This window comes from Pollicipes pollicipes, unplaced genomic scaffold (genome assembly GCF_011947565.3).
Source record: "Pollicipes pollicipes isolate AB1234 unplaced genomic scaffold, Ppol_2.1 Scaffold_4295;HRSCAF=5057_pilon_pilon_pilon, whole genome shotgun sequence".
Taxonomy (NCBI): domain Eukaryota; kingdom Metazoa; phylum Arthropoda; class Thecostraca; order Pollicipedomorpha; family Pollicipedidae; genus Pollicipes; species Pollicipes pollicipes.
Genome location: NW_023596461.1, coordinates 14,021,725 through 14,082,672, shown reverse-complemented (window position 1 = coordinate 14,082,672; position 60,948 = coordinate 14,021,725). Strand labels below are relative to the sequence as shown.

At 52.7% G+C, this 60,948-nt stretch overlaps 1 protein-coding gene across 1 annotated transcript; it reads left to right on the top strand.

Moving 5' to 3' along the window:
* The first annotated feature begins 2,158 nt into the window (after positions 1-2,158).
* LOC119096774 (uncharacterized) lies at positions 2,159-43,773 on the top strand. Its single transcript, XM_037219696.1, has 5 exons — positions 2,159-2,307; positions 36,160-36,310; positions 36,652-36,827; positions 38,770-38,929; positions 41,196-43,773. The coding sequence occupies exons 1-5, from the start codon at positions 2,217-2,219 to the stop codon at positions 41,248-41,250; spliced, it is 633 nt and encodes a 210-aa protein (XP_037075591.1). The 5' UTR covers positions 2,159-2,216; the 3' UTR covers positions 41,251-43,773.
* Positions 43,774-60,948: the final 17,175 nt, after the last annotated feature.

Here is a 60,948-nt window from a genome sequence, read left to right as displayed (position 1 = left end):
TCATAATCAGTTTAAATGCGGCCGTTGTAAATCCACGTATGCAATTTTCGGTCATACAAAGATCCCGCTGAAGTGTCTCATACTGGAACGTGTTATTGGCTGTTGTTACGTGTATAATGCGCGCAATTGCACAAGACAAACCAATCAGCGGGACGTACCATCAAGCAGCGTCAGGTCATCTCAAGGCACCACGCTGCTCACGCCATGTTAGAACATCACACCGCTCACGTCATGCTAGAACATCACACCACTGACGTCACGTTAGAACATCTCATCGTCTACGTCATGTTAGAACATCACCACCACGTACGTCGTCCTCGGAAATCACGCCGCACATCATGTTAGAACATGACACTGTTCACGTCATCTTAGAACATCACACCACACGGATGTTTCGCCACAAAGGTATTCGAAAGCAACGATGGAATGTATCGTGCAGGGAAAGCAGTGCCGGGCTTCGTATCGTGCCAGACTTCATCTGGCAAAAGAAAAGGTCACTCCCATCTAGTGAAAAAGGCAGCACGCTACCAACAGCCTTGATAACTGTTCAGTCCACGTGAACTGCGGAGTGCATATGTGAGTAACATTATACACATACATAGGACAGTACTGCCAGCCTCATTCCTCGCCGGATTACCAGGAGAAAGGAGAGGTAGGTGCATATGGATACGTATACGATGCGATGATGCACGCGTATCATACGTGAAATCGTTTGCATGCATAAGTGGTTTCTGATGCGTGATGCCTATTTCTCGAAATCGCCTGCATGTATGAGTGACGTGTGATGCATGTATGCTGGAGTTTGTTCGCGCGTGCACGTATTTTTGCGTATTTTCATCCTTACATATGCGCAGTATCGCGCTAGTGGCTGGTATTTGTTCCTTGTTAATCCCCGAATGTCAGTGACCTGTAAAACCGTGGCTCGCTGATAAACAAATCTGAAAAACCGAGTGGAATCGGTAGGCATTTTTGAGTTTTGAATTAATTGCTCATATTCGTTTTGATAAAGGCGTGTCACCGAAATATTAATACATCTACATCTCCTTTATCTCGGTTATTCGATGGGAAATTAGGCTGACAGTGTTGTCTTAATTGCTCACTTCAATAAATTCAGTCGGTCTAGAGCCACGCACTCGATCAATCCGTCACTTGACTGATAACAAGCGATATGGCCCTGATCAGACCAGAGAAGGAGGGAATAACAAGCTCATGACATAGTGATCGCGTTGGCTTTTAAAATGAGCTCTTGCTAAATACAACCCATATCGCACCCGATTAGATCTAGTGGATGCATCCTTGCCTTGAACAATTCAAAATCAAATATTGTCATGGCATGATCTATCAAGTCTGGACAAAGAAGCCTCGTACAAAGAGTGAGAGCCGAGCCTATCTTTGCGGTCGATTCTGTTCAGCTTGCACCAGTCGCAAGGGCGTCAAAGCGCCCTCAACCTCCGGCTCGCTCGTCTGAGATCCAAACAACAGGTGTAAACCTGAGAACTATCTTATCAGAAGGCCACGCCTCTCCCGCTGCTTTCGTGGAAGATCAGCACTGACTCGATTGCGATGCTTCGATACTGACCTGAAAAGAGGTTGGTCATCCACTTTTTGGGACGATGCTACGTCAATGCATGAAGGTAAAGGTATGCTGGCTTACTAGGGATCGTGACATTCATTAGCAGGAAAAAGATCAACGCTAGGCAGTCTGCTTCCCCGGTAACGCTCGATGTTCCGTGTTCCAACACTGAATAAACAAGCGCACGCTTCATGTGCCAACTACGTCACCTTGGTTACTGGGGTCATTTCTGGATTCAATAACACCGCCGGCAGCCCTCTCCACAAAATGCCATTTGTCGCCGCGAAAGAGGACACCACGCCGGCGGCGGCGACTCGTTCCGTTTTAGCCGCCGCGTCAAGATTTCGCGATCGCTCCGCCGCCGCCGGGCACGAAAATGAGCCGGGTTATGCGGAACAGCATGCGACCGGGGCAGCTCGCCGGCGAAGTTTGGCCCGGGCCGCGGCCGGCCCCTCCCCGTGGGGGGGGGGGGCGACTGGCTAGGCCGCGGTCTGTCGGCTCAGACGGTCTGCCGGGGCGCCGGCGGGTGGTGCGACGCGGACGTGGTGCGTTGCGAGGAGCTTTGGTGTCTTGCCGCCGCGGCAGCAGCGGCGGTGGCGATGGCAGACTGGCCAAGCTGTGAGCAGTGAGGTGGGCCGGCACCATGTTCCGACGGAGCGACTGGGACGGGTCTCGCGCCGGGGTCAGCCTGTTGACCGCCGCCGTACTGCTGTTGACGCTCGGTGCCGCAACAGGTGGGTTCGCGTCGAACTGCCGACGGACTGGGAAGCAGCGTTGAATTCAAGGTGCCGGAGACACAGCGCAGTTGTCTGTTCTTCGCACGCATTTGAAACTAATTTGGCGCAGATACTGCGAAGAAGCGTCCAAAATGACTAGAAATGAAAAAAAAAACATGGAAAATGTCATGAGTACTGATACCTTCCGAGTATTTGCGCTACACGCTCCATATTTCCCGCTTCAGGCTTGCACTGCGGGTTTCACATTTTTCAGGCATGGATACTGGAGCGTATTGATCACGCGATGCTGGCAGCTCAGCGTCATTGTCTGGTCGGTGGTCGTGGAGATGTGCCAAACCGGGCTGTGATGCGCTCATCTGTGGAGCCCGATCATGATCTCCGTCAAAGCGACAATGTGTGGCCAGTTATCAGTGGTCTTGTAGCGACTACATGTGCGGATGACTATCAGTAAACTCCACAATTTTGACAAGGGCCTGTTGCCGTGGACTACCAAGCAACATGTACTGAGAAATGCAAGACGTGCTGCTATTTTCGTCATGTCGTTCTTGCACGACATCGGTCGATGCTAACGTCGGACGCTGCTCGTCCTGGAGCGATGGCTAGTTCCCCCACTCCCTCGCTATGTTTTACTCTGGTAAGAGGTCCACGGCCGGTTGATCTGCCAATGGTCGACCCACCACTGCCGCCACCGAGGAGTACGGCCCGCCACTGCTGCCACTGGGGAGCACGGCCCACCACTGCTGCCACTGGGGAGCACGGCCCACCACTGCTGCCACCAGGGAGCACGGTCCACCACCGCTGCCACCGGGGAGCACGACCCACTACTGCTGCCACCGGGGAGCGCGGCCCGCCACCGCAACCACCGGGGAGCACGGCCTGCCACTACTGCCACCGGGGAGCACGGCCCACCACCGCTACCACCGGGGAGCACGGCCCGCCACCGCAACCACCGGGGAGCACGACCGACCACTTTTACTGCCGGGGAGCACGAACCATCACCGCAACCACCGGGGAGCACGAACCATCACCGCAACCACCGGGGAGCACGAACCACCACCGCAACCACCGGGGAGCACGCCGCGTCTATCACTGTACGGGCGGAACAGAGTCCGTCACAGCATGTTGTCAGGGCTCAGTGCAGCGGATAGGCGTGCCTGTGCTATTCAAAAATGAGGTAATTGTGAGTCTTGGGAAAATAATGCTGTGACATTGGTCGTTATTGCATATATATATATATATATATATATATATATATATATATATATATATATATATGTATATGTATATATATATATATATATATATATATGTATATGTATATATATATATATATATATATATATATATAATACAGTTGTGGAGGACTGGCAACTCCCTCTCGCCCCTTCGTTCTCATCAACTTTGCACCTACTGGACGAAATTTGAGAAGCATCTTCGCCCTAATTTTGTGAAGCTGCGCAGATGATATGAAACTTGGGTTATGGACCGCTATCGGGTCTTGTTTGTGGCTATTCGGTAAAGCCGGTAAGCGGCCGCACAGCAAAGGTCACTGTTAGGCGGCTCCCAGTTGTGTGGCGAAAGCTGGCCTTTAAATGCCTGCGCACATCCTTAGAATTTTGGGACGGTTCACGCTTCTAAGTAGATTTCTCGAAAAAAGATGTTAAGCATGCAGGAGAATGTTAGACTCCAGCTGCGTTTCCCGCCGCGCCGACCTTCGACCGAGCACTCATTCGGTTCGCCTGATGATGTGTGTGGAGGTCCCGTTGTTTGTTGGCCCAGTGCTGGCTACATGTTGTTCCTTCCTGCGAAGTCGTACGTATGAAAACGAAGTCAGTGATGAGACTTGATTCCATATGATCTGACCCGTACAAACTTTTGCCCTTACGACTTCCATCCCGCATTATCATTATCTCGTACAAGTTTTCGTTATGCGATCTTTATCCCGTGCGATATTTCCCATTACTACTTGTACTACACCATTTATCGTGGTCCTTTAACATAACTCGCATACCAAAACGATCTTCATCCATAAGATGCTGCCATTGCGATCTTGTATTGCTACGATATGTTTGAGCGCTGGATGACTGCTGTAATCGAAGGGCCATAATGAAAATGTTCCACATTTGAAGTTATCGAAGCAAGCATCAGATGTGACTAAATAAGCTCACCTATAGCTTGAGGGTAGAGGGTATAGCTTAGCAACTAGAAGGTTTTAGATTAGATAGAGGGTTTTAGAGTAATAGCGTGGCTTGAACTGCACCAAATTTTCTTCAAGGTGGCTATTTCGGCTCAAAACCGCATGCAAATGTGGAATTCTCCCTTTTAAGCGAATTTTGGTCTGAAATAGCAGTTTTGGAGGTACTTCGGTGCAGTTCACAGTCCTGCCCTTCTTAAGAACGAAAACCTTCTATTTCCACAGCTACACACCACAAACATATCCAGACTATTTCTTACAGACTATGTCAAGGTCATCTAGGCATGCATGACGCCATATAGAAATGTCATTCAAATTCTGCCACCTCTCAGGCCAGACAGCGTTCAAGGCCAGAAAGAACATCTTCGTCCTGCCTTTCAGATCTGGCGTCTGTGGGCACGATTTCCAAATATAGTGGACGTCAGTTGGCTCAAATAATGTTGAGCAAGCCGTGTAATCTTCAATCACGAACGACGTTTTGTGCTACATGATATGAGAAGCTTGGCATGCTTTCTCAACTAGTTAACTAGTTACGGAAATTTTACCTGGAAGCGAATCGCTTAGAAATAACTTCATGATCGAGTATGTGAATGCATTTAAACATCCTAAACCCACCGATAAATATGCAAGAACACCACGAGAATAGGCCAATACAAGAGCTCATAACGATATTTGGTTCAGGGAACACTTTCAGTCTGTGCTGCTGTCTCTCGACAAGTTTGAAGGATCATAAGTAAGTGGTAGTTCCGCACGGCGAGTTTGGCAGTACCGCAACGTCATACAAACGTTCCATGACGCAATCAAACAATGAAAGGTTCCGGGGCATATTTAATAAATACAGAAATTGTGTCGTTCAGAGCAGTCTGTCCCACTTGAAAACACATCAATAGTTATAAGCTGGTTTGTTTCGTGGTATCTGATGCTTGATGTAATATTTTCAAGTGTGGAACACTCTCGTTAATAAACTCTCGCTATTTTTGTTGGTGATATTTCTCGTCATATCATCTCTTGCTTACATTTTTTGCCGCACGATATATCGCCCTTCGATTATGTCTCATGCTGTTCTGAGTCCGGTTACTCATCGCCATGCCGACGCGAGAAGGCAAACCCAACGGGTGCGTCGATGAACGACATACAAGCAAACTAACCGACGCCTAGGCTGTGCTCGCAGTAGGGAAAAGGGTTCGGCTCGTGGCGCGCCGGGCGGGCCGACCCCACACTCGACGTCCGGGTGCGGAACTGGCGCGTCTTTAGTCTCAGACAAATACTCCCGTGGAGCCCAATGACACAGCTGACAGCCCGCTCCGACGACACGTGGGAAGCACATCGTTTGTTTACCATGTATGCAATGCCTCAGTTTATCGTGAGTGTCCCAGATTTCCTCCGATTGTTCGTCAATGCCATGCTAGGAATGCCGTGGATATTTTGATAGTCGCTGCCCTGCTGCAAGGAACCAATCATAGCCCCAGGAGTGCGCTAAAATTGACGAGCATTCCTGTGAGGCAGATAGGTCAAGTATGTGCACTCACTGCTTGAAATATGGAGTGCGCGAGCCAAACCATGCTCATGCAATAGCTGAAGTGAATATGTTGGTATGTGCTTCCCTTTTCTTCACAGCTTACGAGGTGGATGCGTGGTGTATGTACAATGTATAGCGCGAACATCACTGTGTCTGGCCAGAGATCAGCGGTCGCCCGGCAGGTCTCCTTCGGACGATTGTACGAGGCCGTCTTTCATGGCTCTGGGCTCCCCCCCCCCCCCCCCACCTCTCGCAGTTAGGCCGGGGTGAGCGGTCTCAGCCGGCGGTCACTATCGCGTGCCACGCCCGCCAGTCCCTAACAGATTGACCCGTCCAGGGGCGCAGTACGTTCATCCGCAGTAGAGCGGATACGGGAATGTGTCTGTGATGTGATCATGTCTGGATTTCTGGCTGTCTACCTAGTTAATGCTGCGTAACTAGGATGTCGGCAAACCCAGAGGCCTGTCCAGTTTAACTAGCGAGTGCGTTCAGTGCTACCTGGGGTCGGCTCGTGCCTGTTGCGGTGTGACAAGGGTCTGACTCGTCCGGACTCAGTGCAGTACTGACTTATATTTGACTTCGAATTACTACAGGTAGGCATTGAATATTAGAAACAGGCTTGCGATATCCTGAGATCATTGAACAGAGAACAGCCTTAGTACAGCACTGTACGCACATTTATGTCATCCAGTAAGTTAAATGCGCAGACGCGGCCGCCGCCAAGGTGGAGACGCCATCCCGCATGCTGCGCCGGCACGCCTGTCGTCACGTGACGTCTTGCGTCTGGTTCCACACGCACTCAAAACCCCCTCTTTATATAGGTATGATGTGCAGCGAGCATGAATGCAACATGACTGAAGCCCTGCTCTTTGCGTTCGGTATGTTTAAGCCATCCGGCCAAATAGGCATGGAGGGGCATTGCTGCCTGCCTGTTTAAGGGAAGGGGACATTAAGCACCGTATCGGCTAGAATCACTAACGAATTGTCTGAACTGAGTGACTTCGTGTCACGCGATAACTTTTTCACTTGGCACATTACATAGCCTTACACTCGCCTGATTGCGGTCGTTTAATGGCTCCGTACTCAATTATCTTCACAACTGTGCATTTCGGACTGATTGTGACATGTCGGCCGGGCTTTTACCGGTAAAATCATCGTCACGCAGCCCCAGTGGCTGAATATTGCAAATTAGGTCCTTGGCAGCTTTCCTTCAAAGAAGACCAGCATTTAGTGGGGTTTTGTAGTGGACAGAGCCATTACATGATTCTATTTTTTCAATCTTTTTACAAATCAGCCTGAGATAAGAAAGAAATCCACGCCAGCCCCAGGTGAGATAAGGGTCCATTACTACAGGGTCTTGGGTGATGCCTGCACGTTGTACATTGGTGATTAAACAGGTGGCATAGACGTGCATTAAAATCGCGCGCATAAGCCACTTTTTGTGTGCGGTCTGCTTCATCGAATGATAAAGCCCAGAACCAACCTACGGGGCTCAGGCCGCTGTGTTGGCCGATCATGTTGAGATGTAGCTGGAAACAGCCTTTAACCGAATACACAGAACTATATTTCAAGTGTACTAAAGCGTATTTTCCAACTACAAATAATAAAAGTAAATAGTCACAATTGTTTTGTAATTTGTTGTTTTTTTTTGCTATTGCCAAATTTGCTACGATTTTTTTTGTAACACAGGAAATGTATCAGGTAAATTTCCATTCAAGTCTTCCTGTTTATGGGTTATCGTCATTGGCTGGCATCTATTTTGACCAACTCTTGTCTTTCGGCCCGGCAGTAGTGCCAGGAGTTCTTAGAAAAAATTGGGTTTGGAAGATTGACTGGCCCACATTTTAGTTGCGACCCGGTAGAGGCTGAGAATGAGCATCTTATCTTAAATAAATCCAAGATGTGGAAGCAGGGTCGCTTTACCGAGCAAGAGCAATAGCAGGCTGGTCGATGAGTTGTCGCGCGCTTTAGCTGCTGGATTGAACACCAAACAATTATTTGCACGTTTTCACATAGCTACACGTAGTTGAGGCTATTTTTTGCGTATAACTCATTTGGTTGGCAACACACAGATGGAAGCTGTAGCTACCATCCAACCCGCTTTTAGTTCTGAAAACCGTGTAGTACGTTTTCTCCCGGAATGTCGATTAGCCGTGCTCAGTGTTAGCAAACTTCCGCTTCGTCACGGGCTTTTCATCGCGTCTTGCGCAACAGGTATTGCTGCTCTCTTATTACTCGGGATGCTGCAAGTAACAGCACGGCCTTTTCCCCCGCTTACGAGCGGACGTTGCGAAGTGTGTCATTACCGTAGGTATTTGTTGATTTATATGGTCTCGTTTTCGCCATTGCCAATAACGCTGCAAAGCCGCGGGTTTTGTACGTGCCTTATATCACAGCCACCGTGACCCGACGGGCAACTATGACTCACCATGGGTTGTGTGCTCCGTCGCATCGGACAGCCCTTTACCCGCTTACATTGTTCGATGAAAACCCGTTGAAAACTCGATGAAAACCAGGGAAATGAACTACAAAGTGAGAGGCTGGACAATCGTACAGTTTCAGCTGAGTTGTCAATCAGTTGGTGCAGTCTTCCTTGTACAAACAATACGTTATTTTGTCATGCAGCACGGCAGGCGTGTCGATTTTGCACGTGGGTCAGTCTTCGCCGTGTGGTTATGTGTGTCCTGCATGCTGGTATGCCCTTTCGTGTATTTTACATTTTTTAATGTTGATGCGTTTGGTGTTCCCTGCTTGGATTATTGACATTTGACAAATTTATGATGCCTTTGCATGCCGATCCATTCTTCGTTGGTCACACGTAAATGACAACGAACAGGGCATGTCGTTACTTTAAAGAAGCTTTCATCTATGCTTCTGAACGTGCTATGGGCAATCCGGTTTCATGTCGGTGCAACGGACATCCACGTCAAACAAAGGAGAGACAGCACATAGAGACGTTTACAGACGCAGAGACGTTTTACATGGAGACAGCATCAAATATTTTGGTAAAGGCGCGTTACAGCAGCATCAAACACTTGCGTCACTGAAGGGAAATAGATGCTAGAATACCGTGCTAGAACTACCTTGCTTTCCTACCTCCCTCACTAGTATTTACTTCGGCCCTTGAACGAGTTTTAAAAGTTAGTACTGCTGCGTTTTACGTAAAGATTGGTCTTGTTCCTCACGTGTATGTTTCGTTGCGTTTAAGCGTATTATGCTGAACCACCTGAGATGTCCGGCGAGGCCGGGTAATGAAAGGCAGACTTCAAAGGAACGATTTGGGGTTGTGCTTTGTTTTGATGGGAGAAAATTTGCCTGGGTTGTGTCACGGGTGACCATATTTGTATCAGCATTTGACACTGAGACACGCTCCAATAAAATTCCCGGTGTCTAAGCAGTTGCCAGAGCAATAAAGTTAATGTAATCTCAGAACTACCTCACCACCAGACGTTCACTCAAAGAAACCAAGTGCAAATGGTCACATACAATCCCCAAAAATGAAACACTGTTTTCAGACTACCTTGTCGGGATTTCTTGCACAGAACAGGTCGCCCCGTTCTACTGAATCGCTGTTCGATCAGCTGACAGGTCAGTGGGTCTTGTGCCCCTATTGAGGTACAGGACTACGGTCCGCTAACCGGCTCGCGCACATCTGGCGGCGGACGGATCAACTTCCGAGTAACCGAGGCCGGACACGACGCTGCATGGCGATGTGTAGGCTGGATGCCGGTGTGCGTTGCAATCCTGCTGCAGTTGACTTACTGCACAAAATTTTTTACGATTGCAAAGCTCTTTTGTACATCACTTGCAAGGCTTCCAATGAACTAAGTTCTTGTTCTTGTTCCCCCGCGGCAGGATGAACAGGTCGGCTGTTTGGATGTGAAGTCAACCCCGGGAGAACACCAGCTCCTTGGCTTTTGTTTGTGGTCACGGTGTGGCTCTGCTCGACAGGAAACTGTGTCCGCTTGAACTCGGAACATGGATGGAACTCCGTATTTCTTTGGGGGGGATATGGCTCCCCAATGTTGAGCTGGGCCCCCAATGTTGGCTGTCCCCGATATTGGACTAGGCCCCCTTGTACTTCGCTGGGTCCTCGAAATCCGGAACCTGGCTCCCGATAAACTATGAAATCTTTGAAGTGAATATAATTTATGATTTGGTATGTAGTGACAGTCAGGTAATAAAGAGCAAAACACTTGCAACATTGCACAATAACGTATGTGAAACAAAGCACGCTAAAAACTGCGTGCTGTAAGTCACCAACCTCACAGTGAATGTTTCTTCGTCACTGGGGCTTAACGACGCTTCTGAGACTATACGGCGACGTTTGCCTCGTGTCCTGGCAGGAAGGTGGCCACCGCGGGGAATCAAACTCCACAGTAAATGGTTAAACACGAAAGCAATGACTTGCTCACATTGCTTAACTCGAAATGCCACTCGAGGGATCTGCCATGCCGCAAATGTTCAAGTATTGGTGGTGGTAGCAGAGAGCGGCGAAATTATTAAAATTGGTGGAATTTGGACGCGATATTTTTTTTAAGTAAAACATACAGCTAGCTTCCTGAAATATGTAAAATATTTTGCCTCGCTGACAAGAAAATATCTTAATCTTGTGTTGCATAATTTGAGTATCTTGAAGGAGTACGATTACGTACATTGTTATTGAGGACTGTGACACGAGCGATGTACAAACAATATGAGTGCTAGATATCAAAAACAGGGATATGAGGCTTGCTGCGCCCGTGGCACGTAAAATCGTCCTGCATGAAAATTATAAAATAGTTGAAGTACACCTAACAGAGCTAACCGGCAAAAAGGCTATCTTGCGATACATATTGCACTTAATACGCAATATGTAATACGTGCGTATTTCGCGCACTATTGCCTCCATTATTTCATGTTGTTTAAGCATGTACAGCACCAGGGGCTCATGACGCGATGGTGCAACCTCAACTACTCAGTATACTGTAACTACTAGTTCGGCTCAGAGAATCTGTCTTGAAATCGCACAGATGTTTTTCCCTGGTCATGAGATGAAGGGCCCTTTCGTCCCAGACCGGAGTACCTAGCAACTGCTATGCTGACGGCGCGGGGACCGGGGTGCCCTGGCCGATCCGACGTCCCTCAAAAAAAAAAAATGCACGACCTTATCATGCACCGGTTCCACCTCTGATGTGGCGGCCCCTCTGACCTGGGCATCTGACACAGGATCGGTGTAGGAACGCGTCACTTACGCAAAACGATCCCTCGCCGGCACGGGGAGTCTAATGCCTTATTGGCGCCGAGTCAACAAGTCAGCTTATCGGCCTCTGCCTATTGGTTGAAACTATGCGGAAGGCCCCTCTTTCGTTGCCGCGACTGGGTGGCACAGACCACTATCTTATTGTGAGTGCGAGCCGTTGCATCATCATTTCTCATGTCTCCTGTCATTGTCAAGAGGTTCCTGACCCACTCCTGACCAACGTAAGACGCATTTTGACATTCAAGGTCCCGCGCCTGTCCCTATTCCGCGAATGTGTCCGTGCCCATGTGCTTCTTGCCGGCACGGGGCCCTTTGTTGGACGCTGTGAGCCCCTGATCAGCACAGGGTACCGACCAATGCACGACCTTTCGGATTAGCATTTGCAGGCCCGACCCTGCCCGACTTGGGAAAACCCCTGGGCGAATACTGGCGTTGGACCGAGTGTTCGGTGTTGCCTACTGGCTGACGTGCCTTCATCTCCGGTCTGCGCTTTGGCCCTTCGATCAGACCCTTGATCGTCGTTCCCTCGGACCCAAAGGGCTCCTCGGGACCTTCGGTAACTGAAGACCTTAGGTAGGTCGCATGCTCCTGTCTCACTTACAGTAACGCCCTTGGTTCCTGGTAAAAATAAGAAAGTGGGGCAATTTTTGCTGCCCTCTGGATTTTGACGTCAATCGAAATTAGAGTGCTCGGAGGCCTTCGTGGCGCCTCCCTAGAAGTGAGTGTCTTTTCCAAATAAAAGTCGCGGTGCCCGAAATGAAGGCATCGGGTATCTCTTCGAAGTCCAACTTAGAACTTCGTCTAGGTGGAAGACACGCAAGTTGTTTTGCCATGCTTTTGGTGCCTTTGAAAGTGAAGAGATTGGGTCCTTTAAATGCATCTAAAAATAAAGGTTATTCTGTACTTAAATAAAAGTTTCGGTAACCCATCACAGAAAAGGTCGATCACGGATCGCTCCCCTAGGTAGGTACGAACCATGTGGTGCCACTAAAATTTGTCGTTTGTTGAAAATAAATGTTTTCCCATCGTGCTGCCCCCTGCAATTTGGTGCCGACTTAAATAATGCTCATCATATTCTGCAGTGAAGGTTTCGTGGTGCCTTTTTGCGGAAGTGGTCAACCCAGAATTTGATCAGAATGGAAAGCAAAACAAAAACAAAACAAAACAACAACAACAAAGAGAACCGTAGTGTTACTTAAAATGAAGGGTTCGGCGTAGGAGGTACAGCATTGTTGTGTTTCCTAAGAACGAAGATTTGCGAACCATCGGGATGCTCTCTGGAATGGGGTGGCTCTTGAAAATAAAAGCTATGGTGTGGATATAATGATTTGAGTGCTCCCTTCCCGATTGAGGTGATCTAGGATTTTGTCAAACGGACAAGGCACGGATATTGTGGTGCCCCTGGAATCCTGTGACTTCCGAAAATGAAAATTATGACTGTTCGCGCTGTCCCTGTAATTTGGTGCCTCCTGGAAACAAAGGCTTCAATTTGGCTTCAAAACAAATTTGGTGCCTCCTGGAAACAAAGGGTTAAAAATGAAGGTTTTGATACTCCTTCACCTTCAGGTTTTTGTACCACGAAAGGGCCCCAAAACCTCATGGGTGGTCTAGGGCGGTGAATAGCATGACCGATGTCTTCTCCCACCCACCTTTAGGATACACCCTTTTCTTTATCTTTCGATTATAAGCAGAATAAGACCGTCAAATTTAGATAGTCCTGGAGCATTGTCAGCGCGTCGTTCAATGAAATATCTTCTTTAGCCTCAGTGGCTGGTACTTCCTGAAGTAGTCCATCAGCCCGTTAAAATCACCGTCTTCCCGCAGCCTCCTGGGGCGGCCTCGAAGCGGGACATTTTGTTAACACGTGCGGCGGTCGCTATGGCAGGAAGATGCCGTGGCCGAATAGTGGTTGGATCTTGTCCAGCAAATGATCTGTCGTTGAACCAAAACAGGATGCAAAATGGGTGTCCGATGACGAAACATTATTACAATATAAACGTCTATCTGGTGTCTCGTGCCCACCCTCAAGAAATAAGCTCTTGATGATCTTGACGATAATGAACAGCTCGAAATTTTAAGTAACGTCAAAATACTCATGGTTGGGCACTACAATGGCGTTTAACCAGTACTTCTTGGTATATCGGAGGCTGTTAACCCAACGTAAGAACTTCATAATACCGAAAAACGGGGAGATAAGAACTTTCTGTCTGATAACAGGTCAAAACCATGACCGCAGAGAAACGTGGGTAAAAATCGTGAAAATTTGTGTCTTGGATGTAGGATGGACATGGTTGATAGGGTCAGCCTCCCCAAAGAAAAACGCATAGTCCCACCTCTGACTCGGTGTATGTTTGATGGGATGAGCGGGACTCTTGGGGTGAATGTTTTCGCTCACTTGGCCCTGTCTGTCGTCATGGTAGTTATGGCAGAAATTTGGGATCCAGGTTTTGTTGTGCCATAATGGGTGCTCCCTGCTCCAACGCCAAGTTGTGTTTGTGTAATAGAAGCAGGGCCACAATTTCGGAACATGAGTGTGGTCGCCTGATCAGGAAAACGATGAAACCTCCCAATATAACACCCCAACAAGCTAGTTTCTCCTCTGGTTTGGTCCACGTTCTTCTCAAAGTTTACGAGGGGCGGAGTTCAAGCCCAAGTTTGGAAGGGGGGGGGGGGGTTCAGCCCTTCCCCTCCCCAGCTGAAAAGGAAACTATACCATTGGATAAGTCGTAATGACTTCAGGCTGCTGAGAAGCGCTGATTGGTAATTCACAGGCTCCCCTGGGTCCTGGCGTACTGGTGCTCTGCGCGTCGTATGCTTTTCTTATCATTGTAATTTATATGACATCACAGATAGCCAGTCGCGTAGACACGATTTTTTGGGAACGGCATCACCAATCTGTATTTTTCGTCCTACTTGTTATGTTCGGGTTCTCGCTCTATCTGCCTCCGAGGAACTGGCGGACGTCGATCGACCATCACGTGATAGCTGGTTTTTTTCGTTGCTCTTAAGCTTCAAATGATGTGTACTTGACAATCACCGACGCTAACGCTAGGGGCCAGTTTCCTCGCGCCGCACCACACACCGTGGTCCGATCTGGGCCTCAGCGATACACAAACGTTCCCACCGCCACGCTGATTCAGAACGTGCCAAATTTTGTGGGTCTTCCACCAGCGGTTCTCGAGCTATACAGAGACCAACCGACAGAGTTTCCCATCGGTGGTATCATAAATATTTATTGATTACCCAGCCCGCAGCAACCGGCGGGCTGCTGTGTCCCACGATGCACTAACATTGCACGATCAGGCAAGACACCCGCGGGCACGAAGATCGGATTTCCTCCAAATGACTACAAACTTATCGGCGTGCGGTCTGGTCTCTATTTAGCCAGATGTATCCGAGTTTTCCAGTCTTGATGCATCCCTTTGATATCGGCCCATGATACGATGGCCAGCATTAACATGACAAAGAGCATCACCCTTGACGGCGTCCGCAGACTTTGCGCTCAGAGCTGTCAGAGCAGGAGATGTTGGCTGGTTCGCGCCCCGGGAACTGTGCGCGTGAGGACGGTAGTTGTCCCCTGTCTCGCGCTTATTACCCAGCTTAGCGATGTGTTCATGAGGCCCGACTCATTCTCGCCTTTCGTCTCCGCCGCCCGGCCGGGGGAGCCTCGTGGCGCCCGGACTGAGTACCTGTTACCAAGCACTGGTCACAGTGCCACTTGATTGACCGAAAAACAAACGTGTCAGTGCACTGAGACCAGTCCGTCCGGCCAGGTCAGCCGGCCAGCCCTGGCTTCAGCCAATGACAACGAAATCCACTCATAACCCTTCGTTCATACCTGTCGTCGGAAGCCGTTGTTGGTCGGCTGAATAAATACCCCTGGTGGTTGTAAGCTAAAGCAGCGGAGATTTCCCAACGCCCTGTCGTCATGACTTCACTATTGATCTATGTGGCGTAATTTTGACGCTGTATGCTCCGAGATCATGCCCCCCCCCCCCCCCTGGTCGACCTTGCCGCGTGCGTCGAAACGGCCTGCAGCTGAGGCGTCTCCGATTCAGAGCCGGATCTCCTGGCGTGCCCGGGGCCGGCTCGATCGGCCTCTCGGCGCGCCACCGCCCCGCGATGGGGAACTAATAGGGAAATCGTCGCGGTGGCCCCATCTCGTCCATCATCAGGGGCCCGAGGCGCGCTGACGCCGGCCTGTTCCACAGAGCTGATGACAAGGTCGGGCGCCGGAGCGGGCGGCGGCGGCGAATACGGCGGCTACCAGCGGCCCGCACAAAAACAGGTCGTGGTACGATCCGCCTGTTTAAACTAACGAGGCCTTAACGCTGTCGGCGTGTCAGCGTTTTACTTGCCAAGGTTTTGCTTGTCAGAGGTCGGTGTGGTCCGTGTCTTGGTAGAAGCAGTAGGGCAGGTCAACGAGCGAAGTCTGTCGTGTGGGTTCTCAAAGGATTTTGAGCCGCATTAAAGACTCGGTTACTCTTTGCTGCTTGGGTTAGTTGTTTCCATTTAGTTTTGAGGTGCTTCTGAGTTGGAGAGTGACGGGTATCGCCAAAAAAGCTTAAAAACTTTGGAGGTCTGTTATCTACCTTGTATTTTATTAAACACATGCTATTTTCGGTTGGGGTCTGATCCATAATTTCGGCAAGGGAGGGGCTGCGCTTCACTGTGGTACCCCCTGAAACTTGGTGCCCGCCTCTTCCCCATTACAAAAAAGGAACAGATTCAGATCACGCCATTCCGAGATTCCTTTTTCAAATAGGGAAACTACCTGGCGCGCTCGTGTGTCTCCAGAAATTGATGGATTCTACCATTCAAGCTAATTATTTCCGAGCAGGTATTTTAAAACTAGGTATAGCTGGTTGTCTGATATCTTGAAGTTAAGCACGACAACACGGCTCGAATGACTAGACATAATTACTTCATGTGCGACAGAACCAGGAGAAAGTTGCATTTTGTAGGTCATCGACCTTGTAGTGAGTGATTGGAAGTTAGAGCAGTCACTTGCGTCACCTTTAAAAATCTAATGTCCACCTCTAAATCGCAATGACTCGAGTGACATCGCTTGACATGAACATTGAAACGTTGGTGATTGCATCAGAAAATCGCCGAAGTCAGCGAACTTGGGGGAGTTTTGAGACGACGTATTTTCTGTTTAGTAAAACATGATGCCAGCCCCTCCAATATGTAATAGGTTTTGTGTCGTCAACATGGATAATAAGCAAATGTGCTGCACGTTTTGAGTCCATAGGAGTTTGAAAAGGGCCAAGTCCCAACTGGCACATGTGAGCCCAGAAATGTGCAAGTAAACTGGATTCCACAGCTTCAGCAGCCGAAGGATGTGGGATGTCCTGCGCTGCCGGCACGTCAGGTTACCTTGTGCTCAGAGGCAAAATTTATTGGAATACGCGGATGCTATTATTTGTGGCGGATCCTCCCAGAGAAAATCGTCGTCTCATATATCCGGAATTTTTTCGTTCGCCTTTGTTTGGTGACACCAGCATCTAACCGAATATGCGAGCGGCGCGCCCAGTTTCCTGCGGTGAAAACCCATGTTTACACTCGCTCTCCTCGAAGGCATTTATCTCGCAAATGTTTCTGTATTTCAAAAGGTGCCTAAAATGATTTATCACCCACAGGGCTAATATGCGGGTTATTTGCTCAGATTTCCATTCGATGGACATGGGGTGCAAAACATGATTATTGGGTCGCTGAGCACCTTTCTTCGAAACGCGGGGGCGGAAGGACTTATTTACACATCGTGTTTTGTACACACGTGTTGGCTTGTACAATTGCGTATCAGCAGCGTATTTACTTCGGACTCAAAGTTCAGTCAAGTCCTTGTCGCTTGCCTTGTCTACGGTCATATTCATCTGGTATCGCTGAGCCTACCTCAAGCCCGTAACAGGATGGCCTATGAGCCCATAACAGTATGCGTCTAACATATCTGCTCAATGGCGGTGGACCTCCCGGTAAGCGTTCTATAACGCAAAGTGGACATTGATTTTAACATTACCAAGAACCACCCACGGTGCTTCAACCAAAAATGCGGACCAAAGCGTAGGGACTCATCCCCCACCGTTCCATTGACCGTGCTGATCTGGACCAATCTCCGGGATTTCGTGAAGCGGATACACAGATTGGTGCAGTCTGTGTATCCCCTTCATATCATGTGTATCCCCTCCAATCTGTGCATCCCAAAATAAATACACAGGCTGGTGCGTGGGTCTGGCTGGGACGCAGCCAGACCCATGGTCAGAGTTGGATACCGCAGTTAGCAAACAGTCCACGCTGGTGAAAGGGCAACAGGAAATCCATTCTTTGAAATCAGCTCAAGAATAGGCCGCCAGATATAACACACTGTTTCGGGAAATCAGTTTTCTTGTTTTCATAATGAATTTCTTTGACTGAAATATAAAACAGGAGGTATTAAAAGATACAAATCTGCATGCATTCAGATGCAACTAAATAAAATCAACTAGAAAGTAAATGAATGCATCGCATAAACTGCGGGCGCTTTTCATTTAACAAAAGTTCAGTCACCCCTTTCTATAGTACAACAGTAGGGGACGTTGACATATTTTCTCGGGGTTTTAAGAGTTTTGAGCGGTCCGTGGATTGAATGCTGCTGTGAACCTGTGATGACAAATTTGCGTTAGTTTTTCCGACGTTTGCTCGCTTGGGAGGTATTCCTCTTGCTTTAGAAGTCATCGGTAGCAGACCATGAATAAAATTTTTGCTACATGTGCGCTCGCAGTTTAGGAGAACGTAGTCCGAAGTCCGGCGTTGCAGTCTCCATGGGCTGCGCGGGGTGAGTCCCGCAGCTAACATGTGGTGCTTGTTTTCTCGCGGAACGTGTGAAAATGGCAACGAATCGAAAAGTGGCACTTAAGGACGCTTTTCGAAATCGGTTCGCACGTGTTTAGAAAGAGTCCCGGGCGGTAAATTTCACCTATGCGATTTTCAGAATGATGCTTGGAAGGCATTTGTACGTATAACACCACGAACTTATTACGCAATGACGTAACTGATATTGCTCGTGTTGCTGTAACTGCAAATACAGTTCAAAAATAGACCACAAAGCTGCACAGGGGAAATTTCCTGGTCTGGAGCTGAAGGGCCCCTACGTTTCAACCCGGGGTCCACAGCGGCTGCCATTCTGGCGATGCGGAGACTGGGGCCCCCTGGTCAATCCGGCAGCCGTAACAGGGATGCATCATATGTCGGTCCCCACCCCGATATGACAAGCCCTCTGACCTGGGTTTCAGGCTGCAGGGGCCCTCACTGGCGCAAATCGATCCCTTGCCGACGCACGGAGTTCGATACTTGGCACCCAGACATCAATTTGGTTTGTCGGTCCCTGATTGATACGGGGCGGAGGGGCTACCCTCCGTTCGCTACAGGGCCTCTGAATGACACAGGGTTTTTCGCTATCTCCTTGTAAATGTGAACCATTGCATCGTCATTTATCATATACCCTTTCATTGTCAACAGCGTCCCACCAACGCAAGAGACCTTTTGACCTTCGGGATCCCGTCCCTGACCCTGTTCAGGAAATGTGCCCTGGCCGACGGAATGTGCCATGGGAGATAACTGCATACACGGGCTCCTCGTCAGGAATTGTTGGCTCCTTACTAGCACAAGAGAACCTTCACTTACGCAGGAGGCCTGCTAATTAATACTTTCAGGCCGTAGCCTTACCAATGCTTGAGAAAAGAGGCCCCAGGGCTCAGAACGGTACGGACGGAACCGACTGCTTGGTATTGGTGGTCTTAATTAGCTGACTGGCATAGAGGCCCGCACTATCCCAGCGGCTTCTGATCGGTTCGAGAGGCTGAAGACGCAAAATGCTGGCTGTGCTGTGCAGGAAGCTGACTGACTGACATTTGGGCGTCCGACCTTTGTGCTGGAGTCCGTTTACATGATCTACTGTCTGCCCTTCGAACTTCCCCCCCCCCCTCCATCCAGCTTTTAATCATCGACCACTTGGCACCCTGGATACCTAATAAGCCAGGGGATTATGAGCCCGTGTGTTCCACATTTTTACGTGCAAATTACGTATTTTGGGGTCATCCATGACGGCCTTATAATTTGTCGTCACGTGCAAATTAAGGTTTTGGGGGCATGTTGTGCCCCCTGGAATTGAGTGTCACAGGAAAATAAAGGTTGTGATGCCTCAAAATGAAACTTTGTGTTGCATTTTCGACGAAGGGGCATTCCAGGGATTCGTGACAGTGGAAGGCAAACAAATTGTGGCACTCCTGTATTTAGGTGCCCCTCAAAAATGGAGGCCTTAAAACCTTGTAAATGGTCCGCAGGGATTTGGTGATTCTAGAGATTAAATGCTATAGTACCCCAAAATAAAGGTTTTGGTGTCCCCTTGCGTAATGGGCCGATCCAGGATTTCGTCAAAGAACACGGCACTGGCGTGGTTCCCCTGTCATTTGGTGCCTGTCAAAAATGATAGTTTTGCTCCTTTTTGTAGTGTTCCTTGAGTTTAGTACATCTTGTAACTTCTTAAAGGTTTTGAGATGAAGGTTTTGGTGCACCTTCACTATGATAGTTAGGGACCTTCGATGCACCGAAACCTCATGGGTGGCCGAGAGAAGACCATGACTCCATGGCCCCCTCCAGATCCTCCCCCGTTTTCGGTCAACATCCAGTGCGCATCTAGGTCATTCACAGGCATATAACACTTCCACTCCGGCGCGGCTAAAACGCGCAGGGTCTGCTGCTCAAGCTCGTGAACACTGCGCACGTAATTCAAGGCGCCCTCATCGATCTATCTGCGAGTACTTTCCCCCGGTTTCTGCTTCGCTTAGGCCGCCTATAGTGCCCGTTATATGCCTGCTGTTCAGCAACCGTCCGTCATCTCCATTCTTTTATGTTCGGCAGCTTTTAGGACGTTCAGCCGCGCATATGATTTCCCGGTTTTCTAGAAAAAAGTCACAAACGCGGAATAAGTCGTCAGGCACGCCACCCAGACACTGCATTACATTGCTTCAGATCTATAAATAATGCCGCTTTAGCTGTCGCTTATGCACAATGCGTCGGAAATAAACTCGTGTTGGTCTCCAACACATGTAAGCGAAGTGCGACCAAGTATTCACTCCCCTTGTATGAAGAAGGTGGGCTGACAATGATGCCACATCAATATGGACCTACCACCGATCACGTGATTGCCCGGAACCATTACATTCTGGTATATCTGACGTACATTAATTACACGGGATGAAGACGACATTTCTGTGGGACTAAAGACGTCATCATAAACGAATGAAGCTAAGCATCCAGTGACTGCTACGTCACTGGATGTAAACACGGGCTAGAGCTATGTCGGTTGTCACCGAGACATCGCGGTTGCGTCCCATCCTATGGTATGTGTTTGGTGTCGTCCAGTTGTGGCCGTAAATCTGCGGAACAACCGGCCGGCGGCTCGGCTGTTTTACATTGCACATTTGTTATGTCCAGGTACAGATAGCTCCGCTGTTTTCACGGAACACACCTGCCAGCGTAAGAAAGGGTCAATGTTCTTCCTCCGTGTCTGTAGTATCTGTGACGTCCTGTGAATATTCTGGGGGTCTTTTAGCGTGCAGTTTTGCAATCGATAGTCTTTCTGGTTTCACTCTCTTGTAAAATGTATACTGTTGCATTATATCGCTTTGACAGATATTAGTACAAAATGTGCTGAGCGGTTTTAGATTCGTAAGATTTGTTTTAGTTTGGTAAGACTTGCACAAACTCGCTTAAGTACTCTTCGTAATTTGCCATAGCTACCTATCTAAAGCTGGCACGTCCTCTGAAAACACTACTTTACCATCCACAACGAGCATATCCGAAAAGAGAATTCACCAGCCGTAACCATACCAAATCAGCTGGCATTCATATTTTTGTTGCAGATCCATCGTCTTTGTTAGCCTCCGACTGTTCGTAGCTTACACGTATTTTCGGCACACCAAAAATTCAATAATTTTTTGTCTATGTGAATATGCATATACATTAATATCGCTATTCAATGAGAAGGTAAAGTTCAGTCATGCTTGGCCGCGTTGTTATGACAAATTATGCTGTACAGGAAAAAACATATGAAACATCATAACTCTGGCTTGTTTCCCCAGCTAAAAGCCTTTTTATAGGCTCTCAATGTAATGTAATCCATAATATCGTTGATATTCTTGCAACCAACCCTAGTTGCAATTGATGAGCCAACGTGTCTTGATGCCTTTGTACTTGACACGTAACGGAGATAAGTTGCACAGCATCCCGTTCGAAAATGCACCCACCAACTATGCCGGGTGAGCTGTAGGATAGCATTGAATTTCCGCTATTCTTTCGTAGAATGACCAGCACTGAATGCATTTGCCTGACACCTCACGCAAGCAAAGCACACATAGGATTTCTCAGCAGCATTATTACATTGTGGTGTTTCTCACGGGCGACAAGTTAGTTTCGGCACCCAGCGTGCCGCCGCCATGCTGGATAGACGAAGACAGTTTTGCATCTATTCCATGTACTGTGACCGCATTGTTTTCAAAGACAGGAAAAGTTCTTGATGCGCTATTCTTCACGAGCATTTTTGCGACGGCTTTTATATCCCTGTAAATTCAAAAATTCGCACACCGCATGTGGCCTTCACGGGCATATTCATATTCACAAACACATTCACAGGTTATGTGATGTACTGTGCCCTCGCCATTAACCACCTGAGTGGTCCAGACCCGTTCTAATTCATAAAAGTTCTTGATCCTTGATCTTAATGTTGCGTCCTTGAGCTCCTGGGTCTTCATTTACGGTGCCTTAAGAGCTTGGCCTGGCGAATGAAGTCATATAGGAAAAACGTGCCGCCCACCGTACTTCTTGGATTGGGGTGGGGGAAAACAACCGGAGACAAATGGGTCAAGGGACCATTTCAAAATTACGTATCCGATTTTCTGAACCTCACCAACCCTGATACCGCAGCCTTTATGTGCACTTATTTTATATACACCAAGAAATGTAACAACCTGCACGCAGGGGGCAGGTCGCTGAAGCTATCGATGCTTTCTACCTTACGCAGTTTGCCCCGCATCCAAGTATAGCGTCTTCAGTCCGCGTCTTTGAGCAAGTCTTCCGGGGATGCAGGACTGCACGAGTGCCGGACAGTGGCCAAGCTGACATAGAACTCATTACGGTGCCTGCTCGTGCTATGAATTCGCTACGGCGCATCGTCATACCATTGACGCCAATGCGCCTGGCCCGTCGGCGCACTTAGGTATGACGTACGTGAACGCGTCCATTATAGGGTTTCGAAAATCTTTTGTGGCTAACAATGCAGTAGAGACACATGACAAGAGCGCATTTCTCAGTCAGGAATGATGGCTCGTCATGCTGGGGTCTTCAGCGCCGTCATGCTGGGGTCTTCAGCGCCGTCATGCTGGGGTCTTGAGCGCCATCATGCTAGGGTCTTCAGTGCCGTCATGCTGGGGTCTTCAGCGCCGTCATGCTGGGGTCTTCAGTGCCATCATGCTGGGGTCTTCAGCGCCGTCATGCTGGGGTCTTCAGCGCCGTCATGCTGGGGTCTTCAGCGCCGTCATGCTGGGGTCTTGAGCGCCGTCATGCTGGGATCTTCAGCGCCGTCATGCTGGGGTGTTGAGCGCCGTCATGCTGGGGTCTTGAGCGCCGTCATGCTGGGGTCTTGAGCGCCGTCATGCTGCCACCTGCCTACCAGAGGCTGGGACCCCAGAGACCTTTGTCCACAGGCAGTCGCAATATGACTTCGCTGCGCAGCGCTCTCAACACTCGCTGAACGAGAGGATGATGTGCCATCTCACATAGCGGCATTTGGGGCTATACCTAAACGGCGAGTGGCGGTGCCGACAAATTTGATATGGCTAGAGCGATCGCCCTCATAGTGAATGTCTTTCTATAGTGCCATCTCGTATGGTTTGTAATAGATCTTGCATTAGTCATTTTGCCGTGGTCAGTGGCAATACATGGTAACTTAGTCGCGAAGTCGGTGAGGATCGGTGATACTCCATGAGAATAGATAGATAGATAGTATCCTCCACTGGATAGATAGATAGCCGTGATGCCGTGGTTTTGTCTTGTATCGTTCCATGTTCTTTTGCGCGACGAATCGTACTTGGATCAAGACTGCTTTCTCATTCACGCTGAAAACCTGCCGTCGTCGTTACGATAAATCGTATTTTTCTACTTTCTGTCTAAAGCATTCGAGTCTGCCAGGTGTGACATGTCATCGGCTGGTCGGGATTGATCAGATCAAGCTTTAGTTTACCCCTTGAACACCATTTTTAAAAAATATACCACACATTTTTTTGCGTTTTACATCTCTCGTGTGATTCGAGAGCAAACTGCGAAGACTGCCTACCCCCAGCCGCTGCGCGCCACTAAAAATTACCGCCGTCAAGCGCGGTTTAATGACAATGTTTAAAAGCGGCGTGATTAAGTGTCGAGACGGCGGCGTGTAACCCGGCGGCTGCGGTGTCCGTTAATTACAAGAGGAAGCGCGGGGCGAGTCCAGGGGCCGGGGCCGGGGCTGGAGCTGGGCCTGGCGTCACACCGGAGTCCGGTGGACCCGTTCGGCCGGCGCCGGGGCTGTGTGGACCCCTCAGCGGAAAGCGAAACGGGTCGGTGACATCACTCGTCACATGAGCGGCGCTGGTTCCGTCTGAAGTGCTCTGACCGACCGGGCTGTGCACGCCACGGGCTCACGTGCGGCGGTCCCGGTCCGCGCCCCCTCCCCCTCCCCCTCCCGTCAGCCCAGTCGGGGCGGTGGCGTGCGGCCGTGGCGTCGGGCTCCGTCCCAAGCTCGGGGGGCCTCCCTGCCGTCCATCGGCCGATGAAGGCGTATTTGTCTGACTCGGATGGCCGAAAATACCGCCATTAATCGGGCCCGATGACGCGGCAACGGTGCAGCCCAAGTTCCTACATGATGACAGCCGGCAGCTATGGCGGAGTTTTGAAGAATGGGACAGACATTTCGGGTAACGGCGGTGGCAATTGAGATGCACATTATGCGCGACATTGTTTTAGGAACTTTTGGTTGTAAATTCAGGACGTCGGCGTGATTTATTCCAAGCTTAGACTAGTAGGACGTTATTTATTGCGTGGGACGAACGAGGTAATAATGGCTGGTGATTTTGTCACGTACCTTATATGAAAACATCAGCCGACGGAGCCATTTGCCATTGCCAGCACGTACAAACAGGCTCCTAGAATGCATTGTAATGTTCCTCTTGCATGGTCTCAGTCGGCAATTATTTTACTTTTCATTGTTTTGCGTTGCATTTGTAATGCATTGTTAATGCGCTGTGTTTGTTTGATAGCATTTTACGACGCTGTAAAACGCTGGCGCGCGCTTTTACCGATAGCGCGCGCTTCAAAACCGCCGCATTCGGCCTTGAACGCAGTGTCATTTTAATCGACGAAATGGATTCATTCGCGATGGGTTATACGTTTTGGTGGCCGTGATTTATGCATGGCAAAAACTCAACAAAAGAACGCATACCTTTGATTGGATATCAGTTCCATTTCCCGTTTTGGCCTTTTTGTGCGCCGCTTGAAACATGCCACCAAAAACGCGGCATTGGCCGTTTACCGACCGACTGTCAGCTTCGCCATGCGTCGGACAGTGTTGAATATGCTCACTTGACACTTGGTGCTCTGGAGGCGGCACAGTCACCTATACCAGACAGCTAGTTCCACGGTTCCATAAACTTCTGGGCGCTGAGATCTTATACTAATCCCTCAAAACGACGCAACAATGATAGGCTTACGGCTTGCACCCGTGTTTGCGTAACCGGAAGAACGCATCGGCGAACTCTTGTCACACGACTGCTCGTTCTTCCGTCTGTCAAGCACTTTTGAACTAACGCCACCGCGGCTCGGTTTTCATGAGGTCGGAACTCGTCTTCCACGCTCTTCCTTCAGCTTTTTTGCTTCTCAAGGACGTGAGACGAAGTTTGAGCAATACGACAACGCCATCACATTTTTACCTCATTCAGTGGTCGATCATTGGAGCCTCAAAATTGCATTGCATACATCATTTCATGAAGACCAGACATGGACAAGCAGTTTGCATGCTATTGTCTCAAAATCACCATATAACCTCCTAAATATTGTGCTGTTTACCGTTGAAAATCCCGTTCTGTCCCGGCCAGTGCGTGGTTGCTAAGATATTACCCCGCTAAAAGTGCGACTTGCTGGGCCGGAGGGTGTGGCTTCGTAGCACGAAAGGACGAGCCTAAACACTTTTGATTTGCGTGATATGTACTCATGTACAGCAACTTCGTCCGACCTTCGCGTCCTATTTACCAGTAACCCCAGAATCTGGAGGCGGTGTAAAATCGTCTTACCTTCTGGCCGTATGCGATTTGACGCAATCGCAATCGACGTATACACATTGACATAACACGACGCAGTCTAAGATGCGTATGATCGCGTTTCACTTTATTGAACTAGGCACGGCAACAGGTCGATAGCAAGCACAGTCCTGCGTCTTGGCACTTGATTTTCATTGGTGCTTTCCAGTCCGATGCTTATATGTTCGTGATATTACGTTCATCGTTCCAGCACCTTGAGCCCTTAATCCTACCAGTCGACGGAAACCGTATACATTTTACCTGGCATATATTGTTCTTTGCCTGCATTTGACTACCATCGAATGAAAGTCGAATCTTTGAGGGCAGCCCATCTGGCTATCAACAAATTTTGCTCGGTTGACGCCATGTTCTGTTATGCACACTTGTGGCTTAAATGTTTTTTATTGCATTGCCATTTCGATGGACGCTTATGATAAGTGGATTATTTTTCGCATAGTTTTTGGGTAGTTTTTTGCCCTTGCTGTCATCCGTTTTTTTTTTTGTCAGTTAACACGCACTCGGGCCGGGGGTCAAATTGACCCCCCGAAGGTTTTTCCAGAATGGTTTCCGAACCGCGTGGCGAAGTCGCGCCAAATTTTGCATCGCTGTAGACAATTAAATAGTGGATCGTTTGGCATCAAACATTCAGATGTAACTTGTAAGGTCGCTGACCTATGGCAGGTCAAAGTCAGGCCACGGTTTCAGCAAAGTCAATGTCTGGGGGATCGCTCATTCTGATGCAACAGCGGGGTCTTAGACGAAGTAATACATCTGAGATAATTTATTAGACAACAAAAACATTGAATGAGCAAATTACGTTGACCTAAGATCAGGTATGAAAGTCATGCCAAGGTCAAAACCAACCTGTTTTATTGCTCTGGGGCTTGCTGTATAGGATAGTTGCTGGTGCTTATTTCAAATTTGTTTATTGCAGGAAACGCATTATGCATCTTTCATGGACTTCTTAGAGGTCAGAATAGGCTATTGACCTAAAAGGACCCAGGCGAACATTTTGTTTTTAGAAACATAATGTCTAGTGTTATCTTTGTCGCTAATTCAAGTGCAAAACTTAGAGCAGTCTTGTATGACTTTGGTCACGTTGACCTTCAAAAGGTTAAACCAGGTCACTGACCTTAACTGAGCATGTGGCCTTGCTTAGAAACAATTATCTAGGTTCTGGAGGCACTTTGAAGACCAACCTGGAATTTGGCATTGTTTGACCTTATTTGACCCGAAGGTCATGACCTAGGAACCTCAAAATTTGACCTAAGTGAGTTTACGTACAGGTCAACACATCCTGTGAATTTGTTTTTTTTAGCTCTCTTAGTTCCCGAGATCTCAGGGGGGTCAAATTGCCCCCTCCCACTACCCGAGCGAAGGGTATCTAGCCGGCCACCTGGGTGCGTGTTAATGAGTGACGCGTTAGAGAAGTTTTAGTGTGCCCAATAAGCAACGGGTCGTTTTCTTAGTGTGACGTCTGAATTTTTTTCTCGCTCATGTGTCAATGCGCAGAACTAATGCCCAGAATAAATGCGTAACAATGTCCTTGTTCCGTAGATGAATGCTCCACAAAATTTGATGACATTTTATCAAAGGAGCTTTCACAAAGCACATGTGTGTGGTCCCTGCCCCCCAAACAATAATTTACGAGTCCCTCACTTTTCGATAAAACAATACAAAATATTTAAAGAACTGGGGCACTCTACGACCAGTCGACACATGGAAGGGCCAATCTTACATCCTCGTCTTTGGGACCTTGATAAAAGTTTGTTTCAGGGGTTGCAGCGGTGCTAAAGACGTCTGTGACATTTTCAGGTCTCAACTGAGCGGCTTCGGAGTAACAGCCTGCGGGATCTCTTGTTCGGTTGTAAGGCTGCGTTCAGCGGCGATCTTTTTCGCTGCAATGAAAGAAAACGTACAAAGTTTTATCTCAAAATGAGTCAAAAACCCTCCAGATTACGTGGGTCTCATGGCTGGAGTCGTCATTGCAAAATAAATATTGATAGAGATAGTATATATATTTAAATGCACTTTAGAACCATTTTTGTACGCATTTTTGAGTCTTTTATTGTTTGCATGTGAAGAAGCGTAGTCTGAACCCCATAATCCATACTTTAAAAGGGTGGTTTTCGGATTGGAAATGTTTGGAAACAATGTTACAATAAGGGACTAAGTTCCATTCGTGCCATTCGCCATCGGCTACCGGCGCAGTATCCCATACGCCTGTCCGCACAGGCGGCGGGAAATGAGCGCAATGTGAGAAAACGCTAAGCTTAACAACACGATGGCTCGCGTGCACGTGTAAGTCGACTCGGTGCTTCAGTGACTCAGCCTCACTCACTCTAGCTTATCAAAACTCTTGAAATCAAGCGACCGTTACTTCCCTCCCAACGCCTGAATCTAACTCGCGGACAATGGCAGTACTCACTGAGGTTACTCTGTGAACCTCAAGTGTCTCTTTGACGGTCTTGGCCATAGTCGGACTGATGCTAAGCTCATCCTCTGGTTGAAGGATTTATCCTTTTGGTACGAAGAAGCATTCCGTCCGTACATTAGCCTTGCCCTGCAAGAACTGGCATAGCCTCTCAGCAGGGAGAATGGGATCGTAAAGGAGACTCGACTGGCTGGCACTGGCAGCAACCCCGTTCAGTCTCCCAAACCCGTCGCGAGAGTTTTTCCCAGTTGATATGACAATGTAATGCCACCTGCGCTTCATGCCAAAGTCCTCCTCATGAAGGCAAAGGGTATAATAATAGCAAAATCACTATATATATATATATATATATATATATATATTTATATGAAGAAATAAACCTGTTTTTGTACTGCACAGCTCGTGTATCCGAAGAGTAATCCATTGGTTTCATATATGAAACGAGGCTTTTCACTTCCGGTTAAAGGTGCCGAAAAAATGCATAGACCGCAATAAGATTATGTTTCATCGCGTCTGACGGCGCGTGGTCACTTTCGTGCGCAATCTGTCCAGGTTCTGGTCGATATATCACGAAGGGATGCAACGTGCATTGTGGTGTAGCCGAATGGAACTGCTGAACTTCTTGGACGACAAAAGTGTAGTTTCAGAAAATTCTCAAATGATCAAAGCTTTGCTCTCGGGCAGTCAGTCTCGGCCAGTCATTTTAAATGTCATCGAAAAATTTACCTTTGTGCTTGGCGTTTAAGTGATGTATGGTCACTGCAACGATGGGTTCTGACAATTTGGTAAGAATTCATCTATTGGCAGCACAAGTTCCGTTTAAACACAGTGGTCGGTGCTCACCCTCAGGCTAGATCTAAGTTCATTGAGCAAATCCAAAGTGTCCTCTGCTTGTGCATTATTTGCGTCAATCAAAAACGATCCCACACCGTCCCAAACGCAGCCAATTCCCACGTTCCCGCATCATGCTAGATTCCCTATGAACATCACATACGATGTGGCTCAGTAAGTCCTTCGGGGTGGGTGGGGGTCAAATGGATTCTCGCCCACCCGAGCGCGTGTTAAACCTCACTGTGCTCTCCTCTTGTGCTTCCCAAATGGATTGGGTCGTTTGAGCGTTTCATTGTGGCAAGATACTATCAATGCAACCACGCGCTCCAGCCGCGCAGTAGGCACTAACTAGCCCGAGACCCTACTACTGAAACTTTGTCTTACTTCGAGTCGTCCCACATGAACAAGAGACGACACCACCCTCACAGCACGCACGCACTGCCCCCCCCCCCCCCCCCCCCTATTCGAATTGTCCTAGCCGCGGCAGCACACATGAGCTGGTGGGGCAGTCGGCAGCGGCGGTGCGCCGAGCGCCCGGTCTTCATGCGACTCTCATGAGTTGTCGGTGCATGGGTCCTGTCTTTTAAAGAGGATAACCACGCTTTTTAGGACAATGTGGACCAAACTACGCTGTGTTACATGCAGATGAGAAAATATCAATATGGCATAGGAAAATTGCTCTTCGTGCTTTGCAAAAGCTGATAATGTCCCGATAATATTTTTTGTTAAATGACGATAGCAAGTGTGCCATGCAAATATTCCGGACAGTTTTCTTTTTTTAGCGTATAGGTTTGTCAACTTTTATTTGAAGAAGTCGAAAAATTGCCACCGAAAGCAGCCTTGCAACCACGCAACTCAAAATTGCCGAAGGCCGCAATTTCGGTATGGGGCAACTGAGAGATTAATAAATATCACGGACCCTTTATGCTCAAAATCCGAGGGATGAGAGTGTAAGGCACTTGTCGATTCATCGCAGAATTCCCCAACTAACTTTGTTTTCGATGCGTTGGTGTTTCTTCGCTTACCCTAGCCATGTTTTCAGACAGTTTATCTGAGGTGCCAGTTCACTAACCGACTTGAGACTGCAGCGACGCTAATAATCTCCCGATTAGCGCATTTCCGCGACATGCGGTCCGACCGAGTAATGTCCTTTTAAATCCTCCACTGTTCTGTACCATTTAGCAGGAAGTGATTACTACAGAGCCGGTGGATGGCGCTCTCGTATCTGTGACAGGCTTTGAGATTGTTCATGACAAACGGCGTTATGCGTACATCATGCATATCATCCGTCGCAGCTTAAGACTCGGTGTCCGCCGAAGGGCAGCGGGCTCACTTCCCCCTCCCTTCCCACGTTGTGGACTTGAACATGAAGCTTAGGTGTATTCATGAAAAGAAGCATCCAAAGCGCGTCGACACCTTCCGTCTCTCAACCTCTCATCCGTGAATGGGGCCACTGGCTAGACCTTGTCAGCCACGTTCTTTGTTCATTGTTCCCTGCCGATGGAGCCGGTTGGTGCAGCGACATCTATAATTATAGATGGCGCTTGCAAACTCGCGGCCTCGAGCTGGACGCCGGCGATACCAAAGCGTTAGTTGAGCCTGTTGATCATAGATGGCGCAAATGTCAAAGTAGATGTTCTCTGCTGGAGGCAAACTTTTTTGTCATCGGTAAGTGTGCGGTCTACCGCTTTTCGGACAGCGCAGCTCGCTTTTTTACGAAAATGTGTGTGATGCCCCCTGCATCAAGTTCATCGGTGGCTTCCTTCGACGACATCAGGACGGGCGTAACCAGCGCAGGATAGGGGTGGGGGTCTCGGGCCACATCTTTCCAGGGCCTTGCTATTTCTTCCCTCACCCCCGTCACCTCCCTGGCAGCTTAGATCTAACTCTTTTTCAAACTTGTGGCCGTATAAATAATCGTTGGTCACCCGCAAAACACCACATTCCCCCTCCTCCCCTCCTGGATATTGGTTCGCCTCCATTGGCAGCCATTTCTGCGGGGCTTGGGGGAAGGTACGCTCGCACCAGGAAATTGAGGGAGACGCGCGTTTTGGGGAGGCACGCTCACACTTTGCTTCCTACGCCCACTTGAAATGGGTGGACATATGTGAGTGTGCCTTGCGCCCGAGTTCCACGTACTTAAACAGAAAGGAGTATAAATATTGGCTTTAATACATGCAGTTTCCGCCGACCTTAGTAACGTTGATGCGGGGCGGGGGGGGGGCGGGGGGGAGACGCTTTGAATCAGCAACGAACTGATGTGAACAATCGAGCAAAGGAAATAAGTTCAACCTTGTTCCAGTGCGTTTAACAGGTTTTTAACCGAGCTGTACTATAATTTCTGCAGTATATTGAACCCCGCATGCGAGGACACCTTGGCCTCGCGTATAGCACTTGATGGTCCCCACGGTGGTGCCGCCACCTGCGGCCCTTTAAACGTTCATTTATGATAGAGGTGTAGCCGCACAGGCTCGGCGATATGTAGCAAATGTGTCCACCAACAGCCTGTGTCTGCCTTCTAGTGCACAAAAGACCGTAGGGGGACTCGCTCGGTCAGGTGCACATGGCCTCGGGGGACTCGCTCGGTCAGGTGCACATGGCCTCGCTGCCGCCTATACTCGCTCCACCGCGCGCCATGATCGCTACAACCGCGCAACAGAAACTGCGTTTCCGAATCTGAGTTCAACACATTCTCTTGGAAGAAGGTCTGTAGCTCACATATAGCCTGGGGATGCAATGGAGCCCTAAACTGGTTGCCTCATGGGGGCGCCAAGTCACATTCGCGATGTGCAGATGTAGTGTTACCCTGTTTGATGTCAGCAGCCTCATCAACACAAAGACGGATGAATTCGAACAAGTGTGTTATTCCAAAGATGACCATGAAATGCGAAAGGGTGCTGAGTGCGGAAAATCGTTAAATGCTTCCCTGCACGAGCCAGGATTGAGAGGCCCATGCAGTTCTGGCTCGTCTTCGAGTCCCCGAGGCCCACAGATGGACACCGAGGCAACCAAGAGACTGTGATGTAGGTAGGTGCCTTCCAAAGTCGGCACGAGCCCCCCAACGTGGTCAGGGTACCAGAAATGATCACCGCCTGCTCAGCCCCCCCCCCCCTCTCCTTAAATATAATCAAGAGGCTCCGAGCCCGGGGATGCTCAGGGCCAAGGAAGTCGCAGGCCTTATTAATGGTCCGCGACCCGGGGCCGGACCTTTGAGACAAGCTTTAGACCGAGTCTTCCATGGTAACTGTAACTGCCGTAGTTTTGGTGGTGGCCACGGAAGCAATCATTTGCAAAGGTCTCGAACATGATCAAAGGCCCAGGGTTTCTCGGGACGAGTTGGGGGGGGGGGGGGGGGTGAGCGGCGCAGGATCACCGTGGTCACCATATCAGAGATCACGGTGATTCATGATGTTGATAGCGGATACCCGGCTCGTCGAAGCACACCGAAATGGTCGGCAGAGGAACTGATGTGTAAGTACTGATGCATGAGCCACCGGTGGCATGAAATGACCGAACATCCACAAACGATGGAAGACTGAGGAGGGAAAACTTTAAGTTCATAAATATTGCGTTTGAAATTCAGTAGTACCGAGTATCCCTGATTGTAGATTTTTCTTCCTCGTGTATCGCTTTCATATACATGAGCCGACCAGTGACAACCGCAAGCCGGCGCGCGCTGCTACGCAAAAGCTGAGCCCGGCGCCGGCCGCAGTGCTGGAGGTAAGCCGCCGTGGGTGGCGGGGCGCCCACGGGCCGGTGGCGGGGCCCTGACACCGCCGGTCGGCCGCTGGCCGTGGGTGGCGGGGCGCTCGCGGGCCGGTGGCGGGGCCCCGACACCGCCGGTCGGCCGCTGGCCGTGGGTGGCGGGGCACTCGCGGGCCGGTGACGTCGCCGGGCGGCCGTCGGCTGCGGTGACCGATGGCCGGCGCCTGGCTCGAGCTGCCGTCATAGGTATGCGCCCGAGCTCGTGCTGGACCGTGTCTGCACGGCGCCGCTCTATCGCTGCCCGTAATCGATGCGTCGCCGCTGCCTGCCATCGCTGAATTATGAGCGGCGTAGCGACGCGCTGTGCGGCCGCTAATGGCCCGCCGCGCGCCGGCACACCCCGGCTACGGTCTCCTCTCGGCTGTCCGGCCCGGCAGCCCCGGCCGGCTGCGGTCGTTCCCCTGCAATGGTGACGTCACGCTCGTCACGGTCCGGCCGTTGTGCTGGGACCAGCAGGCCAGCAAGCGGTGCGCTCAGCAGACCGATCAGGAGCAGTAGGGGCCGTACTCCATGCTCGCTGCGCTCACTTTGAGAAGGCGAGGCAGCACGCGCACGCAGACGTACCGAGACGACGGCTCAGCGACGTGCGATGCGTTCATCTTGGTCTCAGCGCTGCGAATGCGGCGCATTGTCTAGCTGTACAGAGCTGTCTCGGATTTGAATGATTGCCACATTCCGCGGCCTTCGCTGCCGGAGCTGCCCCCCCCCCCCCCCCCCCCTGGCGAACTGGCATCTCGTGAGGCCCGGCGCCGCTGGTGACGGGGCCGCTCGCCGCGGCGCGGCGCGGGGCCGAGGGTCGCGGCCGGCCGGCCTGCAGTCAGCGGACGCTCGTAGCGCGTGGGAGCGCCGCTCTGGCCGCCGCCGCCGCCGCCGCCGCTAATGGTCTTCCCGTGTCGCTGGCCGCCGCGGCTAATGACGCGCAGGGCGGCCGACGCGGCGCGGCGCGGCGCGGCCTCCGGGGACGGAAGCGCCGCTTCTGAAGATCGGCCTGTCCCGCCGGACCTCTGCCGGGGCATGGCCGGGTGCGGTGCTCTGGGCCTCTACGTGTTGTGGTCGGGAGCTCAGATTAAATCCAGGTTGGCCACGTGGCTCAGCGCTCATTGAGAAGCAGAACCCGTGACATTTTCTTCATTCGCACGTGACCGGCAAGAGATAGGCCTGGGACGCTTTATGACCAACCAGGAGATAACACACTGGACACTATATGTAGTCATGCGCCAGAAAGCCACAATGACCATTCAACCAGCAACGTCACGATCGTCTCCAAACACGCAATAGTTGTCCTCGCACACGGGCACGTTCTGTCAGTGTCTGGCAATCCACATCTGGCACGACCCCCAAGCGCTGGTCTGGCTGGCGCTGTGGCCTGGGCTTCGTTTGCCGGTCGGGAGTCCTCTGCCGGCGCCTCCCTTACAGCTGGTTCAGTCTCAGCTCGGCGCTAGATCGGACTGGCGATAGAGGTTAGAAGGGTAGGGCCGGGTAATGGGCGGGCTGTCACGAGTCGCCCCGACAAGGGCACGCCGTCCCCGACCCGGTACGTGGGACCGGTACCGCAGTTCAAGCCGCCGCGCGCTTTTTGAGGTGCTCCTTGTACAATGTATGTGAGACGTGCTGCCGTTTTCACATGATAATTGTTCTCATTTTTGTTAGAAGACCCGAAAATGTGTGGAAATGAGGTTGGACGACAGCAAGCCAACATTGACCTTTGCTATTACAAACGCCAAAGTAACCCACAAATTTGACGCGGAAAGCGCTTTGTTCATGTTTGTTGTGTACGTTGTTTATGATCATGGTTGCTCTGTCGGTTGGTCGCGTTGTCGAAATCAGCAAGTCGATGCTCATGGAAGTTGGGGTCAAATGGAATAGCATGCAGATCCTCAGATGGAGGAGGCCAGAAGCTGTCAAAACTTTAATGCTGGTTTAGAGGCACGTGAGGTGGGGTCGCGGCCACAATGCAACATTGATCCTGAGGAGATGGTATTAGACTGCCCCCTCGACTCCCAACGCTGAGAAGGCAAAGTTAACCCATGTCATCGCATGGCAAAATGGACAGTTAAAGGCCACTTTGACCGCCAACGCTAGAGAGCTTCCATAGTCACTGCGTAATTTCCAAAGGTCCCGGCAATGTACGCCCCCCGCGACATCTGAACTGTCCGTGACGATGTCATGCCACGCGCCGCCGTGACGGTGACGTCAGTCGTCCTCCTGCTGGGGCTCATATCCAAAACGTCTGCCACCTGCTGCACTCACGCCGATGCGGTGAGACGGCGACTTCGTGGTCAAGGACAGTGAAACTGGATGCCCGGAGCGGCCAGTAAATACGCGCCGTCAATGCTCTTTGTTGCTTGCCACATTGATTTCCAGTGCGCTTCCACGCCAGTATTTTCGAGTTCGGGTAATCTACGCTACAGCCGACAACGTGAAAACAGGCTTCAAAAGTCAGTGGTGCACTGAATCCGACCAAAACCGCTGCTGTTGGCACCGCAGTAGGCAGGAGTCATCCACTGAAGAGCACAGGTCTCGCTGTCGGCGTCGGTCAGCTGCGTTTGCAGATAACTCACTACAGCTCACCCTGCGCATACCATACTTCACACTGCATACTGCATACTGCATACATACCATACGCATACTGCACATACCACACGTACTCACGCGGTCACGTTTCCAGCCTATTCCTGCATATCCCCGATCCTAGCTGCGCACCTGTTCGGGTCATCCCCGCGGCTCAGGCCAGGTCACGTCTGTTCGGTTAATTTCCGCGGCTCAGGTCAGGTCACGCCTGTTCGGATCATTTCCACTGCTCAGGCCAGGCTACATCTGTTCGGGTCATCCTCGCGGATCAAGCCAGGTCACGTCTGTTCGGGTCATCCCTGCGGCTCAGGCCAGGTCACGTCTGTTCGGGTCATCCCCACAGTTCAGGCCAGGTCACGTCTGTTCGGGTCACTCGCGCGCGATTCAAACCAGGTCACGTCTGTTCGGGTCATCCCTGCGGCTCAGGCCAGGTCACGTCTGTCCGGGTCATCCCCACGGCTCAGGCCAGGTCACGTCTGTCCGGGTCACTCGCGCCGTAGCCCGATGGGCTGCCCTGGTCGACGGCCGCCACTGGTGACCGGACGCCCCGGCCAAACCCGCCCAGCAGCGACCGGCGAAAGGCCGCCGGTCGCCGGCGCGTGCAGAAACCCGCGAGGTGGTCAGCGTATGGCGGCTGTTTGTGACGATGTTTATGCCTGTCATCGGCAGCGTCAGTGACTATTTGCACGCGACGTTGCCTGTTTTTATTGGTCCATGTCGTTTTGATTTTAATCGAGCATTGCACAGCCGCGTTTTGCATTCATGTATGCAGCTATTTGAACCATTTGCAACCATTTGCGTCATTGATTCCTAACATGTCCCGGTGGGCCCATTTGTCACCCTTCACCCATATGTGTCGTTAAGACGCCATTTGCGTCCCCCTATTTATTATGTGTATTCCCACGTGTGGACGGCATTGCGTTGCCGCAGGCGCCGCCGCCAGCCGCGGACTACTCTGCATGTGCAGCACGGCCGACTGTCAGGAGGCCGGTGTCGACACGTGTACCACCACCGGCCTGTGCTACACGGAGCAGCGGCGGGGCGCCGGCGCCGCCGAGCCCGCCACGCGCGGCTGCGTTCGGTGAGCCCGCCACGCGCGGCTGCGTCCGGTGAGCCCGCCACGCGCGGCTGCGTCCGGTGAGCCCGCCACGCGCGGCTGCGTCCGGTGAGCCCGCCACGCGCGGCTGCGTCCGGTGAGCCCGCCACGCACGGCTGCGTCCGGTGAGCCCGCCACGCCACCGGATCCGGCGCTCTCGACAGACCACCCGCTCAGCTGACTGCCGTCTGTTGCGGGATTGTCGTAAACGGCAGGTGAACGGAGCTGGACGTGTGATGTTGCGTGACCCGACGTGCGTGACTGGTGCCGTCGTGGAGGCGGAGGCGAGACGGCGCTGACGCGTGATCTGTGATTGGTGTCTTCAGCAGGGGCAAGACGTCGCTCCTGTGCGACCGTCAGCTGCCCATCATGGGCACCAGCATGCACTGTTGCGAGGCGCCGCTCTGCAACAAGCTGGTGGCGCCCACGTGGCGGCCGCAGGACTCTGGACGACGCGCGCCGGCGCAGCCGCCCCACCATCGCCGCCGTCACAAGCAGTTCGGTGAGTGGGGCAGCCCGGTCGGCTATGGTCGCAGCAGCTGAGCTCGGTTGCCTGCTGTTTTCTGCGGTGGAAACCCGGTATGAGGGATGGCCAGTGTAGTGAAGGATTCAGTCCGAAGTCTATCGTCTTGTAAACGGTATAGTTGACATGCAACGAATATGGTAAAAGGTGCAATGTAGAAATGTACAGTGCGGTTGAGGGTCCAGATTGGCACTGGGCATTGCGGTCATAAATCTGCTCTGAACCCGTAGGTTTGAAGCGCGCTGCAGGGAAAATATTTCAGTTTAAAGCTGGCTGGTAAGATAAGAGTTCAACCTGGAGTTAGCCGGTTTGGTACGGGGCTCAGCTCAAAGACGCGTCGGTAGTCCTCTCTACGACAAATATGTATCGGTAGTCCGCTGTACGACAAAGAGATGGACACTGGAGTGAGACCGTATGACTCGAAGCTAGAAGGTACGGTGAGAGGCAAGGCTCGAAGTTCGGGTTTAGGGTAAGGAGCTTCGTTCGAGTGTAGAAATAAATCCTGACAAATGAATTATGAACGTACTGTGAGCGCGACCGTCAAGTTCAGACCGAAACATGCCGTGATTTGGGAAAGGCTCGTGGCGTTCTTTTTCGTGGCGCCTATAGCTGAGGGTATACGTGACCGACATCACGCAGCAGTGACCTGTGGAGACCATTCTGCAGACTGGCGACACATATGGGGACCGCAGTCAAACACGGGCGCCAAGACCTAATCTGTGTTGTAGGTCGGAAAAAATCGCTCGATGCCTTGCAGAACAGATGAATTCTGGAAGTTTTTGAAGCCGTTCGTAAAATAGCACCGAGATAGACGCAGCAGCAAAATAATCTGACTATCTATCCTATACATTTGCAAGCTGTTGATGTTTGCCAAGATTTGCCCCTGGATGAATGGCTTCAAAAACTTCCGGAATTCATCAGTTCTACGACGCAGCAGAACAGAAGAAGAGGCAGACCCTAGTAAACATTAACAGCCTAATAATGTATGGGATTGACAGTCAGATTATTTTGCTGCAGCGCCGATCTCTGCATTGTTTTACCAAGTGGGTTATATGGACATTTACAGTGGGGACGGGTAAAACATACAATTATTCTTCGACAAATGAGTGTAGTGCGTCGAAGGCGCACAAAATGTCCTGCATGGTGTAAAACAGCATTCAGCGTTCTTGATGTTTTGACGTTTCATGCTATAATTATTGTGCTGTACACAAATTTTTGACTTCAGCTACGTTCCTGCCCCTGAGGGCATGTGCCCTCAGCGACAGGGACGTAAGCATGGGTACAGCCAAGGGCGCCCTCTTGCCGTTGTACAGCCAAGGGCGCCCCTAGTCGAGGGAATTTTACGAACTACACGTGTTTTGCTAATTATTTGTGAATGTGGTGTATGTTAAGTTTTAATGTAAATTATATTTTTGTTTATTATTTGTAAGCTTAAAGTGAAGTAAAATGTAACTTTTATTGTAAATTTAATCAGACCTCGACAATTACACGGCGAAACCCATTAACACAGTTTTTGGCGGGATCTTGGTCCAAATTCACCGCATTGCGTAGAAAATGTGGCATTTCATCCTCTGAGGAACATTTCGGCGACGTATCTGCCCGAGAGACCACGTGGATACATTCCTGATTCCACCCAACCCCTTTTTGTGCTACGTCTGTTACTCGACTTGCGCCGCCTGTTAGCCTCACTGCCCATTCTGAAAACTGCTTAACCGCTCGTGATCCGCATGCTTTTGGCTCTTCCCAACCAGTGTTTCGTGCCGTTACACCCGAGACCAATCAGCATCATCAGCTGATCGGCAGAAATCTGTGTAGCGTGTCTATCGATGCACCCAGCAGCTGAGCATGGACAAGGATGGCCAGCTCGCGTGCATGCTTATCCGGACTGAGCCGCTCTGATGGCCCTGCTGCGCCTCCTCAGACGATGCGGCCAACCGGACACTGGAGGCGCTGCTATCGCTGGGCTCGCGCCAGCCGGCCCCCTGGCGGCCGGGCCCGCTGGTCATCTCGGTCCTGGCCGTTGGCGTCATCCTGGTGATGGGCATCAGCGCCCTCGGCCTATACATCCTCCGGTCACAGAGGTAAGGCGTGGCACGGTCCGCGAGCACGGGAATCAAGCCATCAGGTCACGGGGTACGACACAGGCTCGGCCAGCGAGGATTGGAAGCAGGCCATCTGGCAACACAGGCACGGCAGGGGACGGTTTGTGAGCGGGGCGAGCAAGCCGTCGGGCCGGTGGGGTGCGGCGGAACACGGTACACGACCGAAGGCAGCGAGCCGTCGGGTCACAGACGTGCGACGCGAGACGTGACGTGACGTGACGTGACGTGACGTGCAGACGGGAGCCGTACGATCCGCAGGAGTGATGGGCCACGAGCTCAGGGCCGGCGGAACCATGGCCGCGCTGCTAAGTAGGGACCCCACTGTGGGAATGAGAACAATTACAACCGGTTGCCTGACACCGGCGTGAGGATATGTGTCGTGATTGCCAAAGGCGCCGTGCTGTTCTAGACATTCTTGGGAAGCGGCGTGGCCACAGTGGAGAACTGGGGTTTAAAGTGGAGAATTGGGGTTTACCTACGAGAGACCCCCCCCCTCTCGTAGGTACCGGGTTCTTACCAGCCGATTTCGCCCCCTCCTGGGCAAAATCCTGTCAAGGCCACTGTCTCATGTGTACATTCAATTATCAATTGGTGGAATGTTGTGTAGGTGGTCAAGGCCTCTGCCATCGATTGCATTGGGTTGCACTTCTTTGGTTCACTATTCAAATATTCTAGCGTGAGACCCGTCTCAAAATGTGCTAACATTCCCAAGGCAAGCAAGCAGGACGATAGCGGTTCTCATTATCATGACATGCAAGGTTCATCTGTTTCGTAAGCGAGCTGCCATTGGAAGTTTTCTTGGTGATTTTTTTTGGGGGGAGGGGATGAATTCGACCTTATTTTTCATCGCTACCAAAACTTTGGCCTAGTGCAATAGAAAATTGTTCCTAGGGCAATGGTTTGCATCGCGACGCTGAAGCACCCAGCGTCAGAGCACAGACTGAGTCAGGGCTGTAGGACTGGGAACCTCGTCGTGCATGCATCCGTGGATGCACCCATGGATGCCCCCTGGATGCACCCACGGGTGCAGGTCTGGCATTGACAATAGCCAGGGATAACGGAAGACGGGAGCCGCTGACGTGATTTCTCTGGCCAGATGTTGGACCGCACAGGATGACAGATGAGTCAAATGTGTGCAAGTGATGGCCGCTTTGTTATGCCGACAGCTTCAATAAAGCATGCTAATCACAGCAATATGCAGGAAGGAAAAGACAAGGCTTCGCGGACTGTCGGCTTCTTCTCGTCTGACGGACTTCCAATGCAGCTTTTTGTTGGGGCTTGTCCTCATTTGCGTAGCGAGGAAAATAGGCTTGCTTACATCTGGTTATGGTGGAGATGACCAGGTCCACCAGCACGTCGTTTTGTGTCCTGACATGTTTGTTTATGACCGCCTTACTTATTTGGGTGTTGTGAATGCTCGGTGTCGTTCGACACTACCCCGAAAAATAGCCTGTTTCGTCATATTTGGAACGATCACATTTCTTTGCATCTATCGTCACCCATTGCTGGTTTTATCTGGCTTGCAGAGCGCTGCCGCTCGTTTTTTATGGCGCTGTTTGCGTCCTGGGTGACTCACTTCCCACCACATCGCAGAGGACGTTCGCCACAGTACGGACGCGACCCTATTCAAATGGCGGAGCGGGCCCCTGAGTGGGTGGGTCTGCAGACGGTGCACCCACGGCCGGGCGGAGCGGCCGCCATCCGCGCCAGTTGACAAGCGCCTGCCGATATGTATCTGGTGACGAATACAGCTCGTCTCGCGGCAGATGACATGCTGCAGATGTCGGCTTGGACGTGCCGGCGCTCATACCATATTGAGCCCGGACGGCGCCGCGCGGCGCGGCCAGTTTTGGCGCGTGTGGCCTGTCCCGCGCAGACGTCGTAATAGCGCCACAGGCCGGGTCGCTCGGCTCGTGGACCCGCCGGCTGCTGGTGGTCGGGTCCAGTCCGTCCGGCCTAGTCGTATCCGTTCCTTCTGTGGGAATGGTCAGCGACATGGTATCTTTGATCTGGCAGCTGAGTTGTCGTGTGCGTGGCGCACGGGTTGTCTTGGTGGAACACCGAACGGTTCCGAGGTGGTCTTGCCCGACCAGGAATATCGTGCGGAAGACACCGGAGGACACCGCTCCGATCTGCCGGGCGCTCGCGGCGGGACTAGGCCGACAGCACGGCGGGCGTGATCCACGCCAGCGTGACAGTGTGTCGGTGCCGGTGCGTCACCAGCTGACCACACTTCTCTCCGCAGGTTTGCGATGGACGTGCCGTTCTCGGCGTGTCCCCACGACCACGGTACCCCCTGAGGCCGACTGTGGCCCCGGCGAGGGACCCACGGCACGTGCTGAGCCGACCGGGCTTGCATCGAGAGCACGCGGCCCGACGGCGACCCCGGCGCTGCCCGCCGCGTCACGCTGTGGGAGGCCCGCTGTCCGGAGAGGCGCTGGAGCGCAGCTCCAGACCAGACTCGGGTCACTGCACCGTCGCCCGACCGTCACCCACGGCGCCGCTGAGACGCGCCGTCAGGTCTGAGCTGATGAAGGGGTGTCGGGCCGGTCGACGGGGCCGAGCGCTGGAGCTGATGAGGAGGTCGGGCCGGCCGGTGGAACCGAGCTCTGGAGGTGATGATGGCGGACTTGGCTGGTGCGACCGAGCTCTGGAGCTGATGGTGGCGGACCGGCTGGTGGGGCCGAGCTCTGGAGCTGATGAGGTCGGGCCGGCCGGTGGGACCGAGCTCTGGAGCTGATGATGGCGAACCGGCTGGTGCGACCGAGCTCTGGAGCCTGATGATGGCGGACCGGCTGGTGGGGCCGAGCTCTGGAGCCGATGAGGGATGTCGGGCCGGCCGTTGGAACCGAGGTTTGGACCTGAATGGGGGTTTCGAAACAACCGGCGGGACCGAGCTCTGGGATGTGGCCGGCCTGTGCGGCGACAAACGTACCCAGCAGGGAGCCACCGGCGGTGAGAGCCCTGGAAGAATGCGCAAGTTGGCGGACGCTGCGCCAGAATTGTCTTGGCCTCCGAAGCAGCATGGGGTCGATTGATGTGAATCCAATAGTGTGAACCAAAGCGCGCGCTCCTTGCAAAGTTGACATGTGCATCACTAAAGGAGAACACCTCCTTTGTCATTGTTGGCGATTGAATTTTTTCTGTTTTATTCCTGTCAAGCCTCTTTGCTCGCCCGCCAGAACCATCTCTTCAGATTCGCCAGCGTATTTCCACCCCTCCCACCTTTCGTCGTGTTTTTTGTGGATATGGCGGGTCTAGAGGCGCGTCCCTCACCCTAAACTCAATCCCGGAGCTGATCGCATCGGAATGCGTCCCGTCACCAAAAAACCCGCCCTCGCCCGATTCAGAGCGCGTGCTTTCAGGAATCGTGAGCGGACATGCCGATAGCGTCTCGAACCTCTCAGGGAGCGGCGGAATCCTTTATATTAATTTAGGTGCATTGGCATTAGCTTGTCTACGTTAGTGATTTTTCTTCACAGCGTCACATAACCGCTTACTTTCAACAAACGAAAAAACGTCTTAACTTTACCATATTGAGCCACGTCAACTTCATCGTGGGCGCAGTACAGGTCACCCTCCTGCTGTCACCACCCAGATACCAGACGTTCTCCGTGTGGCATCGCGAGCGAGCGCCCGGACCCGCCCGCCCGCGAGGGAGGCGAACTTCCTCCACGGAGCGTGATGTGGCCCATTCCTTATGCTCAGACATCGCCGGCAGACTCCGTCAGCAGTACATTCCCGGTCCTGTCCGCAGTACGCCGCCGCTCCCGTCGGTGGTACGTCGCTGATCCATTGCCGAGCGGCCGGGGTGCCGCCGCTCCCGTCGGCTGTACGTCGCTGATCCGCTCACGCGGCGCGCCGTCGCCGTCGACGGTGCGACGCCTCGTCCCTGCGTCAGTCACCAGCTGCGCGCACGGCGTGGCAGCTGGTGCTGCCACCTGTCTCGGCGGCCCTGTGCAACGGCGCCGCTGTGCCGTCGCCTCGGCGGCGCCGCGCAGAGAGGGAGGGTGCACCGGCGGGCGTCGCGGTGGCTGAGTCATCCGCCCGGTTGGCGCCGGCGACAGGGGGAGGGGAGTCCCCTCAGCAGCGCCGGCGAGCCTCCCCACGGACACGGCAGCTTCGGACTTATTTGGGGCGGGCGTTTGCAACGGCAACGTAGGCCAGTGAGCGGTGCGCGGACCTTTTTTGTGAATGTGACGCATGGGGGTCGCGTCTTTGTGGCCGTTACGCAGGCACACTGTCGTCAACTCTCGTCTCGTTGGTGCGCTACATAGAACCCAAGGGTGTCGTAGCACTTGGCATGGCACAGCACATGTGTACCAATGCGTAGTTGGCACCCGTTTCCAGTGACATCTTGTGCTCGGTAACCCAGCAACACGATAGTTGTCAAACAACATGATTGTTCGATGTATCGTTTTACCCCTGTGATCGATAATTGTGGGAGTTTTCGAAATGCATCGTCGCGATGTCGTAATGTATAAGCATTCTGATGCCCAGAACAGTAGAGTTGTATGATGTATGGTGATTTCGATGATGTCACGACAGTTTACGGCAGTAGCAGCAGTGCGGCATTGCCAATTAGTGTTCCTTCACTGGCGGCGTCATAATAGGAAGCCTCAAGGCCGTTGGACGTCCGTCACCGTGGCTTCCCTGCAATCGACATTCCCACGCGTAGTTTTACGAGCCTGGTCCGTCCGTACACAATGGACTGGCCGCCCATGATGTTGTCTGGCGAAAAATGCAGCCATTTAGCCGAAGGGCCGCGCCGAGCGCAGACCTGTCTGGTAAGCTCTAGTCATTAACACAATACAGCTGTATAACGTGGACGTCAGTGTTTGGTTCGGGCTCTGCAGTATGGCGGGAGAGTGCCAGCACGTGCCGGCCGCCCTGTGCTCCTTCCAGTCGAGGAGAGGTACTGCTGGGTCTTCGACGCCGAGACTGGAGACTGCATTCGTCCATGCCTTTTGGTCGATGGAGTACGTCGGTCTGCTATGGAAAGAGATGGACCGCGCTGGGAAGGGGGATGGGGTACAGGGTAGCGCAGTTTGAGCTCTGTGTCTGAAAAATTGCAGGTTCGGGCTCGACTGCGCGCGTTGCCCGCCTTTCCTGGCAGGCTGAGAGGCAGGCGACGCCAGCGTCTGGATGTTTTTTTTTTAACGCCCAATGGTTGAGTGCGTCGTAAAGCCCCAATGACAGTGCAAAGCGGTGGATGAGAGCGCGTGTCCTAGTCTGATCTACCTATGATGAAGACGGCGAAACATGGTGAGAATGCAAATGTCGCCCTATCTTGCTGATATCAGACATCGGTGAACTTCAATTCGATGGTGCAAATATAGATTCTGCTCAGCTCTGAAAAAGCTCATCTGAAAAAGGCAATGTTCAAGGCAGAGCGCTTCACCGCAGCGTGCGGATATCTAAAAGTCAGAAGCACCGGGAAGCTGTGATACTCGGAAGTCGCCAGCGGTGTTCAACCCATCGGTACTCCTCGTTTCCCACCCAGGCGATAAAGCAGAGGGCACTACGGAATGCAAGGATACGGAATGTCGCTGTTTGGTTGATCCCTGCCAGCATGTGTCCCGAAATATGGATGCATGCACCATTTTTCACACAAATTCGCATAACGATTACACAAAATATGGGTAAATCGCACCGTCAGGCGCATTGGAGGCGCGTTTCACGCTACATAACCGCACCATGTCTCCAATGCGTGGATACTACCAAGAGTGCAGCAGCCAACGTGCTTCACAGTTCGTCGCTCCTTTTCTCAGAAGATATACAGTTCGTCGCTCCTTTTTCTCAGAAGGTGGACTGCTCGCCCGGATTCTGCCTTTGGGACAGGGGGACAGGTCCCTACATTGGGCCGCTTGTGATCAAGGCCATGGGGTTTGCAAACATAATTTTGCACCGTCTGTACCTCTTGCTGACCGGCGCAGAGGCGCTCGAGGTCATTTACCGGTGGAGTGCCATCGTCAGCTCGTCCGCTCTGATCCAGCGGGGCCGGCACGCGGCGAGCACAGGGGCCGTCTCAGACCAGTGGCCGACGCAGTTCTGCTGCCTGCTCCGAGCCACGTGCGACACGTAGCAAGGGGGCAACGTGGCACGTGGGTCTCGTGCCGTGCCGTACCGCACTGCCTACATAGGCTGAACTACGCGTAAGCTGTCCTTGCAGCCGGGAGCGCCCGTCACATGGAAAGAAACGCTTGTCGGTGGTTTCTGCGGTGAAATCGAGTCCAGCTTCTCAGCCGGCATCGTGGGTCAGTGGACGCCGTCGACCGACATCATGACTCTTGGAACGCAGTCTCACATGGGGCCGACAGACGCTGGATTAAATGTAATTTTAAGGAGTAAGTATGTGTGGCATGTGTATGTAAACAAACCTATGCGGTACTGACCTCAACGTTATGATGCATGGCTTTTCCAGCGACATTCTCGTCATTGCACTGCGGCCGCGCTTGCATCATCGGGGGAGTGGGCGAAACTGCGAGGCATTGTTTTGAATAGAATCGGCTTTTCGCTTTTTGCGATACCACATTCATGAAGTAATAAGGATGCAGCAACAGCGCCAGAGCTTTTAGCAATCTTCTGGCATCTGCGATTGAATACCGAGCTGGCCTGGTGGATTCCGTTCGGGTCCAATGTAAACTGACATATACGTCGCGGTCCTCCCGCCATGTCATAAATTGCATTCTGGGCGGTTGGACTGCATTGACATGAATGTCGGAATCTATGCTGGTTTAGTTCGTTTCTGTTCGCGACGGCGATGGCTGAAGCCAGCGAGCTGCCCAGCAATGGCATGGGGTGCGGAAACAATGGCGCACGGACCCAGCAATGGCATGGGGTGCGGAAGCAATGACGCACGGGACCCGGGAGACGGCGATGATGGGATCGCGTGCGCTGAGTTACAGTTCCCAGGCTGTAGGCCCTCCCCCCATGACGGTTGTGATTGGTGCGATTTCTTCTGTTGGTTCGGTCCCAGCAGTTTCATCTGTCAGGGACGCAGGTACGTCAGAAAAAAGTGGGTCAGCCTTTTCTAAGACGATTATTTCCGGTGCTGCCGTGAGGCAAATGTTCAACATTAAAGGGAATGTTCCACATTTGAAGGTATTCAAGCAAGCATCAGATATGACAACATGAGCTCGCCCATTACGGTTGGCATACTTTTCATTGGAAAAGACTGCTCCAGACAGCACAGTTTCCCTGCTTAGTAAATATTCCGCTCAATGCGTCATTGTTTGATGATGTAATCGTACCTTGCACGACATTGATTGAGGCCTTATTGACGGGCGTTTTATCTGGAAACCGTGCTCACGAATGCCAGATGTAAACAAATCGACAATTATGCTTTTCTTGGCCTTGGTCGTCGCATGGCTGGTGGAAGGGCAGGATTTGAATAGCGTTATGGCGCCATGGATGCCAGGGTGACGTTCAAATAGCCTCCTCGAAAAAGTCTGTACATTTTCGCGGGTGTGTAGCTCAGAAACTAGCGGGGGCGTGAGAAGGATGGGCTTGAACTGCACCCGACGATCCTTACGATGGCTGCTTCAGTTCAAGACCCCATACAAATGTGAAACACTTCCTTTAACGGAACGTGCGAGGAGGGTCACGTCACTCCCACCCTTTCTGCGCCTGTGGAATTTGTCCGCTGACGCTGATTAATAAACCACGATAACGTTTTTTCAGTCGCAAAAACATCGTACTGTGTACTGTGGGCTTTGGCATGTGGCTCATTGGAGATGTAATCTGCCAGTCATAGTGATGGCACGCTTGTGGACACAGTGGCAGCTGTAGAGCACCGCCGTGAGAAGCTGGCCCGGTCCGTGCCGCGCCCTCGGGCCAGCTGCGTGTCTCACCGGCCGCAGGAGAGCGGGCCATCTCACGCTCGGTTGATGGGTGCGTGAACCCGGCCGGCGGTGCCGTCACGCCACAGCCGTCATCAGAGCGCTCATTAGGCCCGGGAAGTCATTGCGTCGCTCCCACCCGCTCCGCGTCGGCCGGGCTCAGTCCGTTGTCTGCGGGGCTGCGGTTCAAGCGTGAACTGCTCAAGGCGAAGTAGTGTGTCGGACGTACTAAGTTGTTTACAGGGTGTGGAGCCAGTCTATTGTGAAGGTGAATGGATGCAGATGTTGTCTCTTGACCTGTGCCTGATACACCTATGTGACCGCACCGTCGTTGCGAGTTTCCTTTGCTTTCATTACCGGTTTCATGTTACATATATCAGCCCTGAAATGTATGGTTGTAAGCCCAAAAGTGCTCGGGTATGCGCGCATGTACAACACGTGGAAATGTGGTCGCATCATGTGTGTCGGACTGACGAAGCAATTCTTGGAAACTTCCACGTAATGACCATTTACTGACTCTGTCTCACTGACTCAGCAAGCTTGCTGTTTCGGCTCAGACGACGCGCCGCGGCCTCGCCGTTCTGGTCGGGCCCGGCAGCCCTCGCATTGACTCCGCGAGAGCACGCACTCACGGGGCTGCCGCTGCCCGCCAGGGGACGACCGCACGCCGCGCCGGGGCCGGACGGCTGTCGGCCGCACGCCGTGTGACTTAACGTTGGCTGCTTCGGGACGACGCCCGGTGTACAGGGATCCTATGGATTACAGATTGGGATTATCAAAAAAAGAAGTTGTGTTAGACTATCCGTTTAACGCGGTCCTCGTGTTTAGTAGGTACAGATGTACTGCAAGGTGCAGCAGGCCAAACGTTGGGCAGGCCTGCTTGCCTCCTGCATTTCCATGCATGCTGATCTCGACACCATAGTGTGTTGTCTCCTTCAGTGCGTATTGGCAGACAACCTCTCTGTTGACATTGACCGACCGCACAGACGGCCGAGCGGATGTACCGGACGTTTTTCAGGTGAGCTACGAACATTAGCAACACGGCCCATTTGAACAGACTAATATTACGAACTGGGCCAGTGCGCTCCGTAAGCTTCCACCACTTGATTGGCGTGGCTAATGTAGGAGCCGCTGATATCGGTCAGCCAATATTCGATTAACCGTGGATGCATTGGTCTGACAGCATGTGTCGCCCGCGGGCACAAGTGGCACGCTCCCCGCGTCGCTCCGCAACAGAGGCAGCATATCACCAGAGACGGTGAACCACAGGACCGATGCGGGGTCCTCACAGCGCCTATGAACTTGTTTTTTGCCGAGGGTCCGTGCTGGCCCAGGGATGCATCTCGTGTGTTGCGTTCGCTACAGAAGAGCTCATGTTTGCGGATGTGATAGCGAGTTGGGTGGCTGGCGAATCAGCCGACCGCAACGCCTCAGTCTGCTTGGAGGCTGCATGGCCACGCGGGCGCGCCAGCAGAATCTGCGACTAAGTCCGTCGATTTTGCTCTCTTCACCTTAATCTCGCACGCGCTCACAAGCTGACCTTTCCTGAAGGGGCCGCCACGCCACAAGGTCCTGATCTCGGCCAGACGGGCCAGCACTAGACCAGGACTCCATCCGGCTTTTATTGATAGCTGCCAAGTGGTTGACGTGATCACAGCTGAACACCACAGATTTGTCACGTAGCCAGTTCCACACATGTTGACGCCGACAACATGTTCATAGGATATCAGTGCACGAGGATGGGACGTCGTTAGTGATCACAGTGATCATGTTAGTGATCAGTCGTTAGAGTACGAATGCCTGCCGGCTTTTTCCACAGCTCAAACGCCGTGTGTTTGCTTGTAATCGTATTCCTGTAAAGAGCTGCCTTGATGGAACATTACACAAAGTCAGAAGGGAAAAGCATGCATCACCTTGGCGTCATTGTCAAACTATCTAACGGGCTTATTTGGGGGAGGGGAGAGACGGAGGAAAGGGCTAGTGTATGGAGGTGATCCCGATATTTTCGGACAATGCTATGAAGACGTTCCAGTCAGTTGCAAGCAGTTTGGACGCCGACTCCATCTAGGGGTTAAAACCACCATGCTCGTCCTACAGTAGCATTCGATGTCTTTTCCTCAAGCTGACCCAACTTTACGTGAAGTGACCTGACGTGAAGTGAAGTGAAGTGAAGTGACCTTATTTCACCCTGAGCAAAGGAAAGCTCACGACCACTTCTCGAACGCAGACAGACGAGAATTCTGGGTTGGGGATCCAGCGAAAGGCCGTTCAAATAAGGCTTTAGTGATAAGAGCGCACGCTTGAGATTCCCATGTCCGTACCCGCCTTACTTTGATGCATTTGTCATGACCCGTGACGTCACAAACCACATCAGTGCAGTTACCTAGGCTGCTCTAGCAAGGCAAACGTGACGGGTATTGGCTTCCATTGGATTTTAGCAGTCGGGTTCTCACATCGAGAGATACGAGGATGTGGCCATGAAGGCCAAACCCCAGCCTGTCCCCGTCTCCGCCCGCCCCGCGCCCGTCAAGTCCGCCCCGGACGGTCGCGTGCAGCGAAAGATGCCAGGCGACGTCGGGCTCACACTGACGCAGACACGTGTCGGCGAGTGGTCGCATCGTCCCATCGTTGTCATTAAGAAGCGCCTGTTGTTGGGAAGCTGTAGTTTGCGGCTTCCTACCCTGTTGGAGAGGCTCGGAGGCTGACAAGGCGCCGCGGTTATCCTCGACGGCTGATCGTAACAGCTCGTGTCGCGGGCAGACCGTGTCCTTTTGGGCCGGGTGTGAAATGTTACACCCGTCACTGGCGCGATCCCCGGCTCAGTTGACATCGCAAGGCTCAGAAGTCGTGTCGAATGCGTTATAAAATGACAGGAGCTTGTGTTGGAGTTTCATAATGACATCCTGGCAACGCTGCCCTGTCTAGATGGTAGATGGATTTTGCACAGAGGCTGAATTGTGAACACGTCTCCGCCTCAGCCTACGAGAAATTCCACTGGGCTGATCCCGTTGATTTGATATACGAACATTTTACACAGCCTGCTTGCGTGTCAGGTTTCAGCTCATTTGAGCCAGATGTGAGTCAGCGGATTATGATGAAGGACACGAATCTAGCATTCCTTGTGAAACACGAACGGTCAGGGGTGTAAGGACGTAGCGGTTCTCAGGGGCACGTGCCCCCTTCTGTCAAATATATGACATACATTAATATGTGTGCAGATAAGTGTTGAATTACAAAATTCGTGAGCTTTACCCCATGCAAGGACTGTCGTGCTCCTGAAGCCTGCTAACTGAGATTTAGTGAACATTTTCGAGTCGCCTCTCCCATTGCAAGTTTCTGCGCGTGTCCCTATGGAAGGTTTCATTCACATCAGCTGCATCGATTCGGCCGGATGAATTTGAAGTGAATCTTTGCACTGCGACATTGTGCAAGCGAGCAAACTTATACGCCATTGCAGAGCACAGGTATTTCTGACTGCCACGGCGCTAGCATGCCCCTCACTGCCTCGGTGCACCGCGCTGGTGCAGGCCAGCGCCCGTGTGCACCGAGCGCCAATCGCTGACAGTCCAGCGACGCGTGTTTTGACTCAGATCCTGGTGGCCGGTACCGATGACAGCGCGGCGCGCGGCCCTCGCTCCGGTCCGTGCCCCAGCCGACAGTGCCGCGGGCGACGCGACGACACGCGGCCAGCATCTGAGCGGGACGGCGGCGGGGCACGTGGAGCTACCGAGGACTCGTGAAGACGCGCCGAGCTGCCGAGGGCTCGTGAAGACGCACCGAGCTGCCTAGGGCTCGTGACGACACGTGGAGCTACCGAGGACTCGTGAAGACGCGCCGAGCTGCCGAGGACTCGTGACGACACGTGGAGCTGCCGAGGACTCGTGACGACAGGCGGGCATGGCGTCCGGCCGGCGACTGCTGACTCTGCTCGCCCTGCTGGTCTTCTGTCCGGCCGCTTGGACGTTCGGGGATGGTAAGTGACGCTCGCGTTGTGCTGCGTTGTGCACCTCTGTGTAAAGGCAGGTTATTCAGCTATTCGCCCCGTATGCAGTCACTGGTGCTCATCATAGCCAGAAACCAAACTCGCTGGCTCCCCGCGTCGATGCCAAGTCCATTTCTCGATACGTCATTTTGCTCTACAACCACATCGTTGCACGTATTTTGCGTGCACGCTTCTAAGCTCGCTGTACGCTATGCTAGGTGAATAGGGAAACAGGAGCCGGGGGTTTCAGTCTCTAAAGCTGCGCATGCGCATAAAGTTTGCTATGAGACACACACAACCGAATAAGATAGGGTGCGAACGTCGGACAGGAGCTGAGAAACACGCAGGAAAGTGAGAGTATCACTGGCCCTGTCGTACAAAGCATGCAAGCGTGCTTGCATTTTTGCGATTATGGGCATAAATGCGAGCGATTACAGACGCTGCTTCGCTACCTTTCTTGGTGTACAGCTGGCGTTGATATCGCGTTATGAACAAAACGGGCAAGACTGTTACAGCAGACAGTTCTCGACATGCGGGACCACAACATCCCGACACGAGCCGACTCGTATGAGTAAACTTCCGGGAAAGCGGATTCGTTCAACGGGGGAGGGGATTTATATTGGAAGTCTTGCCGTTTATGCCAGGATGCACTTGGACTGTCATAAGTGATCGCAGACCGGACAGCGACAGAAATGCTGATCGATAAAGATGCAATGGGTACTTCATCAGGTTCCACTGGGAAGGCATCTGCTATGCGATTTGTACAGTTCAAACCGAGGTGGGCCCGTGCATGGGCTTGCGTGTTGAGAGAGAGAGAGAGAGGAGAGGAGATGAGAGAGGAGAGAGAGAGAGAGAGAGAAGGAGAGAGAGAGAGAGAGAGAGAGAGAGAGGGGAGAGGGAAAGAGAGTACATACACACAGACACACACACACACACACACCACACACACACACACACACACACACATATATATATATATATATATATATATATATATATATATATATATATATATATACATGTGTGTGTGTGTGTGTGTGTGTGTGGGTTGTGGATGTGGATATTGGTGAGTAGTGATATTATTCAGCCGTAGTAAGTGAACAAGTGAAGCGAGCCAAGCACCACATTCGTTCAGGCGGGACCGATGCACAAAGCTGTGTCAGTCGATACTAAATCAAACCAGTCTTGTCTGCTCCCTCACTTGGGACTACTGAATTTCTCACCACCGTGGAAACGTACAGTACCGAGGCATAGCTTAAGAGAATGGCTGTAGGATTATGGCCCTGCTTAGGAGCTATGCGAGAACTTGCAAAACTTATTTATGCTGTTTACTACTCTAAAATGCTGATGCCTAAAAGATAAGGCATTTGGTAAACAATTGGTTATTTTATGCATACCAAAAGATGATAGAGAAAGGAAGGATCGGAGGGTCAAAAAAGCTGCATATTTGGAGCCAACTTGACCAGGGTTATTCAATGGCATGCAGGTTGTGTTTTCTTTCGGCAAAAAATGGTCTGACCTGGCATGACCTTTGCCTGGGGTCATTTAGTCGATGCTTGAGCTGCGCAAATGTTAAAAAAATTGTGAGGTGACAAGGCTTCTTCATATTCAGGCATCCAACTCATGTTTCCGAAAGTTTCACTTTTCCTGGTATCAATGATTTTGGATGGAATACGGATGCATCGCCTCAATCCTTTCGAAAAATTGTGTCAACGACTTTGCCAATCAACATTCATCATCGAAGCAATATGTCCTGACGTCCTGAGGTCATAGTTTTCAACGCATATGCTAAGATGTGCAGGAGTCAGTGTGTATTTACAGCATTGACATTTGAAATAACTTTGAAAATCGGGCAAACTGCTAGCGCATTTGCGAGGAACATTACACCCACAGAATACAGCACCGCTATCATTATTCCTCGTTGAATAAGCAGGAGAAAGAAAACATAGTGCATATATGTGTGCCAACTTCGCAGACGTGCGGTGGCATGAAAACTAAGGTAGCAAGTCAAAGTGAATATAGTCATATTTTTACTAACTGCTGGTTATTCGACGAGGGATGTGGCTAACAGCAGTCTTACACCTTGGAAAAAATCAAGGGGCCATTATTTCGCGTTCCTATGAATTTCATGTCAATTACTATTGGAAGGAAGCATAACGCGGATGAGAAATATCGCACAATGATTGCGACCTGATCTGACCTCTGCAGATCACACCTTTAAAAGCACGGTAAAATCTGTTCAGCTGGCTGTTTGGGGAGCCATTGCATATATGTGTGCCAAGTTTGAGCGAAATCAAAACGATCGCCGGCTTATGTCGAATATGAATATCAAATCCATGCCACCTTTACAGCCGAGTGATTGCATGCCAATTAATGCAGAGTTGAAGTGAATATGTGATATTTTTAAGTAAGAGGCCGTCCATGAATTGTGTTGTGCATTTTGGCCGTTTTTCAATTACCTTCCCCTGGTTACGCACTGTTCATACTAAGCGAGGATCCCATCCCCTTGCTACACTTTGTTACGCTCAATACTTCACGCCCTTGGTGAGTAAAGTGGTTTATAGACGACTCCTCAGAAATACTGCATGCGACTTTTTCTACATGGTTCCATTTTTACTTGAAACACTTTCGTTCAAACAAAGACCCTGTGGTAGACCCAGCTTTTTGCAACTAGCTCAAATGGTGCTGCATACGGTCCCATGGACTGGACCTGACAAAAGCAAAGGAACCGCCTCAGCAACAACCGGCATAAAACACCCACGCCATACTCTCGGACAACATATGCGGGACGGTCGTGTGAACCGCCTACCTCTCACCTCACCAACCTTCGGATGCATTTATGTGGTGGGTGGCACCCGGATCTATGAGGTGGAGGAGAGGGGGAGGGGGGCGATTTCGCCTCGATTGACCGGCCTCACTCCATCCCGACCGTGGGAGGAGACCCGCCACCAGGCCAGGCCGAGGCAGCCGTACCCCCACTGCTCTGGAGACGGGCAGCCGTCCGCAGGACAGTGACGCACCCCGCCCGCCAGGAATTCCTGGGCGGGAGCTTGGCGGCGCCGGCGCTCCGCCGCCAGCAGCGGTGGCCGGCCGGCCCGTTTTTATCGTTACCGGCGACTAAGTGGAATTCTCTGTTGTGACCGACGTCGCGGCCCGATGTCCAGATACTGGCGACGGGTTTTTTACCCATCATAAAGTGTGCCGGTCACTTAGTCGGTTTCGGCCGCCGCCGCCGGCCGTAATGGGTTAGGTCGGCTCAACATGAGACAGACATGAGATCGGCGGCGGTCTCTGACGGCCGGACCCCGCCCGGGCGGCGTCGCCGGGAGCCGGGAGCATGTGAGACGGGATAGGACGGACGGACCCTGCCCGGGCAGCTGCACTGGTGGCGGGGAACACATGAGACGGATGAGAGCTGCGGCCCGGAACTGTCCCTGCATATGCAGTCTGATGGTCCGCTGTTTTTTCCTTCCTTTGTTTGGACTTCTATTTTCTGTCCCGGTGGCACAGTTGGTAAAAGTGCCTGCCTTCCGATCCACTCACCCGTGATGGTGTGGGTTCGAGTCGCTTTAGGCGCTTGCTGTTTGACCCTAACAGGTATAGCCTACGCCCGGGGTCAGCGGTCGGGTAAAGGGTCACTTGATGTCAGAGGGCAGGACAGACCGTGCCGAGCATTGCTGCGCGTGAAACTTTTGCCATTAAATTCTGCTGTTGCCTGGAATTGCGCGATCGGGTGGTAGGGGTCAGCGCTAACACAGCAAGCAATGCTTAGAACGAGCTCTGACCCCAGAAACTCATCCATTCAAAGAGCTCGGATCAAGTCTTTAAAAACCGTACCGCACCCCATATCTGCTGTCTTAGTTTTGGTCGCGTCAAAGGCAGAACAGCTTATAGCTGACAGCACTGGGTGTGCCGCCATATTGTTTGTTTGAAATCAAGGATTAGCCCTTGAGATGTGAATTGATCGTCTCTGCTTGCATGCTACATGTAGCTGATGTGTTCACAATCAGATACAAACGTGGCCTTTAACCTGCTCGCTGCGAAGGGCTGTGCGCAAAAATCAAGTGCATTTTTAGGAGACCGGGCTGAGAACACGCTTCGTTCAGACGACTCCCAGTCGAGCCGGTGTCGCGGGCCGAACGCGGCATGCGATTCAGGGTGCAGCGTCAAGTCGGGAGGCGGAGGCCGTCACAGCCGCGGACGCGATTGAGTGCTCAGTGGGCCCTGTCTGGACCGACTGCATGCAGCGCCGCCGCCGCTCCACCCGCCCAGTCTGCGCCGAGGCTCGCCATCATGAATCATGCATCGGTGACCGCGGCGCGACGCCGGCGATAGCTCCATTTCCTCCTTGCTGACCGCCGCCGCCGCCGCCGGCGCCGACGTCGGCGCCGCAGACGCCGGCTGGGGTTTCCGGGTGCGCTCCTGGGACAGCCGGTGACGCCGGCTTCGCCCGCGCCGCCGCCGCTGAGCGCGCCATGAGCCCGGCCTCTGGGGAGGGCGGCCTCGTGCAGAGCACTCAGGTCTAGACGCCGAAAGCTGTGTCGTAAGCCGACGCGGAGCTGAAGGACACGGCAGGTGGCTGCTGGTGGCAGAGGGCGTGGGTTGGGTGCGCGGCGACACGAAACCAGTGTACAAAACGTGTCGCCCTGGTAGGTGTTGATTCTTTACGGCCTAATCTTTCTAGCGGAATTTTAAGTTACTGCGATCGGCATTTACCGGAGTCAGAAGCCAGTTTAGCGACTGTTCTAAGAACGTCGGTCAAACATATCGAACTCAAAATTAGCATTTTTTATCAAAAGAGGCTGACCTAGAGATTGGCTGTGGCAGAGTAGCCATCGGCTGCTGAAACTTGGGTCTCGGGAGATGGTCTGCACCACCGTCCCACACCAGGGGCGGACAGCACCTCTGCCCGACACCAGGGGCGAGCACCACCCACGCCAGTAACAGGCCGTGCACCCCGAGAGAGGCCCATCAGTCGTCAGCTGCCTTAAAAGGGCCCGCCCCGCCTGTGTCTGGTGACAAACCCAGGTGCCGCCGGCCGGCGCCATTACCGTGGCTCGCCCGGTATGCGCCCACTTGAGCTCCATTTGGCCGCCTCCGAGATAAAACAGTCGAGCAGATCAGATACTTCAAATGGCTTCTAATTAAATCGCCGGCACGGTGATTAATGATACGGCCCGAATGGTCCATCGGTCAGCGGCGCGACGGCTGGCCGTTTTTCTGCGCCCAGTGACCGGCGCCGCGCCCGTCCTGGCTGCGGACGACTGGCTGACGTAGGACAGTCCAGGGCCGGACAGCAGGCGGAGATTGATCCCTCTCCAGACAGGACGGTCCACGGCCTGAGATGGGCTCCTGTCCAGACGGGACGGTCCAGGGCCTGAGATGGGCCCCTCTTCAGACGGGACGGTCCAGGGTCTGAGATGGGCTGCTCTCCAGACGGGACGGTCCAGGGTCTGAGATGGGTCCCCTCTCCAGACGGGACGGTCCAGGGCTGGACAACAGATAGAGATGGGTCTCTCTCCAGATAGGCCGGTCCAGGACCGGACAACAGTCTGAGATCTGAGATCTGAGACCTGAGACAACAGTCCTTCTCCAGACAGGACGGTCCAGGGCTGAACCAGAGGTGGAGATGAGTTCCTCTCCAGACAGGACGACCCAGGGCTAGACAACAGGTGGAGATGGGTCCATTTACAGACGGGACGGTTCAGGGCTAGAAAACAGGTGGAGATGGGTCCCTCTCCAGACAGGACGGTTCAGGGCTGGATAATAGGCAGAGATAGGTCCCTCCCCAGACAGGACCGTCCAGGACCGGACAGCAGGCGGAGATGGGTCCCTCCCCAGAAAGGACCGTCCAGGGCCGGACAGCGGGCGGAGATGGGTCCCTCTCCAGACAGGACCGTCCAGGGCCGGACAGTAGGCGGAGATGGGTCCCTCTCCAGACAGGACGGCCCAGGGCTAGACAACAGGTGGAGATGGGTCCCTGTACAGACAGGACGGCTCAGGGCTGAATAACAGGCAGAGATGGGTCCCTCCCCAGACATGGTGGTCCAGACAACAGGCTGAGAGCCTCCTGAAAATGAAAAGAAGGTGGGCGAGATTCCTTGTGGTCTGCCAGATAGTCACCAACCTTATGCTGCAGGGGAGAAGCTCGAATGACAGCGGATCTGAGAAGTATCGATAATTTGATGCTTGAAAATGCACGCTGCGGTACGAACGATCCGTTTGGGGCAATGGACCTTTACAGGATTTCAGCCGGACGCGTCTTCAGTGCGTTGCTATCTCCCTATGTCGATCCACGTTAGCACAACTCCGCGGTTTGCTTTAGTGTCAATGACCAATGGCTGTTCGCCACGTACTCTACCCACGTCTATATTTCGTGGAAGAGCACTAGCGTCACTTCGGACGGCAAGCTCAGACATGTAAACTATTCGGACATCTTGGGGAACGACCCTTCCTTATTAGACTTGGGTCAGTTGTTTCATTTCCTGCAGACGTAAAGTTTTAGCAGTCTGTCTTTCAGCTAGAAAACGTCGCTCTTATTAACTCCCGTTGTTGGCGCAAAAAGACATCCGGCGTCAATGTGCTCTAATCGTCATCATCTGTCATTTTGCGCAAAATGAGCTGACTTCCTCTATTTCGGAAAGAAGGTCGCCCGTAATCGCTGCTGCACCAGATAGCTGCATACCGCTGTCTGCGCTGTCGCATCCCACGCAATCCACCTGCGTCGCCATGCTCCCCTGGGTGTTTCGCTGCACGCGCCGCCGTCCCCTCGTTCGCCCGATGGCTCCGCGCGGCCCGCCGCCGGCGTCGGCCGCCGCCGCTCCGTAATGACTGTTTGTTTTAGCTGCCCAGCGCGCTGCGGGAGCGCGGCGGTCCTGGAATGTGGCCGCGCCACCGGAACGGGGTGCGGGGAGAGGGCCGGGCGGGGCACCCACAGTCCGGGCCGCCCCTGGAAAACATTCGTCTTTGCTTGCTCAGGCCAATTGGCCACGGGCCGCTGAAGCCGTGGCGCGGGCGCGGACCTCCGGAAACCGTGCTTCAGTTTGTTGGGGCTTTTTGTATGCGCTGTGATAACGGATTAAGAAAAAGGTCAAACATAGCATCGTGGGGGCGCTAAATGCTGACCTTAAAAAAATGCGAAGCAAGACAGCATGCAAGTAATCGCTGCTGTTTTGGTTTCGGTAGTCGTGGCACCGCCTTCGCTGATGCGCTGATGCGCTGATGTGCTGATGCGCCGATGTACTGATGCGCTGATGTGCTGATGCGCTGATGCACTGATGCGCTGATGCGCTGATGTGCCAATGTGCTGATACGCTGATGCGTTGATGCGGTGATGCGCTGATGCGCCGATGTGCTGATGCTGATGCGCTGATGCGCTGATGCGCTGATGCGCTGATGCGCTGATGTGCTGATGCGCTGATGTGCTGATGCGCTGATGCGCTGATGCGCCGATGTGCTGATGTGCTGATGCGCTGATGCGCTGATGCGCCGATGTGCTGATGCGCTGATGCGCTGATGCTGATGTGCTGATGCGCTGATGTACTGATGCTGATGCGCTGATGTACTGATGCGCTGATGCGTGCTGTATGATGCGCTGATGCGCTGATGCGCTGATGCGCTGATGCGCTGATGTGCTGATGTACTGATGCGCTGATGCGCTGATGTACTGATGCGCTGATGCGCTGATGCGCCGATGTGCTGATGCGCTGATGTACTGATGCGCTGATGCGCTGATGCGCTGATGCGCTGATGCGCTGATGCGCCAGTGATCTCCCTCCCGATAACGGCATGCAAAATTTTCGAAACAAAGTCAAGATATAAAACAGATCCCGTCCCCGGAGGCTGCCCCGAGTCTGAAGACGGCGCATTCCAGCTCAAGTGATACGCTGCTCGCCACCACCGGCTGCAGGATAGCAACAGGGGCCCGCTCCTCCTGTCCAGTCCATGTTTCAATCCGTGCCAATTAATGGCGGGGGGTGTTGTCCGTGAGGCTATCTGGTCGGATCCAGCGGGCGCCACCTAATAAATAGCCAGTTATGGCCAGCGCGTGATCGCAGATCGGACTCGGTGATGAAAGAAGAAGTCGTATAGGATGAATCAAGCGCACGGTTACGGCCTGTAATCGTTTGATAAGAAACAGTTTGGCAGCACTCTCTTAGATGTTTGCCTTATCGTCTGAATTAGGAGCACAATTTCCTTTGGCGGTGTTCCATGAACGCTAATGCACGTCGCTTAACTGCATCATTGTCATGCGTACGGCAAATGCACACCAGGAGAGAAAGTTCTGCTCACATTCACTCCTCCTCCGGCCAACAAAGATGCCTTTTCCTCAGATGTCTCAGTCATCAGACTGCTGCTCGGACGCATCCCGTGTACGCGGCTCGTGATAGCAGTCTATCCCCTGTCCCGAAAAATTTCGCCAACTGTATACCGATGCAGTTTGAGGCTGGCAACGGCGGTCCAGCTCTGAGAAGAACTAAACCCCCTCCGCTACTGAGTATCATGGGGTATTGCGCAGGTGAAACCCTGAATGCGTCACTTATCACGTTTTTCTCAAATCTCCCACCAAAATCGGGTGTTCAAAAATTCATAGGCGTTATCCTGCTCAACGGAAGATAGCTCACACAAGCCACGGCAGTCGCAAGTGGTTGAATGCATACTTATTGCTGAGGACGTCTTATTTAACGGTACAAACTGCCTTGCCGATATCTGCAAGTTCAAACCGCTCATACACGCCATCTGGAAAGTGAGTTGTCCGGCCGAGATACGCTCTCTGGCTATGTTTATCGCCTGTGGCCTCAGCCGGCTAGGACCGCGCGCGGAATGCCTCAGCTGCGCCACGTGGCCGCCCCGCGGGGGCAGCGCCGCCGCATTTTACGCGCCGTCAGCCCGCCCGCTGAACGGCGCGTCCTCGGCCTCGTCCTCGGCCTCGGTGGTCTTGACGGGAGCCAGGCGACCGCCGGCCCGACCTCCCGCGCCGGTCGGCCGTCGGCCGGCGCGGTGCCCGCCGGCTCCGACGCGGCGCCCCATCGGCTCCGACGCGGCGCCCCATCGGCTCCGACGCGTCTCGACATAAACAGCGCGCGGCGGCGCCGGCGCCGCGTGTGTGCCCCCGAGAGCGGACCGGCGCCGGCCGGGCGGCCGCGCAACAAATTAGCCGATAATACAGCGCCGTGACGTCACCAGCGTCGGCGGCGACGATAAACTGGCGCGGCGCCGGCGGGGGACGCCGCGTCGGCGGCGGCGGCGCCGGCGGAGCGGCGACGGCCGGTCGTGGACGGGCCCGCCAGATGCGTCCGTGCAGCTCCGCTGCGAGGTGCCACCGACTGTCGGTCATACGAGCCGCCTGCAGCACCAGCGGCCTCCGAATCAGACGGCACCAAACCCCTCAGCATCAGCATTTAGAGCCCCCTGCACCCCTGCACCCCTCGGGATTTCCCCGCTGACACCGCGACGACGCGCGGCGACCGAGCGCCGGCTCTCATCGTCCAGCGGCGGCGGCGCCGCGCGTGTCCCACGCTCATCACGGCAGGGCCGCGGCGCGAGCTGACTGACGGCACCGCTTAGCGGCCGACAGTAGCACGTGCTTCAGACCGTCGCGGCCGACGTTGCGTGCCGCCCCGACGGCAGTGAATCAGGCGGCGGGCGTAGGACGTCACGCCGCGGAACTGCCGCTGCGGCGCCGCGCCGCGTCGGTCCACCAGCCGCCTGAGTCACGACGCAGCCGACGCGCCACGCGTATCGATTCGACGCGCTTCCGCCTGGCGAGCGCGTGTCAGGAGCGCGGGGCCCGCCGCGTGTCCGGCGGAGGGCCGTCCCATCTGGCTCGGTTGCGGTGCGGTGGGATAGGGCAGGTCGCCGCCGCCGCCGCCGCCGCCGCCGCCGCCGCCGCCGCCGCATGCGAACCGTGGTCGAGGCCGGTTTTTGTCGGCCGCCCGGTCCGGCCGTCCGCCCGCCCGGAGTCCGTCCGCTCCTGCACGCGCGTCCATGACAGACGGCTTTGCCGCCGGTGCGTGGCTGGACGACGCGCTCGTCGGTATGCGGCTGGCGGCGCGGCATCGGTGCTTGCACAGCACACACGGATCAATATCGCGCAAATGCTGTTCCTAGGAGCTCCGTCTGCCGCTTCCCGTTCTTTGAACGGCATTTTGAAGCTGGCTGCAGGTGATAAGAAA

Bases quoted from the DNA above. Each gene is read 5' to 3' on its own strand.
- LOC119096774 (XM_037219696.1), top strand. From the start codon at position 2,217: ATGTTCCGACGGAGCGACTGGGACGGGTCTCGCGCCGGGGTCAGCCTG. The intron at 36,828-38,769 runs GTGAGTGGGGCA...GCGCCTCCTCAG, and splicing joins CCGCCGTCACAAGCAGTTCG to ACGATGCGGCCAACCGGACA. The intron at 38,930-41,195 runs GTAAGGCGTGGC...TTCTCTCCGCAG, and splicing joins TACATCCTCCGGTCACAGAG to GTTTGCGATGGACGTGCCGT.